Source organism: Zea mays, chromosome 3 (genome assembly GCF_902167145.1).
Source record: "Zea mays cultivar B73 chromosome 3, Zm-B73-REFERENCE-NAM-5.0, whole genome shotgun sequence".
Classification (NCBI taxonomy): Eukaryota; Viridiplantae; Streptophyta; class Magnoliopsida; order Poales; family Poaceae; genus Zea; species Zea mays.
In genome coordinates, this window is record NC_050098.1 from 229,844,702 (window position 1) to 229,915,191 (window position 70,490).

At 50.8% G+C, this 70,490-nt stretch overlaps 1 protein-coding gene and 1 long non-coding RNA gene across 2 annotated transcripts; one reads left to right on the forward strand and one right to left on the reverse strand.

Annotated features, from left to right (window-relative positions):
* Nucleotides 1-14,420: 14,420 nt before the first annotated feature.
* Nucleotides 14,421-16,555, reverse strand: LOC109945349 (uncharacterized). Its single transcript, XR_002268507.1, has 4 exons — nucleotides 16,436-16,555; nucleotides 15,495-16,305; nucleotides 14,909-15,400; nucleotides 14,421-14,832 (listed from the first exon to the last, which is right to left on the reverse strand). It is a non-coding gene; the product is annotated as an uncharacterized lncRNA (long non-coding RNA).
* Nucleotides 16,556-49,860: 33,305 nt separating this feature from the next.
* On the forward strand, nucleotides 49,861-51,170 carry LOC103651591 (DUF679 domain membrane protein 7). The gene has a single exon (XM_008677254.4). The coding sequence runs from the start codon at nucleotides 50,074-50,076 to the stop codon at nucleotides 50,830-50,832; it is 759 nt and encodes a 252-aa protein (XP_008675476.1). The 5' UTR covers nucleotides 49,861-50,073; the 3' UTR covers nucleotides 50,833-51,170.
* The last annotated feature ends 19,320 nt before the right edge of the window (nucleotides 51,171-70,490 follow it).

A 70,490-nucleotide genomic window follows, 5' to 3' on the forward strand; every position in this document is an offset into this window, starting at 1 on the left:
GGGCAGGCATGGGCGGGCCAGCCCCCGGCCGGAGAAATACGTCACCTGCCCCAGGGTCTCCAGCACCGCGTCGCCGATGTCGTCAGGGTCAGGCCACCACCTACATCCAGTGGGGTTGGTCAGAACCTGGCCACAGCAGCGATGCTCCTCCGCGCGATGCCGGAGCCATCCACCACTGAGGGTCGGCGAATCCAGGGAGAACTCAAAAATCTCCTGGAAGGCGCCACGGTCCGACGGGCCGAGAGCACTGCCTCCCGAAGGCAAGAATACCCCTCGGAACCTCATGCCGCGACCTCCCGATTCATGCGGGAAGCCTCGGTCTACACCGGGCGCACGCGCAACACCGCGCCTGCGGCCCCGGGCCACCTCGGCAACGAGCGCCATCACCGCGACCGTCGAGCCCACCTCGACGAGAGGGTGCGCCGAGGCTATCACCCTAGGCGTGGGGGACGCTACGACAGCGGGGAGGATCGGAGTCCCTCGCCCGAACCACCCGGTCCGCAGGCCTTCAGCCGGGCCATCCGGCGGGCACCGTTCCCGATCCATTTCCGACCCCCGACTACTATCACAAAGTACTCGGGGGAAACGAGGCCGGAATTGTGGCTCGCGGACTACCGCCTAGCCTGCCAACTGGGTGGAACAGACGACGACAACCTCATCATCCGCAACCTCCCCCTGTTCCTCTCCGACACCGCTCGCGCCTGGTTGGAGCACCTGCCTCCGGGGCAGATCTCCAACTGGGATGACCTGGTCCAAGCCTTCGCCGGAAATTTCCAGGGCACGTATGTGCGCCCTGGGAATTCCTGGGACCTCCGAAGCTGCCGACAGCAGCCGGGAGAGTCTCTTCGGGACTACATCCGGCGATTCTCGAAGCAGCGCACCGAGCTGCCCAACATCACCGACTCAGATGTCATCGGCGCGTTCCTTGCCGGCACCACCTGCCGCGACCTGGTGAGCAAGTTGGGTCGCAAGACCCCCACCAGGGCGAGCGAGCTGATGGACATCGCCACCAAGTTCGCCTCTGGCCAGGAGGCGGTCGAGGCTATCTTCCGAAAGGACAAGCAGCCCCAGGGCCGCCCGTCGGAAGATGCTCCCGAGGCGTCTACTCCGTGCGGCGCCAAGAAGAAAGGCAAGAAGAAGTCGCAAGCGAAACGCGACGCCGCCGACGCGAACCTTGTCGCAGCCGCCGAGTACAAGAACCCTCAGAAGCCCCCCGGAGGTGCCAACCTCTTTGACAAGATGCTCAAGGAGCCGTGCCCCTATCATCAGGGGCCCGTCAAGCACACCCTTGAGGAGTGCGTCATGCTTCGGCGCCACTTCCACAGGGCCGGGCCACCCGCGAAGGGTGGCAGGGCCCGCGACGACGACAAGAAGGAAGATCACCAAGCAGGAGAGTTCCCCGAGGTCCGCGACTCCTTCATGATCTACGGTGGGCACGCGGCAAATGCCTCGGCTCGGCATCGCAAGCAAGAGCGCCGGGAGGTCTGCTCGGTGAAGGTGGCGGCGCCAGCCTACCTAGACTGGTCCGACAAGCCCATCACCTTCGACCAAGCTGATCACCCCGACCACGTGCCGAGCCCGGGGAAATACCCGCTCGTCGTCGACCCTGTCATCGGTGACGTCAGGCTCACCAAGGTCCTTATGGACGGGGGCAGCAGCCTCAACATCATCTACGCCAAGACCCTCGGGCTCCTGCGCGTCGATCTGTCCTCCGTCCGAGCAGGCGCTGCACCCTTCCACGGGATCATTCCCGGGAAGCGCGTCCAGCCCCTCGGACGACTCGACCTCCCTGTCTGTTTCGGAACACCCTCCAACTTCCGAAGGGAGACTCTGACGTTCGAGGTGGTCGGGTTCCGAGGAACCTACCACGCGGTGCTGGGGAGGCCATGCTACGCGAAGTTCATGGCCGTCCCCAACTACACCTACCTGAAGCTCAAGATGCCGGGCCCCAACGGGGTCATCACCGTCGGCCCCACGTACAAACACGCGTTCGAATGCGACGTGGAGTACGCCGAGGCCCTCGCCGAGTCCGAGGCCCTCATCGCCAACCTGGAGAACCTCTCCAAAGAGATGCCAGACGTGAAGTGTCATGCCGGCAACTTCGAGCCAGCGGAGACGGTTAAGGCCGTCCCTCTCGACCCCAGTGGCGACGCCTCCAAGCAGATCCGGATCGGTTCCAGGCTCGAGCCCAAATAGGAAGCAGTGCTCGTCGACTTTCTCCGCGCGAACGCCGACGTCTTCGCGTGGAGTCCCTCGGATATGCCCGGCATACCGAGGGATGTCGCCGAGCACTCGCTGGATATTCGGGCCGGAGCCCGACCAGTCAAGCAGCCTCTGCGCCGATTCGACGAGGAGAAGCGCAGAGCGATAGGCGAGGAGATCCACAAGCTAATGGCAGCCGGGTTCATCAAGGAGGTATTCCATCCCAAATGGCTCGCCAACCCGGTGCTTGTGAGAAAGAAAGGGGGGGAAATGGCGGATGTGTGTAGACTACACTGGTCTCAACAAAGCATGTCCGAAGGTTCCCTACCCTCTGCCTCGCATCGATCAAATCGTGGATTCCACTGCTGGGTGCGAAACCCTGTCTTTCCTCGATGCCTACTCAGGGTATCATCAAATCAGGATGAAAGAGTCCGACCAGCTCGCGACTTCTTTCATCACGCCCTTCGGCATGTACTGCTATGTCACCATGCCGTTCGGTTTGAGGAATGCGGGTGCGACGTACCAGCGGTGCATGAACCATGTGTTCGGCGAACACATTGGTCGCACGGTCGAGGCCTACGTCGATGACATCGTAGTCAAGACAAGGAAAGCTTCCGACCTCCTCTCCGACCTTGAAGTGACATTCCGGTGTCTCAAGGCAAAAGGCGTCAAGCTCAATCCCGAGAAGTGTGTCTTCGGGGTGCCCCGAGGCATGCTCTTGGGGTTCATCGTCTCCGAGCGGGACATCGAAGCCAACCCGGAGAAGATCGCAGCCATCACCAGCATGGAGCCCATCAAGGACTTAAAAGGTGTACAGAGGGTCATGGGATGTCTCGTGACCCTGAGCCGTTTCATCTCACGCCTCGGCGAAAGGGGCCTGCCTCTGTACCGCCTCTTAAGGAAGGCCGAGTGCTTCACTTGGACCCCTGAGGCCGAGGAAGCTCTCGGGGACCTGAAGGCGCTCCTCACCAAGGCGCCTATCTTGGTGCCCCCAGCCGATGGAGAAGCCCTCTTGGTCTACGTCGTCGCGACCACTCAGGTGGTTAGCGCCGCGATTGTGGTCGAGAGGCAAGAAGAGGGGCATGCATTGCCCGTTCAGAGGCTGGTTTACTTCGTCAGCGAGGTACTGTCCGAAACCAAGATCCGCTACCCACAAGTTTAGAAGCTGCTGTATGCAGTGATCCTTACGAGGCGGAAGTTGCGACACTACTTCGAGTCTCACCCGGTAACTGTGGTGTCATCCTTCCCCCTGGGGGAGATCATCCAGTGCCGAGAGGCCTCAGGCAGGATTGCGAAGTGGGCGGTGGAAATCATGGGCGAGACCATCTCGTTCGCGCCTCGGAAGGCCATCAAGTCCCAGGTCTTGGCGGACTTCGTAGCCGAATGGGTCGACACCCAGCTACCGACGGCTCCGATCCAACCGGAGCTCTGGACCATGTTTTTCGACGGGTCGCTGATGAAGACGGGAGCCGGCGCGGGCCTACTCTTCGTCTCACCCCTCGAGAAACACCTACGCTATGTGCTACGCCTCCATTTCCCGGCGTCCAACAATGTGGCTGAGTACGAAGCTCTGATCAACGGATTGCGAATCGCCATCGAGCTAGGGGTCCGACGCCTCGACGCTCGCGGCGACTCGCGGCTCGTCATCGACCAAGTCATGAAGAACTCCCACTGCCGCGACTCGAAGATGGAGGCCTACTGCGATGAGGTTCGGCGCCTGGAAGACAAGTTCTACGGGCTCGAGCTTAACTACATCGCTCGGCGCTACAACGAGACTGCGGACGAGCTGGCAAAAATAGCCTCGGGGCGAACAACGGTTCCCCCGGACGTCTTCTCCCGGGATCTGCATCAGCCCTCCGTCAAGATCGACGACCCTCTCGAGCCCAAGGCGCCCTCGGTCCAGCCCGAGGTACCCTCGGCACGGCCCGAGGCACCCTCGGCACGGCCCGAGGCACCCTCGGCTCAACCCGAGGTACCCTCGGTCTCCGAGGGCGAGGCACTGCGCACCGAGGAGGAGCGAAGCGGGGCCACGCCTGAACGAAATTGGCAGACCCCGTACCTGCAATATCTCCGCCAAGGAGAGCTACCCCTCGACCGAGCCGAGGCTCGGCGGATAGCGCGACGCGCCAAGTCGTTCGTCTTGCTGGGCGATGAGAAGGAACTCTACCACCGCAGTCCCTCGGGCATCCTCCAGCGATGCATCTCCATCGCCGAAGGTCAGGAACTCCTGCAAGAGATACACTCGGGGGCTTGCGGCCATCACGCAGCGCCTCGAGCCCTCGTCGGGAATGCTTTCCGGCAAGGCTTCTACTGGCCTACGGCGGTGGCTGACGCCACTAGAATTGTCCGCACCTGCGAAGGGTGTCAATTATATGCGAAGCAGACCCACCTGCCCGCTCAGGCTCTGCAGACAATACCCATCACCTGGCCCTTCGCTGTGTGGGGTCTGGACCTTGTCGTCCCCTTGCAGAAGGCGCCCGGGGGCTACACGCACCTGCTGGTCGCCATCGACAAATTCTCCAAGTGGGTCGAGGTCCGACCTCTGAACAACACCAGGTCCGAGCAGGCGGTGACGTTCTTCACCAACATCATCCATCGCTTCGGGGTCCCGAACTCCATCATCACCGACAACGACACCCAGTTCACCGGCAGAAAATTCTTGGACTTCTGCGAGGATCACCACATCCGGGTGGACTGGGCCGCCGTAGCTCATCCCATGTCGAATGGGCAAGTAGAGCGTGCCAACGACATGATTCTACAAGGGCTCAAGCCTCGGATTTACAACGACCTCAACAAGTTCGGCAAGCGATGGATGAAGGAACTCCCCTCGGTGGTCTGGAGCCTGAGGACGACGCCAAGCCGAGCCACGGGTTTCACGCAGTTCTTCCTGGTCTACGGGGCCGAGGCCGTCTTGCCCACTGACCTGGAATACGGCTCCCCGAGAACGAGGGCCTACGACGATCAAAGCAACCAAGCTAGCCGAGAAGACTCGCTGGACCAGCTGGAAGAGGCTCGGGACAAGGCCTTACTACACTCGGCGCGGTATCAGTAGTCCCTGCGGCGCTACCACGCCCGAGGGGTCCGACCCCGAGACCTCCAGGTGGGCGACCTGGTGCTTCGGCTGTGGCAAGACGCCCGAGGGAGGCACAAGCTCACGCCCCCCTGGGAGGGGCCATTCGTCATCGCCAAAGTTCTGAAGCCCGGAACGTACAAGCTGGCCAACAGTCAAGGCGAGGTCTACGACAACGCTTGGAACATCCAACAACTACGTCACTTTTACCCTTAAGATGTTTTCAAGTCGTTCATATACCTCGCACCCACGCAAAGTTTAGTCATCAAGGAAGGGTCGGCCTCGCCTCGGCAAAGCCCGACCCTCCCTCGGGGGCTAAAAGGGGGGGAACCCCCTCTGCGTCGAAATTTTCCTCGAAAAAAGGCTCGGGTCTTGACGCTGGAAGGGGGCAGCAACACCCTCGGCATCGACGACACCTTCAGCAAGGCCCGACCTAGCCTCGGACGGCGACGCGGTCCGAGGATCTCCGCTCCGAAGGACGACGTCATCACCACGCCCGGGCAATCGCTGCCAAGGACTTCTCTAGGAATCCGGCCCGAGCAGGCGGCTCGGCCGGTCGCCCCTAGGGCCTCGGCCGACCATCTCCCGAGGGCGCCAGCCCGACCTGAGGCCTCGGCTGATCAACTCCGACGTCGGTCCCGCCAACTACTCGCCCCGTCGCATTAACTCCGCGGCTGGACAGGCGGCGCTTCTGGCAGGAGCAGCGGGCGACGCTTCGCCTTCGCCGCAATAACCGCGCCAAAAAAGGTACGCCACGACGTTCAATTTTGTATCATTTTCCTTTTTTCCTCTTTCTCTATCTCTTGCGACAGGGACCGGGAAAGGGGGATACCCCGAAAAGGATCCTTCCCCGTGAAGGAACCGGGCTCCGAGCCCCCCTACTGATCAGAGGTTCGAAGGCTGGCCCTTCGAGGGGTTCAACAGTCGCCTCAGATCGCGTGGGCCCTACACCCACTACTGGTCAGAGGTTCGAAGGCCGGCCCCCCGAAGGGCTCCACGGCCGCCTCAGGCTACTCGGGCTCCGCGCCCATTACTGATCAGGGGTTCGAAGGCTGGCCCCCGAAGGGTTCACAGTCGCCTCAGACGCCGAGCGAGGGATGACCAGGGGTACGTTCGATACATAACCAAGGCTCGGGCTGCGCTCCCGAGGTACCCTAGGACATTTCCGAGACCAGCAGGAGCGATCTTGCAACGGAATCCCATCGGAGGGAGGCATCGAGCCCTCGGACCCCGTCGCCAGGGGACCGGGTCCGACAGATCACCCGTAGGTACTTTTGGGCGTGCCTCTGGGCCCCTAGCCGACCCCTAACGAACGGGGCACGGACGTCCACTCGGATTACCCGCTTGCAGCTCACCGGAGACACCATGTTCGGCGCCCATCGAGGGTAACATGGCGCTCTCCCCCCTCCTCCTTGCGGAAAGGCGACGCAGGGGCGTATGTAAAAAAGCCGAGTCTGTCCCTGATCGCCCTCTTGCCCTGTGCAGAGGCTCGGGGGCTGCTCTCGCAAACCCGGCTCCGGCCAAACCGTTGACAGCGTCAACATACCAGCCCGAGAACTTGGGCCCCGACCGTACACCCGGGCTACGGCCAGCTCGCATGAGGGAACAACCAGACCAGCCGAAGCATTACGCAAGGCATTAAGACCTCGAAGGAGTGAAACCACTCCTCCGAGGCCTCGGGGGCTACACCCGGCGGGTGCGCTCGCGCGCACCCACCGGAACAAAATGCAACCGAGAAAGGCTGGTCCCCTTGCAAAAAAGTGAGACGAAAGCCTCCAAGCGAGTGCTAACACTCCCTTCGAGGCTCGGGGGCTACTGTCGGGGACCATAATTAGGGGTACCCTCAAGACTCCTAATTCTCAGCTGGTAACCCCCATCAGCATAAAGCTGCAAAGGCCTGATGGGTGCGATTAAGTCAGGGATCAGTCCATTCGAGCGACTCGATCACGCCTCGCCCGAGCCTAGCCTCGGACAAGGGCAGCCGACCCCGGAGAATTTCCGTCTCGCCCGAGGCCCCCCTCCAACGGCGGACACATCTTCGGCTCGCCTGAGGCCCTGCCTTTGCTAGGAAGCAACCCTGACTAAATCGCCGCACCGACCGACCAAATCGCAGGAGCATTTAACGCAAAGGTGGCCTGACACCTTTTTCCTGACACGCGCCCTCCGGCAGAGCCGAAGTGACCGCCGTCACTTCGCCGCTCCACTGACCGGTCTGACAGAAGGACAGCGCCGCCTGCGCCACTCCGACTGCAGCGCCACTTGACAGAGTGATGCTGACAGGAAGCCAGCCCCTGCCAAAGGCACCATAGGAAGCTCCGCCCGACCCAGGGCTCGGACTCGGGCTAAGACCCGGAAGACGGCGAACTCCGCTCCGCCCGACCCAGGGCTCGGACTCGGGCTAAGACCCGGAAGACGGCGAACTCCGCTCCGCCCGACCCAGGGCTCGGACTCGGGCTAAGACCCGGAAGACGGCGAACTCCGCTCCGCCCGACCCCAGGGCTCGGACTCGGGCTAAGACCCGGAAGACGGCGAACTCCGCTCCGCCCGACCCAGGGCTCGGACTCGGGCTAAGACCCGGAAGACGGCGAACTCCGCTCCGCCCGACCCAGGGCTCGGACTCGGGCTAAGACCCGGAAGACGACGAACTCCGCTTCGCCCGACCCCAGGGCTCAGACACCGCCCTGGCCTCTGCCGACAACCTCCGCCTCGCCCGACCCAGGGGCTCGGACTCGGCCTCGGCCATGGAAGACAGACTCGACGTCGGCTTCGGAGGAGCCTCCACGTCGCCCAACCTAGGGCACAGGCCAGCCACGTCAACAGGAAGCGCCATCATCACCCTACCCCGAGCCGACTCGGGCCGCAGAGAACAAGACCGGTGTCCCGTCTGGCTAGCTCCGCCAGATAGGCAATGATTGCGCCCCGCAAGCCTTGTGATGACGGCGGCTCTCAGCTCCCTTACGGAAGCAGGGGGACGTCAGCAAGGACTCGACCGCTCCGACGGCTGTCCCTCCGCCGGGCTCCATTGCTCCTCCGACAGCCACGACATCACACTAGCAGGGTGCCAAGATCTCTCCGGCTGCCACATTGGCATGTACTTAGGGCGCTAGCTCTCCCTCCGCTAGACACGTAGCACTCTGCTACATCCCCATTGTACACCTGGATCCTCTCCTTACGCCTATAAAAGGGAGGACCAGGGCCTTCTTAGAGAAGGTTGGCCGCGCGGGACGAGGACGGGACAGGCGCTCTCTTGGGGCCGCTCGCTTCCCTCACCCGCGTGGACGCTTGTAATCCCCTACTGCAAGCGCACCCGACCTGGGCGCGGGACGAACACGAAGGCCGCGGGATTCCCACCTCTCTCGTGCCGGTCTCCGGCCGCCTCGCTCCTTTCCCCCCTTCGCGCTCGCCCACGCGCTCGACCCATCTGGGCTGGGGCACGCGACACTCACTCGTCGGCCTGAGGGACCCCCCGGTCTCGAAACGCCGACAAATACAACATTGAACTGCTACTGAGCAGGGCATATCATGTCATAAATTATTGTAACTATCAGCTAGCAAGTAGTCATCGATTCTAAATTATAGATTATTTTTAACTTTTTTATAATAGTACAATTAGAAAATTCTAAATATATTTTATTACGAGACATATAATTGTCACTATAAATTAGAATTAAGATTCCTATACTGATAATCAGCTATAAATTAGAAATAAGATTCATACACGGGTAATCAGTGTTGAAATAACAGACCTAAAAATAGGTCGACCAGGTGAGAGCACCTAGAGGGAGGTAAATATGTGATCCTGTAAAATTCAACACTAATAGCCACAAAACTTTGTTATGTAAGTTAAAACGGCTAAGTAGCTTGAAACGAGTTCTTGTGACCACAGATAATCAAAGGTAAAGCACACAAGAGACACACGATTTTTATCCCGTGGTTCGGCCAAGTAATACTTGCCTACTTCCACGTTGTGGCGTCCCAATGGATGAGGGTTGCACTCAACCCCTTTCAAGTGATCCAATGATCAACTTGAATACCACAGTTTTTCCTTTCTTTGTCTTTCTCCCGTTTGCGAGGAATCTCCACAACTTTGAGCCTCTCGCCCTTACAATGACGATCACAAAAGAAGCACAGAAGTAAGAGAGGGGAGAGCAACGCACACAAGACTCAAATCACAGCACAATCACGCACACAAGTCATAACTTGAGCAAAAAACGCAACCCACAGGGTTCACAACTCAAATGGAGCTCAAGTCACTATCTCAAAGAATCAAATGCGCGAAGTTAGAGTCTAGAAGTCTTAGAATGTTTCTTGAATGCTTGTATTACTCCTCCATGCGTCTAGGGGTCCCTTTTATAGCCCTAAGGCAGCTAGGAGCCGTTGGAGGCTATCCTTGCCTTCTGTCAGGTGGCGCACCGGACGGTCCGGTGTGCCACCGGACAGTCACTGTAGACGGTCCGGTGCCGGTCTCCTTCATATTCTGGCGTAGACGATCGTTGCAGATTCGTGGTAGTTGGCGCACCGGACACTGTCCGGTGCCCCATGCCGACCGTTGGCGCGGACCACACGTTGCCCGCGGATTGCGTGGCCGACCGTTACGCTGGCGACCGTTGGCTCACCGGACAGTCCGGTGAATTATAGCTGTACACCGCCAAACTTTTCCCGAGAGCGGCCTGTTCACCGGAGTTCAGCCTGGCGCACCGGACACTGTCCGGTGCACCACCGGACAGTCCGGTGTGCCAGACCGAGCTGGACTTTGGCTGTATACAGCCAAGTCTTGCAATCCTTTCTTTTCCTATCTCTAGCACTTAGATAACTTCATTAGTATTCAAAAACAACTGTACTAAGTCTAGGAACATACCTTCTCTTTGATTTTCATTTCTCTCTTCATTTAGCACATAAGAACTCAATTAAATGTGTTGGGCACTTAATCACCAAAACATAATAGAAATTGTCTAAGGACACATTTCCCTTTCACCAGGTACCTAAGAAAAGATCGTTATTGATCACTCAACACTTATTTACTTTGTTGAATAGATGAGTGAAATGAGAATAAAAACGCTATATTATTTAAGAAAAAAAAATCTAGAAAAAGTCCATTTTAAACTAAGATTTTTTTCATTCCTATCGAAATAATAAACAATGCAAATTACATTGACATAGAAACGGGCAAGTGGGAGAAGATAAATTACCTAAGTAAACAAATTTTACTTTAAATTTCTAGCTTAAATTTTTTCTATAAAATAAAATTTGTCCCTGATTCACCAAACATATCCTTACTATCTAAAGGATTAGAATTCTAACTATGTGATTTGATATTTATTTATACTCGCTCCCTACCACTTTGGAGGGCTGCTAATATGTTCTACATACATCTTACTTTTAAGAAAACCTTGAGGTCTTCCCATCAAATATTTCTTTTTATGGGATTTGAGTGATAAGCGAGATACCAAGGCCTCCTTTGGAACGTGAGAATTTTTCTCATTTCCTGTGTTTTTTGTGTAGAAAAATAAACTGATTTCTATGAATTTTCTGTATGATTTCTTTGAAATTTCTGCTTTCCAAAGGGGGCCTTACATCAGAAGTGAAAATTGAGTTGTCCGAGCACTTTGTAGCTGCGTCAAGTAATCCTCGAATTATTTTTTACATATAGAGTTTGGCTTCTAACGCTGATTCCAACACGTGGCGACGATTTCGATCGGTGACGTGGGTGAGCCAACGGTCGGTAACGACCAGTTCAGCTCCAATGCCGGTCGGCCAATGGGTATGTTGGTTGGTCAGTCCGGTCTGTACGTACAACGTTAGAGCTGGACCGCCCGGTACAAAATGACTGCTACCGATCATTTTATTGGAGAACATTAGAGCTAGACCGTCCGATACCAAATGGCTGCTACCGATCGCTTTGTTGGAGAATCGGTCTTTACCAACCCTAATCGGTCAGTACCGACTCCAATCCATAGGTACTGACCTCAACTGATTTGTATTGATCGTCTCTAGCAACGTGTCATGTTGTGATTGGACCACATTGTTTCGAAGTCCGAAAACTCAAAGAAAAATCAAAAAAATCATGGATTCTGTTTGGGTTCATTCAAACCCCTCGCTCTCCAATTCGCTCTTACCATTTCCCATTTCACTCCTTTAACTCTCTTTCACTCCACCAAACCACTACTACCATGTACTTCTCGGGCTTCGACGTTGAGATGACCGAAGACAAGATATTCGATAGGTTTCATCAAACTATGATCAATGTGGCGATGAAGCTTGCCTCTGGGTCTTCAATGAGATGGAGTGAAGGACGTAGCAATGGAGCCCCACATCAACCAGGATCATAAAGTCACCCACAACCGGCTGATACAAGACTACTTCATCGACCCATGCGTCTATCCTTCGCTCTACTTTCGTTGAAGGTACCGCATGCGAAGGTATCTCTTTCTTGAAATCTTGGAGAGGTTGGATGACCATTCCTCCTATTTCACTTTTAGAACCATTACACTAAAATCACAACGATTCTTTCCCCACAAAAAATGCACCACTTTCCTCCACTTGCTTGCCTAGGGTAGCGTTGCTCACTCTATTGATGAGCATATCAAAATAGGAAAAATCATAGACTTAGATTTTTCCGAACATTTATATGGGGGTGTCATTTCATGTTTTGGCAAGAAGTATAGTCGTCATCCCACTTATAATGGTCTTAAGCGACTTTTAGCTAAAGAAGAGGAGATTTCATAATATGATAGGGAGTATATGTTGTGGAGGAACTATCTTGTTAGATGAAAATGTCAATTTAATAGGGTGACGACGACGATTTGTCGAGATCAGCGGGCCTCGATAGGTTTTGCCAAAGTCATTCTTTGAGTTTGTGCAGAGCCGGTTGTAACATTTTTAGATTTTAGGTGCCCCGAGAAAAAGCTGACACGGAAACTATCTCAAATAAAAACTATACATGGTTCGCATAAAAATAAGAACTATACATGGTTTGCATAAAAATAAGAATTATACATGGTTCGCATAATTACTAAATCACTAATGGAATTACAATTAGAGTGCGTCTCTTTATGTTTACCTTAGCCTTTTGAATCACTCGGTGTGTCGATGTAGGATAAAAGTCTGGAACAAAAATCTACACTTTAGAACCCTATATATAACATATCAATGATCAACCATTAGTCCATATGATTGAAAAATACAAACGTATTTAATACAAGGACTAATACGCCATGCACTAGGGCTAGAGGTATCTAACAAACAACGGGGAGGCCTGGGGGGTTGTTGCGTGAATCATCTGATTCGTGATGTCGTGATCACATGGTCCGTAAAGATTGAATAACTAAATTACGACTCAGTTTACATAATAGAGTGCGTCTCTTTATGGCCCTGAGTGTGTGGTGTTGAAGAGCCATCGTGTTTTTTTTTTTTGGGCTGGCCTCACTCCTGCTCTTGTGGCGTAAAACTGACAGAGGCTGAAGGTGGCACTACGTTGACCTCAGCTGCCGGCGCGCTGGGAGGACGGAGGAGCTGGCTGCCTTCTGCATGTCAAGGCGGACCCGGTGGTTGGCCCGTTCGTTCGCCTATCGCCTAACCGCTAGCGCCGGGCGTGTGCGTCCAGCCGTCCACCGTTGCAACAGCTGCCTATACATGCGGACTGCTGAGGGTGCGCTGGTCAGTCCGCGCATGCAGCCGTTATGTTTGTTTTGGTGGGTGGTTGTGGCTGGGCGGTGCTGCGCGGCGAGCCACGCGATTGAATCGAATCGGGAGCTCTTTGGATTGGAATCGCGGCGCGCTAGCTTCTGTGAACGTACTAGACCGGAGGAGATTACTGCTAGAATGCTCCCAATCCGAGCTTTTTGGGATTATGATCCTCCCGTCCGCTGGCTTCGCCCCGCTGGTACTCCGCAGCGCGTCGTCGCTCCTCTGGTCTTCTCGAGCTCGCCAACTCGCCGGTAAGGTGAGATTTTCCTTTGAGCGCCCGCTAACAGCGCACGCCCTCGGTAAAAGACGTCGATGCCCTCCCTATTCCTCAACTCACCGTCCCCTATTGTGACCTAACCCTAACTCTTAGAAGCTCCTCCTTCCAGCGCCGTCAAGCTCCTTCATCGGAGATCCTCCTTCCCTGCAATGTCGTCGAGGGGGAAGAAGAGGCTAGTGGTCGAGGTGGATCTCGATTTAGATCCTGCAGCTGAGGTCACCGCCGCCTTCGATCGACTCTGTGTTTCCGTAGTGAACAAGCCGCCACCAGCTGCCGCCGTTGGTAAGGATTCAGCCTCCTCCACCTTGGTCAACAGTGTAGCCTTTGGTAAGGATTCTTCCTCCTCCGCTCGATCTCCTCCGACGATGTCCACCGAACAGCCTCACTCATGGAGCACTCCGGCCGTCACCACTCCATTGTCAGCAGCATCAACTGTGCCGGTAACAAAAGCACTACTTCTTCAAGGACTGAATCGAGTATGGTGGCATGAACTGAATTTAGTACTGAAATGGTTGCTCTTTTTCTTTTGTTTTGCAGTATGCCAGGTACAAAGAGGTCTATAATGGCCTTAATGACGCCATTGAAGAGATGCAGAAAGTAGCGATGAATTTGAAGGCATTGTCTACTGAGTACATTGTTCCTGAGCCTTCTTCGGGTAAAGAGATCTTGGTGAACCAATTAATGTGGCGCTTTCATGAGCTTGCGCAGTCACTAGATGAAGCATTGTATCGATCTCTACTCGCTCAGGCCGGTCCTTCACCACCCTTGTCTGAGTATTTTGACAACGACAGATCAGATTATGAAGCCCACATGATGAGTGGTGGGGATTGGGCTCTGGAAGATGTTAATTTTGAAGAGATTCGGGATCGTATGAGGAACTAGAATTTGGGAGGCAGTGCTTAGCCCATCAACTGGTTGTAGTAATTTGTAATGTAGTATTTGTGATGTAATACATCTAGTAAGTCTTTTGTCGGCAACAAGAGACTACCATATTTGTTCGTTGTTCTGTCAAGTATGTGTCAGTTCGAGTATGTGTTTGTTCAAGTATGTGTATGTTCTAGTATTTGACAGATTAATGTGAGAACAATGTGTGTGTTCGAGCATTTGTCAGCACAATTTGTGAACTAAATGTCTGTTCGAGCAGTTGTCAGATTAAGCTATGTTTGCAGTCGTTGTTGCACTATCTGTCAGGCAATAGTATGTATCACTTGCCATTGCAGGTACTCAAACATATAAGTTCACATGTTCACACAGATTACACTATCTGTCAGGCAATAGTATGTATCTGTCAGGCAATAGTATGTATCAATTTAATAGTATGTATCTGTCCAAGACAGATTCAAACTGCAGCAGCAGTGAGGCTTTCTTCTTCGGTGTAATCTTGCGTACGACTCTTCTAATCTTTCTTGGAGGCGATGAAAGGCCAGCTTCTGCAGTTGGGGTGTTGACACCAGGAACAGCACTAGGAACAGCACCAGCAACAACACCAGGAACAACACTAGGAACAACCTCTGCAGTAGGGATGTTGACACCAGGACCAGCCATGTTTTCTTTGGGAAACCACTGTTTTGTGGTATTCATCCTTGGTTTTCATTTTCTGCATATAAACATAACAATCAGATGTATATTATTAACATGAAACCTATATTAATAATGATCTATTTGTGGCTTACCTCTTTTTAGTTCCATTAAGGGGGCATTTTGGGCTTGCTTTCCGATGACCTAGTTGACCACAATTTGGGCACTTTATCTTTCCTCTTAGTATCTTTCTCTCATTTTCATTTTCATTTCCAGATACTTTTTTCTTTCCTTTACCACCTTCAAGGCAACTTTTAATTCTATTCTTTCTCTGTCGACCAACAGATCGTTTCCCAAGTGGTGCCCCTACTTCGTCGGCTAGGTTGACTTTGGGCCAAAAGGACTTATCACCCAGGGACTCGATCATTCTACCATAAGCTTTTTTAAATTTGTCCACTGAAAAATAATCATCAACGAAATGCTCCATTCCTACATCTCGCAACTGTTGCGCTATTATAACCACAAGACCGTGCTGACAAGGTTTCCCAGTGTGCTGCCATTCCAGACATGAGCAATATCTCTGTTGGTGTTGTGGTCTTCCTTCGACCACTAGAAGTGCAAGTGTGGTGGTCAACAATGACTGAAACCTGCATAAAATAAATCATTTACACCGTTTTAGCATCACAACATGGTCCGAAGAAAGTTCAATGATCAAAAAAACAAGTACTAAAAAATACTCACAACTATAGTGGGGGAACCAGCAACTTCGGGTCTCGCATTAATTCTCCAAGGGCAATCACCACCTTTACAGTAACCACGATATCTGAATGGAGCGCTTGACTCAATTCCTAACTCAAACTCATTGTTAATCGCGTATTGCCTTATAGCCAGTCTAAATTCTTTCATATCCTTGTATAAACTACCAACCTTCATAATAGGGTTCGATCGGTTACAAACTAATATTCGCTCTCTAGGTATAGCATCCTTGCAGGGTAATGCACCTATTTCATCATCAGAATCATCATTTCTGTTGCGAACTGGACATGGTCTACAACTAAAAGCTTGTTGTCTCGCATTCGATTCCTGATTATCTTCATCCATTAAGCCCAACTTGTCATACATGACAGCCTCTGACACAACCTCTTGTGCTCCTTCTTCCTCCCATATTTCCTCAATTTCTATGGAGCCCCAATCAATTTGTAAACCCTAAACCGACATACTAGTCACTCACTGCAAACAAAATAAAATATACATAAACAAAATGGCATAACCTTACATCTACAAATGATGCATCCGGAGGTGGAAGAAGGGGCCTATGAGCAAGGGGGTCGCCTGGTATGTCAATCCCCAAGCCGGCGCACCTCCATTCCTCTGACTCACGATCCTCTCCGTCCATGGCGCAATCAACTACTACTGCAGGACTCAGTGAATGAAGGGAATGCAGGGGTACCAGGGCGCTACACGGTGGGGGGGATGCGCCTTCCTCCATGGCAGCAGGGAGTTGGAAGGACGTCCACGCTGACCGAACCTTCGTTCGTCCGTGGCGGCCGGACTGGGGAAAATGGGCAGCAGCACGAGTGAAAAAGGAGCAAGAGGAGGAAGGGAGGGAGGGGTAGATCAGTCACAGAATGACTTTTACCGAGGGCGTGCGCTGTTAGCGGGCGCTCAAAGGAAAATCTCACCTTACCGGCGAGTTGGCGAGCTCGAGAAGACCAGAGGAGCGACGACGCGCTGCGGAGTACCAGCCAGCGGACGGGAGGATCATAATCCCAAAAAGCTCTCCCAATCCCATCCTTTCCAGTTCCAGGGTAGGTGCGGTTGAGGGTTGAATGCGGCGGAGACAAGGGCCGCTTTTGTAGAAGGATCAGGTGCAGAGGCGGTGATCGGTCGCGGCGACGCGGCATTATTCGTTGTTGCGGACCGTCGCCGGCTGCGGCTGGTGTGGGTCGATTTCTGGAAGCAGTCCAACGACCTGCAAGACTGAAAGACTTGGTCGACGGTTTCCGGTGGCGACCTCCTAAGCTACCAGTAGTAGTTTCAGTTGCCTGTCTGCCCCTGACGTTCTCCGCTTCTTAATTATCTGAGGCGGTAGTGACAATGGAGTTGGACCTAATTAAACCATGCTTCGTGGCACCTGTGCTTGGATTCTTCTTCGGCTGTATTGTACGTGGGGGGGATGCCTGGATACTCGTACCAAATATTGGTGGCAAGCGAACGTAGGAAACGAGTCAACAAGGGAGTGAAAACTGCGGAGCACGAACTTCCAGCCGTGTCACCACCGCACGCGAGCCTGTTGCCGCCGCGACTACCAAGAAACCAACAACTCGTACTTCACAGCAAACTAGCAGCTACGTACAAGTGAGCTTACTTTACATCACGCACGTAAGACATCTGGCCAACAAACAAACTAGCATCTTGCAATTTTGCTTGCACTGAACAGTGATTGTAGTCAAAACCGCTAGAGGGGCATTTTGCTCAATTTTCACACCATGCATAAAATCATGACAGATTTACCAAACACCTACATTCTTTGGCCAGCAGATTATCTCCGAAGACAGATTCTCCCAACAGCTAGTTTATCAGAAAAGTTACTGTTGAGAAACAGCGTCCACGTCATTAATTCATGAGAAAAGCACAACAAGCATCCAACGACGGAGTTCATAAGGATGGGCACTCGATCTTTTTTCTAACCCGAAGGGATGCTACCCTGTAGAGACAACAGATTCATTTATCATTCTATTTTTAATATGTTAATCAGAACGCTCCCTCTGGGTTCGCCAAGAACGGAAGTACATCGTGGTCGTGTTCAAGGCGGCGCCACAGTGTGCCATTAGGCCTCCGCACAAGGCACAAGGCCGCCGCGCCTTGCCTCTCCGTGGGCCGCGCCAAACGATAGGAAGCTAGGGCCGGCTCCAGCTCGCTCCATGGACCTGCGCCACTGATCTCGCTCTGCGCCTTCATCTCGTGTCGCCAACAGGCTCATCCAATCGCCTGGGCCTTCTCCACCGAAAACGCTGAGCTGGGTCTTGGGCCTTCTCCATCGAGCAGGCCAGCAAGGCCTTGGTGACCATGCTGGGCCGCGCGCTGGCTGGGCCACGCGCCTGGTTTCTGGCTAGAGATGGCAATGGGGACCCGATCCCCGATTCCCCGCGGAGAATTCCTCTATTAGGGGACGGGGATGGGGAAATTTCTTCCCCCACGGGGATGTAAACGGGGAAAATTTCTCCCCCGACGGGTAAACGGGGACGGGGATGGGGAAGCATTCCCCATCCCCGTTCCCCGCGGGGACCCGTTAAACTTACATGTGACGATGTTTTCATATAATAGTTAATGATAAAAAATAAATAATTATCTTGCCAAGATATCACTAGTTGTACAAATACATTCATTTTAATGTACACATAATGATTTTTACATCTAACAATGTGTATAAGTGAAAATGTTTTACATTAATAACAAATAAAGTACGATCTAATTATAATTTAAGCGGGGACGGGGATCCCCGATGGGGATTTATCCCCGCGGGTAACGGGGATGGGGAAGAAATGTCCCCCGCAAGCGTTCGTGGGGATCCCCACGGGGAAGTTTTTTTGTCGTGGGGACGGGGATGGGGAGCCAAAACCCGACGGGGAATTCCCCGTTGCCATCCCTATTTCTGGCTAGGGGTCTTCCTCCCTTTTCCCCCATGCAAGTCTCAATCATACACAATCGTGATAGCAACGTTGTTTCGTCTGAAATGTTCTTATTGTTAAGTAACCCTAGTTAGGGTTATGTGGGCAAATACCGTTTTGTCTCTTAGGGGTCTCACATCTCTATATAAGAAACCTATACACCACCTCATAATACAGAAAAGAGAAAGAGGCCAAAGACCCAACCCTACATCGTGTCTCGTGTGTTTTCACTGTCGTGCTTCTGGGAAGGGATACGGGTCTTCCACGACTTCTCGCGCCTAATCTGCTGACGGGAGGGAAGGGTGCGGATCTGGTGATCCGTGGTAACGTAGTTCTCAACACGTTATCAGCATGCTCTACCTCGACGTTGCTGCGGGATCAGATCTGCATCAACTCTTCGTCAAGCTGGCAGGTCTCTTGGCCTAGCCAAACTGTCCTACGCGACAGGCTTCGATTCTCCCTCTACGCAAACAAGTGGTATGTTTACTGATTGAGTTGTGCACGAGCTGCAATTCATGCGCGACGAACTGCCATCACTGTAGTGGTGCTCCGCCCGCGTCGGAAATCGCACTGCGCGCCAGCAGCCGCGCGCTCGATTGTGCCGGAGCCGCATCGGGACCACGCCCGAACCAGAGCCGCTCGCGCCGGTAGCCGCGCCAGGGCCATGCCGTGCGGCGTGCCGGCAGTCGCGCCCGTTGCCCGCCGAACTGAGACCACCGGTGGCGCTGTTAGTGGGCTTAGCGCCGTGGCCCAGGAAATGCTTTCCCCAGTCAAAGCGGCAACAATAAAATGGATCTTTCATTCCACGGTCATCGCATGGAAAGCGGATCCGCCTGCTTGCCGCCCTGGTAGTTTGTGCATGCCGTGCTAGTGGGTGAAAAAAAATGGGCATGCATGCATGCGGCACTCATGATGACGGAGTCAAAAAAAATTGTAAACGAGAGAAATAAAGGGAAAGTACAAAATATTGCGTGCACAAGTACTACCTGAAAGTCGCCTAGAGGGGGGGGGGGGTGAATAGGGCGAAACTGAAATTTACAAATATAAACACAACTACAAGCCGGGTTAGCGTTAGTAATAAAGAAACGAGTCCGCGAGAGAGGGCGCAAAACAAATCCCAAGCGAATAAGCAAGTGAGACACGAAGATTTGTTTTACCGAGGTTCGGTTCTTGCAAACCTACTCCCCGTTGAGGAGGCCACAAAGGCCGGGTCTCTTTCAACCCTTCCCTCTCTCAAACGATCCACGGATCGAGTGAGCTTTCTCTTCTCAATCACTTGGAACACAAAGTTCCCACAAGGACCACCACAAGTTTGGTGTCTCTTGCCTCAATTACAAGTGAGTTTGATTGCAAAGAAAGGATCAAGAAAGAAGAAAGCAATCCAAGCGCAAGAGCTCGAAAGAACACAAGCAAATCACTCTCTCTAGTCACTATGGCGTTGTGTGGAATTTGGAGAGGATTTGATCTCTTTGGTGTGTCTAGAATTGAATGCTAGAGCTCTTGTAGTAGTTGGGAAGTGGAAAACTTGGATGCAATGAATGGTGGGGTGGTTGGGGTATTTATAGCCCCAACCACCAACTTGACCGTTGGTGGAGGCTGTCTGCTCGATGGCGCACCGGACAGTCCGGTGCCCCCTGCCACGTCATCACTGCCGTTGGATTCTGACCGTTTGAGCTTCTGACTTGTGGGCCCGCCTGGGTGTCCGGTGCACACCGGACAGCTACTGTTCCTTGTCCGGTGTGCCGGAATGGGCGCGCCTGCCTTCTGCGCGCGCAGAGCGCGCATTAAATGCGCTGCAGGTAGCCGTTGGCGCCGAGTAGCCGTTGCTCCGGAGTTGCACCGGACAGTCCGGTGCACACCGGACAGTCCGGTGAGTTATAGCGGACTAGCCGTTGGAGTTTCCCGAAGCTGGCGAGTTCCTGAGGCTGACCTCCCTTGGCGCACCGGACACTGTCCGGTGTACACCGGACAGTCCGGTGAATTATAGCGGAGTCGCCTCTGGAAATTCCCGAAGGTGGCGAGTTGGAGCTGGAGTCCTCTGGTGCACCGGACACTGTCCGGTGTACACCGGACAGTCCGGTGCTCTCAGACCAGAGGGCCTTCGGTTCCCACTAAGCTCCTTTGTTGAATCCAAAACTTGGTCTTTTTATTGGCTGAGTGTGAACCTTTTACACCTGTGTAATCTATAAACTTGGGCAAACTTAGTTACTCCAATTGTTTATGTTGGGCAATTCAACCACCAAAATTAATTAGGGACTAGGTGTAAGCCTAATTCCCTTTCAATCTCCCCCTTTTTGGTGATTGATGCCAACACAAACCAAAGCAAATATAGAAGTGCATAATTGAACTAGTTTGCATAATGTAAGTGTAAAGGTTGCTTGGAATTGAGCCAATATAAATACTTACAAGATGTGCATGGATTGTTTCTTTCTTATATAACATTTTGGACCATGTTTGCACCACATGTTTTGTTTTTGCAAACTCTTTTGTAAAATCCTTTTCAAGGTTCTTTTGCAACTAGTCAAAGGTGAATAAATAAGATTTTGCAAAGCATTTTCAAGATTTGAAATTTTCTCCCCTTGTTTCAAATGCTTCTCCTTTGACTAAACAAAACTCCCCCTAAAAGAGATACACCTCTTAGTGCTCAAGAGGGTTTTGATGTATCATTTTGAAATACTACTTTCTCCCCTTTTGAACAAAAAAAGATACCAATTGAAAATATTCAACACTCAAGTTTTTTGAAATTGGTGGTGGTGGTGCGGTCCTTTTGCTTTGGGCTCATTCTCCCCCTTTTTGGCATGAATCGCCAAAAACGGAATCATTAGAGCCCTCTAAGTGCTATCTTCCCCTTTGGTCATAAATAAATGAGTTAAGATTATACCAAAGACGAAGTCCGGACCTTTTGCTTTTGGGCTCTTACTCTTTCCCAAAGACGAAGTCCTTTTCTTTGGTGCTCATTTCTCCCCAAAGATTAGAGAGTTGCTTGGAGTGATGGCGAAGTATGAGTTACGGAGTGGAAGCCTTTGTCTTCGCCGAAGACTCCAATTCCCTTTCAATATACCTATGACTTGGTTTTGAAATAGACTTGAAGACACATTAGTCATAGCATATAAAAGAGATATGATCAAAGGTATATAAATGAGCTATGTGTGCAATCTAGCAAAAGAAATTGCGTGAATCAAGAATATTGAGCTCATGCCTAAGTTTGTTAAAAGATTGTTCATCAAGAGGCTTGGTAAAGATATCGGCTAATTGATCTTTAGTATTAATGTAAGAAATCTCGATATCTCCCTTTTGTTGGTGATCTCTAAGAAAGTGATACCGAATGGCTATGTGCTTAGTGCGGCTGTGCTCGACGGGATTGTCGGCCATTTTGATTGCACTCTCATTATCACATAGCAAAGGGACTTTGGTTAATTTGTAACCGTAGTCCCGCAGGGTTTGCCTCATCCAAAGCAATTGCGCGCAACAATGGCCTGCGACAATGTACTCGGCTTCGGCGGTGGAAAGAGCGACCGAATTTTGCTTCTTTGAAGCCCAAGACACCAAGGATCTTCCCAAGAACTGGCAAGTCCCCGATGTGCTCTTCCTATTGATTTTACACCCCGCCCAATCGGCATCTGAATAACCAATCAAATCAAATGTGGATCCCCTAGGATACCAAAGCCCAAACTTAGGAGTATAAGCCAAATATCTCAAGATTCGTTTTACGGCCGTAAGGTGAGCTTCCTTAGGGTCGGCTTGGAATCTTGCACACATGCATACGGAAAGCATAATATCCGGTCGAGATGCACATAAATAGAGTAAAGAACCTATCATCGACCGGTATACCTTTTGATCCATGGACTTACCTCCCGTGTCGAGGTCGAGATGCCCATTGGTTCCCATGGGTGTCTTGATGGGCTTGGCATCCTTCATTCCAAACTTGCTTAGAATATCTTGAGTGTATTTTGTTTGGCTAATGAAGGTGCCCTCTTGGAGTTGCTTGACTTGGAATCCTAGAAAATACTTCAACTCCCCCATCATAGACATCTCGAATTTCTGTGTCATGATCCTACTAAACTCTTCACATGTAGACTCGTTAGTAGACCCAAATATAATATCATCAACATAAATTTGGCATACAAACAAATCATTCTCAAGTGTTTTAGTAAAGAGTGTAGGATCGGCCTTTCCGACTTTGAAGCCATTTGCAATAAGAAAATCTCTAAGGCATTCATACCATGCTCTTGGGGCTTGCTTGAGCCCATAAAGCGCCTTAGAGAGCTTATAGACATGGTTAGGATACTCACTGTCTTCAAAGCCGGGAGGTTGCTCAACATAGACCTCTTCCTTGATTGGTCCGTTGAGGAAGGCACTTTTCACGTCCATTTGATAAAGCTTAAAGCCATGGTAAGTAGCATAGGCCAATAAAATGCGAATTGACTCAAGCCTAGCTACGGGTGCATAGGTTTCACCAAAATCCAAACCTTCGACTTGGGAGTATCCTTTGGCCACAAGTCGAGCTTTGTTCCTTGTCACCACACCATGCTCGTCTTGCTTGTTGCAGAAGACCCATTTGGTTCCTACAACATTTTGGTTAGGACGTGGAACTAAATGCCATACCTCATTTCTCGTGAAGTTGTTGAGCTCCTCTTGCATTGCCACCACCCAATCCGAATCTTGGAGTGCTTCCTCTACCCTGTGTGGCTCAATAGAGGAAACAAACGAGTAATGTTCACAAAAATGTGCAACACGAGATCGAGTGGTTACCCCCTTATGAATGTCGCCGAGGATGGTGTCGACGGGGTGATCTCGTTGGATTGCTTGATGGACTCTTGGGTGTGGCGGCCTTTGTTCTTCATCCTCCTTGTCTTGATCATTTGCATCTCCCCCTTGATCTATGCCGTCATCTTGAGGTGGCTCATTTGATTGATCTTTTTCTTCATCAACTTGAGCTTCATCCTCATTTTGAGTTGGTGGAGATGCTTGCGTGGAGGAGGATGGTTGATCTTGTGCATTTGGAGGCTCTTCGGATTCCTTAGGACGCACATCCCCAACGGACATGTTCCTTAGCGCGATGCATGGAGCCTCTTCATCACCTATCTCATCAAGATCAACATGCTCTACTTGAGAGCCGTTAGTTTCATCAAACACAACGTCACATGAGACTTCAACTAGTCCAGTGGACTTGTTAAAGACCCTATATGCCCTTGTGTTTGAGTCATAACCAAGTAAAAAGCCTTCTACAGTCTTAGGAGCAAATTTAGATTTTCTACCTCTTTTAACAAGAATAAAGCATTTGCTACCAAAGACTCTAAAATATGAAATATTGGGCTTTTTACCGGTTAGGAGTTCGTATGATGTCTTCTTGAGGATTCGGTGTAGATACAACCGGTTGATGGCGTAGCAGGCAGTGTTGACCGCCTCGGCCCAAAACCGATCCGAAGTCTTGTATTCATCAAGCATGGTCCTTGCCATGTCCAATAGAGTTCTATTCTTCCTCTCCACTACACCATTTTGTTGTGGCGTGTAGGGAGAAGAGAACTCATGCTTGATGCCCTCCTCCTCAAGGAAGCTTTCGATTTGAGAGTTCTTGAACTCCGTTCCGTTGTCGCTTCTTATTTTCTTGATCCTTAAGCCGAACTCATTTTGAGACCGTCTTAAGAATCCCTTTAAGGTCTCTTGGGTTTGAGATTTTTCCTGTAAAAAGAATACCCAAGTGAAGCGAGAATAATCATCCACAATAACTAGACAGTACTTACTCCCGCCGATGCTTATGTAAGCTATCGGGCCGAATAGATCCATGTGTAGGAGCTCCAGTGGCCTGTCGGTCGTCATTATGTTCTTATGCGGATGATGAGTGCCAACTTGCTTCCCTGCTTGGCATGCACTACAAATCCTGTCTTTCTCAAAATGAACATTTGTTAATCCTAAAATGTGTTCTCCCTTTAGAAGCTTGTGAAGATTCTTCACCCCAACATGGGCTAGTCGGCGGTGCCAGAGCCAACCCATGTTAGTCTTAGCAATTAAGCAAGTGTCGAGTTCAGCTCTATCAAAATCTACCAAGTATAGCTGACCCTCTAACACTCCCTTAAATGCTATTGAATCATCACTTCTTCTAAAGACAGTGACACCAATATCAGTAAAAAGACAGTTGTAGCCCATTTGACATAATTGAGATACAGAAAGCAAGTTGTAATCTAAAGAATCTACAAGAAAAACATTGGAAATGGAATGGTCAGGTGATATAGCAATTTTACCCAATCCTTTGACCAAACCTTGATTTCCATCCCCGAATGTGATCGCTCTTTGGGGATCTTGGTTTTTCTCATATGAGGAGAACATCCTTTTCTCCCCTGTCATGTGGTTTGTGCACCCGCTGTCGAGTATCCAACTTGAGCCCCCGGATGCATAAACCTACAAAACAAGTTTAGTTCTTGACTTTAGGTACCCAAATGGTTTTGGGTCCTTTGGCATTAGACACAAGAACTTTGGGTACCCAAACACAAGTCTTTGACCCCTTGTGCTTGCCCCCAACATATTTGGCAACTACTTTGCCGGATTTGTTAGTCAAAACATAAGATGCATCAAAAGTTTTAAATGAAAGACTATGTTCATTTGATGCAGTAGGAGTTTTCTTAGGCAACTTAGCACGGGTTGGTTGCCTAGAACTAGATGTCTCACCCTTATACATAAAAGCATGATTTGGGCCAGAGTGAGACTTCCTAGAATGAATTCTCCTAATTTTGCTCTCAGGATAACCGACAGGGTACAAAATGTAACCCTCGTTATCCTGAGGCATGGGAGCTTTGCCCTTTACAAAGTTGGACAATCTCTTAGGAGGGGCACTAATTTTGACATTGTCTCCCCTTTGGAAGCCAATGCCATCCTTAATGCCCGGGCGTCTCCCATTATAAAGCATGCTACGAGCAAATTTAAATTTCTCATTTTCTAAGTTGTGCTCGGCAATTTTAGCATCTAATTTTGCTATATGATCATTTTGTTGTTTAATTAAAGCCATATGATCATGAATAGCATTAACATCAACATCTCTACATCTAGTACAAATAGATACATGCTCAACAATAGATGTAGAGGGTTTGCAAGAATTAAGTTCAACAATCTTAGCATGAAGAATATCATTTTTATCTCTAAGATTGGAAATGGTAGCATTGCAAACATCTAGTTCTTTAGCCTTAGCAATTAAATTTTCATTTTCTACTCTAAGGCTAGCAAGAGAAATGTTTAATTCTTCAATCCTAGCAAGCAAATCGTTATTATCTCTAGGATTGGGAATTGAAACATTACAAACATGTGAATCAACCTTAGCATTTAAACTAGCATTTTCATGTCTAAGGTTGTCAATCATCTCACGGCAAGTGCTTAGCTCACTAGATAATTTTTCACATTTCTCAATTTCTAAAGCATAAGCCTTTTTAACCTTAACATGTTTCTTGTTTTCTTTAATTAGACAATCCTCTTGGGAATCCAAAAGGTCATCCTTTTCATGAATAGCACTGACTAATTCATTTAATTTTTCCTTTTGAGCTATGTTAAGGTTGGCAAAGAGGGAACACAAACTATCCTCCTCATCACTAGCATTATCATCACTAGAAGATTCATATTTAGTGGAGGAGTTAGATTTAACCTTTTTCCTTTTGCCGTCCTTTGCCATGAGGCACTTGTGGCCGACGTTGGGGAAGAGAAGCCCTTTGGTGACGGCGATGTTGGCGGCGTCCTCGTCGTCGGAGGAGTCGCTTGAGCTTTCATCGGAATCCCATTCCCGACAAACATGGGCATCGCCGCCCTTCTTCTTGTAGTACCTCTTCATCTCCTTTCTTCTCCCCTTCTTGTCGTCGCCTCGGTCACTGTCACTAGATATAGGACATTTAGCAATAAAATGACCGGGCTTACCACATTTGTAGCAAACCTTCTTGGAGCGGGACTTGTAGTCTTTCCCCCTCCTTTGCTTGAGGATTTGGCGGAAGCTTTTGATGACGAGCGCCATTTCCTCATTGTCGAGCTTGGAGGCGTCTATTGGTTGTCGACTTGGTGTAGCCTCCTCCTTCTTTTCCTCCGTCGCCTTGAATGCGACGGGTTGAGCTTCGGATGTGGTGGGTTCGTCAAGCTCGTTGATCTTTCTCGAGCCTTCGATCATGCACTCAAAACTTACAAAATGCCCGATAACTTCCTCGGGGGTCATTTTAGTGTATCTAGGATTACCACGAATTAATTGAACTTGAGTAGGGTTAAGGAAAATAAGAGATCTTAGAATAACCTTAACCACCTCGTGGTCGTCCCATTTTATGCTCCCGAGGTTGCGCACTTGGTTCACCAAGGTCTTGAGCCGGTTGTACATGTGTTGTGGCTCCTCCCCTTTGCGAAGCCGGAACCGACCGAGCTCCCCCTCGATCGTTTCCCGCTTGGTGATCTTGGTAAGCTCATCTCCCTCGTGCGCGGTTTTGAGCACATCCCAAACCTCCTTGGCGCTTTTCAACCCTTGCACTTTGTTATACTCCTCTCTACTTAAAGAGGCGAGGAGTATCGTTGTCGCTTGAGAGTTGAAGTGCTCGATTTGGGCCACCTCATCCTCATCATAGTCCTTATCCCCTACCGATGGTACCTGTGCACCAAACTCAACAACATCCCATATACTTTTGTGGAGTGAGGTTAGATGAAATCACATTAAATCACTCCACCTAGCATAATCTTCACCATCAAAAGTTGGTGGTTTGCCTAATGGGACGGAAAGTAAAGGTGCATGTTTAGAAATGCGAGGATAGTGTAGGGGGATCTTACTAAACTTCTTACGCTCTTGGCGTTTAGAAGTTACGGAGGGCGCGTCGGAGCCGGAGGTCGATGTTGATGAAGTGTCGGTCTCGTAGTAGACCACTTTCCTCATCCTCTTTTGCTTGTCCCCACTCCGATGCAGCTTGTGGGAAGAAGATTTTTCCTTCTTCTCTTTGTGGTGAGAAGAAGATTTCTTCTCCTTCCCTTTGTTGGAGGAGATCTTCTTCTTCTCCCTCCTCTTGGTGCGGGACTCTTCCGATGAAGTGCTCCCGTTGCTTGTAGTGGGCTTTTCGCCGGTCTCCATCTCCTTCTTGGCGTGATCTCCCGACATCACTTCGAGCGGTTAGGCTCTAATGAAGCACCGGGCTCTGATACCAATTGAAAGTCGCCTAGAGGGGGGGTGAATAGGGCGAAACTGAAATTTACAAATATAAACACAACTACAAGCCGGGTTAGCGTTAGTAATAAAGAAACGAGTCCACGAGAGAGGGCGCAAAACAAATCCCAAGCGAATAAGCAAGTGAGACACGGAGATTTGTTTTAACGAGGTTCGGTTCTTGCAAACCTACTCCCCGTTGAGGAGGCCACAAAGGCCGGGTCTCTTTCAACCCTTCCCTCTCTCAAACGATCCACGGATCGAGTGAGCTTTCTCTTCTCAATCACTTGGAACACAAAGTTCCCACAAGGACCACCACAAGTTTGGTGTCTCTTGCCTCAATTACAAGTGAGTTTGATTGCAAAGAAAGGATCAAGAAAGAAGAAAGCAATCCAAGCGCAAGAGCTCGAAAGAACACAAGCAAATCACTCTCTCTAGTCACTATGGCGTTGTGTGGAATTTGGAGAGGATTTGATCTCTTTGGTGTGTCTAGAATTGAATGCTAGAGCTCTTGTAGTAGTTGGGAAGTGGAAAACTTGGATGCAATGAATGGTGGGATGGTTGGGGTATTTATAGCCCCAACCACCAACTTGACCGTTGGTGGAGGCTGTCTGCTCGATGGCGCACCGGACAGTCCGGTGCACACCGGACAGTCCGGTGCACACCGGACAGTCCGGTGCCCCCTGCCACGTCATCACTGCCGTTGGATTCTGACCGTTTGAGCTTCTGACTTGTGGGCCCGCCTGGGTGTCCGGTGCACACCGGACAGCTACTGTTCCTTGTCCGGTGTGCCGGAATGGGCGCGCCTGCCTTCTGCGCGCGCAGAGCGCGCATTAAATGCGCTGCAGGTAGCCGTTGGCGCCGAGTAGCTGTTGCTCCGGAGTTGCACCGGACAGTCCGGTGCACACCGGACAGTCCGGTGAGTTATAGCGGACTAGCCGTTGGAGTTTCTCGAAGCTGGCGAGTTCCTGAGGCTGACCTCCCTTGGCGCACCGGACACTGTCCGGTGTACACCGGACAGTCCGGTGAATTATAGCGGAGTCGCCTCTGGAAATTCCCGAAGGTGGCGAGTTGGAGCTGGAGTCCTCTGGTGCACCGGACACTGTCCGGTGTACACCGGACAGTCCGGTGCTCTCAGACCAGAGGGCCTTCGGTTCCCACTAAGCTCCTTTGTTGAATCCAAAACTTGGTCTTTTTATTGGCTGAGTGTGAACCTTTTACACCTGTGTAATCTATAAACTTGGGCAAACTTAGTTAGTCCAATTGTTTATGTTGGGCAATTCAACCACCAAAATTAATTAGGGACTAGGTGTAAGCCTAATTCCCTTTCACTACCCCATATCTCCAATACATATTTATCTCTATCGGTAAATAATGATGCTCCACACTATTCGTTTATATATGTTTATATATAATATATACAGTTTTCTGTTGAATTTTTTTATCATGATACAATTTTAATGCACGCTCCATATTATTTATTCTATTTATTTCATTGAAAATAACAAATAGAATAAGACATATTTTCTATCTTAATTAATTATTTTCTGTCGTAAATAATTAGTAGAAAATGCATGGAAATTGCCTTTTACATATGATGTGTTATGTTTATGTATTAATTATTGTGTTTGTTTTGTGCTTTTATTTCCTGTAGTAGATACTTAGCAGAAAATGAAAATATATATGAAGGCTGTATTGTGCATACTTAAATCGCTCTAAATATTTATATTACGTTGAGCCTTTGGATTCATCTTGAGCGATTAAATGATATAGTGGGTACTCAGACGTGCCGATGAGGCTACATTATTCATTGGTTGTGTTATGACATTGGCTGAGCATTGGCTGCGCCCTAGCAACACGACACAGTATTTGTGTCGTACGAACTTGGCTGCATCGTGTGATCGCTATGTCGCAGTCTCGTTTAATCGGACCGTTATCGCTGAGTCGCGTATTTTTTGTATGCTCTGTAGGCATTGTTCGTCTGTCGTAATCATCGAGCCACAATTGCACCTATTGCGCATGTTGCGTGAACTTGTCTAGTACCCCGACTATCGAGTCACAACTGCGCCTGTTGCGTTTGTTACGAAGGCTTGTTGTGTTGTCGTAGCCCTGATGGCTGCACACGCATTGACGCCGGATACGCTTGAGCTTGTATTCACGTGGATTGTGGTGGGTTGTTCAAGCCCCTGAAGTCACATTACGCTCAACCTTCGTAAACAGTCTTGTTTGGCTCTATATTTTATTTGATTGTGTTGTGTGGCATCATATATTTATATATATCGCTAAGTGGCCATAACAACTATATCAAGCTCTATATTGCTTGGAAATCTGGGTAATTAAACTAAAATACAATGAAACACAGATAAGTTAATTCTCTACTCTCACCTTATGCATAAAGTTTTACCTGAAGTAACCTAAAGATATATAATGCATGAAAGCCTTTTTGACATATAAGACATCACAAATTTGGATTCTATTAGTAAGCAAAAAGTCCTTACCAAATGATTTAAGACCGGAAATCTCAGTCATACATTGCTCAACCAGATGTTAGCACATTTCTCTCTTTGTCACTGAATGACATGAAGCGAACTTTGAAATTAATGACTAGTACCCTAGCAACACGAAGTTGCAAGTACATCTAAAGGTTACTCTGAGAAAATTTTCACTATGTTGGTGTGAAAAACCATTGTGTGTTCCTGTCGAACCACTTTACTCGTCCTGTCTAAGACCTCTATGCTTGTTTTGCATACATGTCGGGGACCATAATTAGGGGTACCCCCAAGACTCTTAATCTCAGCTGGTAACCCCATCAGCACAAAGCTGCAAAGGCCTGATGGGCGCAATTCAGGTCAAGGCTCCGTCCACTCAAGGGACACGATCTCGCCTCGCCCAAGCCCAGCCTCGGGCAAAGACAGCCGACCCAGGAGGATTCACGTCTCGCCCGAGGGTCCCCTCAAGCGACGGGCACACCTTCGACTCGCCCGAGGCCCAGCTCAGGCAGGCTTCGCGGAGAAGCAACCTTGGCCAGATCGCCTCGCCAGCCGACCGGATCGCAGGAGCATTCAATGCAAGGATCGCCTGACACCTTATCCTGACGCGCGCTCCTCAGTCGACAAGGCTGAAGTGACCGCAGTCACTTCGCCCCTCCACTGACTGACCTGACAGGAAAACAGCGCCGCCTGTCCTGCTCCGACTGTTGTGCCATCCGCCAGGGTGAGACTGACAACAGCCAAGTCCAGCCTCGGGCGCCATAGGAAGCTCCGCCACGCCCGACCCCAGGCTCGGACTCAACCTCGACACCGGAAGACGGTCTCCACCTCGCCCGACCCCAGGGCTCGGACTCCACCTTGACCTCGGAAGACGGTCTCCGCCTCGCCCGACCCCAGGGCTCGGACTCCACCTTGACCTCGGAAGACGGTCTCCGCCTCGCCCGACCCTAGGGCTCGGACTCAACCTCGACCTCGGACGACGGACTCCGCCTCGCCCGACCCCAGGGCTCGGACTCAGCCTCGACCTCGGACGTCGGTCTCCGCCTCGCCCGACCCCAGGGCTCGGACCGACCACGCTACAGAGGGGCCATCATTACCCTACCCCTAGCTAGCTCAGGCTACGGGGAACAAGACCGGCGTCCCATCTGGCTCGCCCCGGTAAACAAGTAATGATGGCACCCCGTGTGCTCCATGACGACGACAGTTCTCAGACCCTTACGGAAGCAAGGAGACGTCAGCAAGGATCCAACAGCACCCGACAGCTGTGCTTCCATAGGGCTCAAGCGCTCCTCGGACGGCCACGACATCACATAAACAGGGCAGCAACACCTCTCCGACAACCACGTCGGCATGTACATAGGACTCTGGCTCCTCCCTACTAGACACGTTAGCACATTGCTACACTCCCTGTAGTACACTTGGACCCTCTCCTTACATCTATAAAAGGAAGGTCCAGGGCCCTCATACGAGAAGGTGGCCGCGCGGGAGGACGGGCTGACGCACAGGCTCTCTCTCTCTCCCTCGCGAACGCTTGTAACCCCCTACTGCAAGCGCATCCGCCCTGGGCGAAGGACAACACGAGGCCGCAATTCCCCTTATTGTTTCCCCCTTGTGTTCTGTCTCGCGCCGACCCATCTGGGCTGGGACACGCAGTGACAATTTACTCGTCGGTCCAGAGACCCCCCGAGGTCGAAACACCGACAGTTGGTGCGCCAGGTAGGGGTCTGCTGCGTGTTGACGAATAGCTTCCCATCAAGCTCCAGATGAGTAGTCTCCAGCAACCTCTCCAGCCCGGGACGCTGCTCTGTTTCGGGAGTCTTGAGTTCATGTCCCTCGACGACAGCTACGACATGATACTCCTTCCTCCGCCGCGCGACAATGACAATGGCGGCCGTCAGCCCGCCCGCCGGCGGCAGAATCGACGACGTCTTCCCCACGTGGCGGAAGAGCAACATCCGGGTCTGTCCTGTCACCTTCCCCGCCAATGGAGGAGGAGGCGGGGCAGCCATGGCCAAGCAGGAGGCGGCACCTCGTCGGCTGTCGAGCGAGTCGACGGCGCCCCAGCGGGGGACACGTCGGGTGTTGACCTCGCGTATGAGATGAAGACAAGTGTCGTTTCCCCGCAACACGCCAACCCCAAGCAGACGGACGACGCCAGCACGCTCGCGAAGGGCTTGCTGGGCGTTAGCCTCGTACCTGAGATAACGGTGCAGTCTGTCCCTGATGCGACTTCGTCACCATCCGTCGATCAAGAGGTACCGTCCGTTTCCCATCCTGTGCCTTTTAGATTCAGCTTCGACCCACCGAGCGAACCCGCTTCGGTGGACGCTTTCATAAAGGCATATCCGAACCTTCCGGGGTATCATATGTGGTCAACCTAGGACCGACTGACGGCCGTCTCGACCTACGGGCCCCCGGGTTCTGAGGAAGATGACGAGCCCGACTCTGATTGGGATTTCACCGGGCTCGGTGACCCTAGTGCCATGCGGGACTTCATGACCGCATGTGACTACTGCCTCTCCGATTGCTCCGATGATGGCCACAGCCTTGACGACGAGGACTGTGGCCCAAGTCACGAATGTTTCCACGTCGATCTAGGGGGTCTCGACGAAGGCAACCACCTTGGTATGCCGGAGGACGGCGATCCCCCTATAGGCCTGCGCCTCGCGATGACATCCTTCAGGAGCTAGCTGTGGTCCTAGTCCTTGCGGGGGGTCAGGACGCACAGCTCGAGCAAATCCGCGAGATGCAGGCCAGGCTCGAGGAGGAAGCAGAACAACTTGTGCAACTCCGGCAAAATATCGGGCAAGAGTGGGCAGGCCGAGCACCCGCCTGAGAGGCGCGTCATCTGGCCTAGGACGTCCAGCACTGTATCGCCGACGATGCCAGGGCAAGGCTGCCCCCGGCTTCCAGTGGGGTCGGCCAGAACCTGGCTGCAGCAGCAATACTACTCCGAGCGATGCCGGAACCATCCACCGGCGAGGGGCGGCGTATCCAGGGAGAGCTCAAGAATCTCATGGAAGATGCCGCGGTCCGACGGGCCGAAAGCTCTGCCTCCCGAAGGCAGGGATACCCCCCGGAGCATCGCGCTGCGACTTCCCGATTCATGCGGGAAGCCTCGGTCCACACCGGGCGCACACGGAACACAGCTCTTGCGGCCCCGGGTCGCCTCGACAACGAGCACCACCACCGCGACCGTCGAGCCCACCTCGACGAGAAGGTGCGCCGAGGCTACCACCCCAGGCGTGGGGGACGCTACGACAGCGGGGAGGATCGGAGCCCCTCGCTCGAACCACCCGGTCTGCAAGCTTTCAGCCGGGGCATACGACGAGCGCCGTTCCCGACCCGGTTCCGAACCCTGACTACCATCACCAAGTACTCAGGGGAGACAAGGCCGGAACTGTGGCTCGCGGACTACCGGCTGGCCTGCCAGCTGGGTGGAACGAACGATGACAACCTCATCATCCGCAACCTTCCCCTGTTCCTCTCCAACGCCGCCCGAGCCTGGCTGGAGCATCAGCCTCCTGCGCAGATCTCCAACTGGGACGACCTGGTCAAAGTCTTCGCCGGCAACTTCCAGGGCACATACGTGTGCCCTGGGAACTCTTCGGATCTCCGAAGCTGTCGCCAGCAGCCGGGAGAATCCCTGCGGGACTACATCCGACGATTTTCGAAGCAGCGCACCGAGCCGCCCAACATCACCGACTCGGATGTCATCGGCGCGTTCCTCGCCGGCACCACTTGCCGCGACCTGGTGAGCAAGCTGGGTCGCAAGACTCCCACCAGGGCGAGCGAGCTGATGGACATCGCCACCAAGTTCGCCTCTGGTCAGGAGGCGGTCGAGGCCATCTTCCGAAAGGACAATCAGCCTCAGGGGCGCCAGCCGGAAGACGTCCCCGAGGCGTCCGCTCAGCGCGGCACGAGGAAGAAGGGCAAGAAGAAGTCGCAAGCAAAACGCGACGCCGCCGGCGCAGACCTTGTCGCCGTCGCCAAGCACAGGAACCCTCGGAAGCCTCCCAGAGGCGCCAACCTATTCGACAAGATGCTCAAGGAGTCGTGCCCCTATCATCAGGGTCCTGTCAAGCACACCCTTGAGTAGTGTGTCATGCTTCGGCGCTACTTCCACAAGGCCGGGCCCCCGGCGGAAGGTGGCAGAGTCCACAACAACGACAAGAAGGAGGATCACAAGGCAGAGGAGTTCCTCGAGGTCCACAACTGCTTCATGATCTACGGTGGGCAAGTGGCGAACGCCTCGGCTCGGCACCGCAAGCAAGAGCGCCGGGAGGTCTGCTCGGTGAAGGTGGCGGCGCCAGTCTACCTAGACTGGTCCGACAAGCCCATCACCTTCGACCAAGGCGACCATCCCGACCATGTGCCGAGCTCGGGAAAGTACCCGCTCGTTGTCGATCCCGTCATCGACAACGTCAGGCTTACCAAGGTCCTCATGGACGGAGGCAGCGGCCTCAACATCATCTACACCGAGACCCTCGGGCTCCTGCAGATCGATCTGTCCTCGATCCGGGCCGGCGCGACGCCCTTTCACGGGATCATCCCCGGGAAACGCGTCCAACCCCTTAGGCAACTCGATCTGCCCGTCTGCTTCGGGACTCCCTACAACTTCCGAAAGGAAACCCTCACGTTCGAGGTGGTCGGGTTCCGAGGAACCTACCACGCAGTGCTGGGGAGACCATGCTATGCCAAGTTCTTGGCCGTCCCCAACTACATCTACCTCAAGCTCAAGATGCCGGGCCCCAACGGGGTCATCACCGTCGGCTCCACCTCCACGTACCGACACGCGTACGAATGCGACGTGGAGTACGCCAAGGCCCTCGCCGAATCCGAGGCCCCCATCGCCGACCTAGAAAGCCTCTCCAAGGAGGCGCCAGATGCAAAGCGCCACGCCGGCAACTTCGAGCCAGCTGAGGCGGTTAAATCCGTCCCTCTCGACCTCAGCAACGACGCCTCCAAGCAAGTCCGGATCGGCTCCGAGCTCGACCCCAAATAGGAAGCAGTGCTCGTCGACTTTCTCCACGCAAACGCCGAGGTTTTTGTGTGGAGTCCCTCGGACATGCCTGGCATACCGAGGGATGTCGCCGAGCACTCGCTGGATATCCGAGCTGGAGCCCGACCCGTGAAGCAGCCTCTGCGCCGATTCGACGAAGAAAAGCGCAGAGCCATAGGCGAGGAGATCCACAAGCTGATGGTTGCAGGGTTCATCAAAGAGGTATTCCATCCCGAATGGCTAGCCAACCCTGTGCTTGTGAAAAAGAAAGGTGGGAAATGGCGGATGTGTGTAGACTACACTGGTCTAAACAAAGCATGTCCGAAGGTTCCCTACCCTCTGCCTCGCATCGATCAAATCGTGGATTCCACTGCTAGATGCGAAACCCTATCGTTCCTTGATGCCTACTCAGGATATCACCAAATCAGGATGAAAGAGTCCGACCAGCTCACGACTTCTTTCATCACACCTTTTGGCATGTACTGCTACATTACTATGCCATTCGGTTTGAGGAATGCGGGTGCGACATACCAAAGGTGCATGAACCACGTGTTCGGAGAGCACATTGGTCGAACGGTCGAGGCTTACGTCGATGACATCGTAGTCAAGACGAGGAAAGCCTCCGACCTCCTCTCCGACCTTGAAACGACATTCAAGTGTCTCAAGGCAAAAGGCGTAAAACTCAATCCCGAGAAGTGTGTCTTCGGAGTCCCCCGAGGCATGCTCCTGGGGTTCATCGTCTCCGAGCGGGGCATCGAGGCCAACCCGGAGAAAATCGTGGCCATCACCAACATGGGGCCCATCAAGGACTTGAAAGGAGTACAGAGGGTCATGGGATGCCTTGCGGCTCTGAGCCGTTTCATCTCGCGCCTCGGCGAAAGAGGCCTACCTCTGTACCGCCTCTTAAGGAAGACCGAGCGCTTCACTTGGACCCCCGAGGCCGAGGAAGCCCTCGGGAACCTAAAGGCGCTCCTTACAACCGCACCCATCTTGGTGCCCCCCCGCTGCCGGAGAAGGCCTCTTGATCTACGTCGCCGCTACCACTCAGGTGGTCAGCGCCGCGATCGTGGTCGAGAGACGAGAAGAGGGGCACGCATTGCCCGTCCAGAGGCCGGTCTACTTCATCAGTGAGGTACTGTCCGAGACCAAAATCCGCTACCCACAAATTCAGAAGCTACTGTACGCGGTAATTCTGATGCGGCGAAAGTTGCGACACTACTTCGAGTCTCATCCGGTGACTGTGGTGTCATCCTTCCCCCTAGGAGAGATCATCCAGTGCCGAGAGGCCTCGGGTAGGATTGCAAAGTGGGCAGTGGAGATCATGGGCGAGACAATCTCGTTCGCTCCTCGGAAGGCCATCAAGTCCCAAGTCTTGGCGGACTTTATGGCTGAATGGGTCGACACCCAGATTCCAGCAGCTCCGATCCAACCGGAACTCTGGACCATGTTTTTTGACGGGTCGCTGATGAAGACAGGAGCGGGCGCGGGCCTGCTCTTCATCTCGCCCCTCGGGAAGCACCTCCGCTACGTGCTGCACCTCCATTTCTCGGCGTCCAACAACGTGGCCAAGTACGAGGCTCTGGTTAACGAGTTGCGCATCGCCATTGAGTTAGGGGTCCGGCGCCTCGACGCTCGTGGCGACTCACAACTTGTCATCGACCAAGTCATGAAGAACTCCCATTGCCGCGACCCGAAGATGGAAGCCTACTGCGATGAGGTTCGGCGCCTAGAGGACAAGTTCTACGGGCTCGAGCTCAACCACATCGCTTGACGATACAACGAGACCGCGGACGAGCTGGCTAAGATAGCCTCGGGGCGGACAACGGTTCCTCCGGACGTCTTCTCCCAAGACCTACATCAACCCTCAGTCAAGACCGACGACACGCCCGAGCCCGAGAAGGTCTCGGCCCTGCCCGAGGCGCCCTCGGCTCAGCCCGAGGCACCCTCAGCCCCCAAGGGTGAGGCACTGCGCGTCGAGGAAGAGCGGAATGGGGTCCCGCCTAATCGAAACCGGCAGACCCCGTACCTGCAATATCTCCACCGAGGAGAGCTACCCCTCGACAGAACCGAAGCTCGGCGATTGGCGCGGCGCGCCAAGTCATTCGTCTTGCTGGGTGACGGAAAGGAGCTCTACCACCGCAGCCCCTCAGGCATCCTCCAACGATGCATATCCATCGCCGAAGGTCAGGAGCTATTGCAAGAAATACACTCGGGGGCTTGCGGCCACCACGCAGCACCCCGGGCCCTCGTTGGAAACGCCTTCCGACAGGGTTTCTACTGGCCAACCGTGGTGGTCGACGCCACTAGGATTGTACGCACCTGCCAAGGGTGTCAATTCTACGCAAGGCAGACGCACCTACCCGCTCAGGCCTTGCAAACAATACCCATCACCTGGTCGTTTGCTGTGTGGGGTCTGGACCTCGTCGGTCCTTTGCAGAAGGCACCCGGGGGCTACATGCACCTGCTGGTCGCTATCGACAAATTCTCCAAGTGGATTGAGGTCCGACCCCTAAACAGCATCAGGTCTGAACAGGCGGTGGCGTTCTTCACCAACATCATCCATCGCTTCGGGGTCCCGAACTCCATCATCACTGACAACGGCACCCAGTTCACTAGCAGAAAGTTCCTGGACTTCTGCGAGGACCACCACACCCGGGTGGACTGGGCCGCCGTAGCCCACCCCATGACGAATGGGCAGGTAGAACGTGCCAACGACATGATTCTGCAGGGACTCAAGCCAAGGATCTACAACGACCTCAACAAGTTCGGCAGGCGATGGATGAAGGAACTCCCCTCGGTGGTCTGGAGTCTAAGGACGACGCCAAGACGAGCCACGGGCTTCACGCCGTTCTTTCTAGTCTATGGGGCCGAGGCTATCTTGCCCACAGACTTAGAATACGGTTCCCCGAGGACGAGGGCGTACGACGACCGAAGCAGCCAGTCCAGCCGAGAAGACTCACTGGACCATCTGGAAGAGGCTCGGGACGTAGCCTTACTACACTCGGCGCGGTATCAACAGTCCCTGCGACGCTACCACGCCCGAGGGGTTCGGTCCCGAGACCTCCAGGTAGGCGACTTGGTGCTTTAGCTACGACAAGACGCCCGAGTGCGCCACAAGCTCACACCTCCCTGGGAAGGGTCGTTCATCATCGCCAAGATTTTGAAGCCCGGAACATACAAGCTGGCCAACAGTCAAGGCGAGGTCTACAACAACGCTTGGAACATCCGACAGCTACGTCGCTTCTACCCTTAAGATGTTTTCAAGTCGTTCATATAACTCGTTTACATACACAAATAAAGTCTAACCATCAAGGAAGGGTCAGCCTTGCCTTGGCAAAGCCCGACCCTCCCTCGGGGGCTAGAAGGGGGGTACCTCTCTGCGTCAAAATTCTCCTCGAAAAAAGTCTTCCACCAAAACGACTTTCGTGTTTCCCGGCTATATCAGTAACAGAACCCCGAGAAACGAATAAGAGTGCATGTAAGTGGCAAGGCCGACCAAGCCGAGGGATTCCTATGCCTCCGGGATACGGATACCTCACTCGTTACCTACCGCAAAAAATAACTCTTACTTGGGTAAGCAATCCTGCTACTGACGAACGAGTCCAGATACGCGAAACAGGAGGAAAAGAGACACAACTTTATATCCCGACGACAAAGTGTTTAGGCCTCGGCGGCCATGAAAGACACATACATATTCAAAATAAACTGCTCCGGCAGAATCAGGCATCGCCCGGGGGAGGAGCTGCGCCCTCGGCAAGATCCGCCCCGGCCTCGGACGGCGGCGCAGGCGGAAGGATTTCCACCTCGAAGGTGGTCGCCAGCACCGCGCTTGGGCCCACGGCGGCCGCGTCAAGCCTCTGAACTTCGGCCAGGGCAGCTTCAACTTCGTCGGGAAGGCAGTACCCCTCGCTGACCCGCTCCAGATCCACATCGTAGTGGGAAGCGAGCACGGCGAAGGCCCGCCTAACGCCTTGATGCAGCGCCTCGCGGAGTCTGCCGCGCGGGTGGTCACCCAAGGCCTGCAGGCGACTCTGAGGGGAGCTTCCCGAGGGGACATCGTCATGACCAAAGACCTGGCAGAAGGCCGAGATAGCCTCGGACGTGGCCACGTGGTCGGCCTCCCTCTGCTCAGCCGCCTGGGCAAGTGCCTTGGCGGACTCGTTGAGGGCAGACTCGAACTCTGCAAACAGCCAAAGCGGAAGTCTTCAAACACGAGTTGAAGAGTGAAGCTGAATCAAAATCACAAAACAACCAAGACATACCTTCAGCCCAGGCACGCTGCTCCGAGGCTGCGGCTTGGGCGGACTGAGCAGACCCGACGGCCACGACCAGGTCCGCCGCAAGGGCTCCGGCCCGAGTAGACGCCTCAGCTAGCTCGCCTCCAAGGGCCTCAGCCCTGCCTTCAGCCTCGGCGGCCTGGCCCCGAGATTGGTCCCACTCACCGATGACCCGGTCAAGCTCCAACTGCCGCCGCTGCGCTTCTGCGCGTGCCGCCGCTGCCTCTGCCCCTAGCTCGTCACAGAGCAACCGAAGGTCCGCCGCCTCGGCGCTCCGTTGGGAGAGGCGCTCTGTAGCCTCGGCAAGCGCGGTCCTCAGGAACCGCATCGAACCCCAGACGTCGACCTCGCGGTGGATGAACGACGACTTGGTGGTGCTCAGTTCCGTCAGATCCTGAGGAAGGGAAGCGAGGCGTCACAAAGAATGCCTTGATCACATCAAAGGTATGCCTGAAATCCTTACCTGGAGGATCCTGGGAACGTCCCTGGAAAGGACCTCCAGGGTCGACCGAAGCGACCCCATCGTTGCCTCGGCACACTCACGAAGCTCGTCCCAAGACTGCTCCTCCCGCTCATCGTCAAGAACGAAGAGGGGTTTCGAAGCGCCGCGGGTCCAGAACCGGAGCGCCTGCCCACGCCGCTCATTGGGATCACGCCGTGCGAGGACAAGGTCGCCGCTCCCTAGGACGGGCCGTGGTTCTGTGTCCCCCTCCTCCAAGGCATCGGCACCCCCTGCAGTCGGCGCATCGGGTACCTCCTCGGCTAAGGGGGCAGGCTTCTGATCGCCGGCCTCGAGTAGCGGCACCTCGACCATCTCAGAATCGGTGGCGATGGGTGGCTCCACAGCCAGAACGACAACGACCTCGGCAGAAGCCGGTGCCGGCGTCGGCAACACGTCGGGTGGGCTCAAAGCCGCGGCCACGTCAGCAGTCTCCCTCGGTACGGCGGCCGCCTCGACGGAGGGGTCAGCCTCGGGAGCTCGTCCCACGACAACTTGTGCCGCCTGAGCCCCCTGCTTCGGGGCATCTTGTGTAGAGGCCAGCCGGCCGGCGAGGCCCGGTGAGGCACCGACTGCAGAATCCGGCGCCGTCTTAAGGACCTTCCGGGGAGCCAGACCGGTCGAACCGTGCCTCCGTTTGCTGGGAAGAAAGGTAAGAGCAGGATCAAGACACACGAAGAAGGGGCCGGGATAGAGGTATCCTCAGATACTTACCCACTCTGGGCCACGATCAATCGTGCCTGTGGGGAGGCCCCTCGAGCCTCGGTCCCCACGGGCACCACCAAGGTTTGCCCCGCTGCCGGCTTCGACACCATCCCTGCCTCGGGCGCCCGGGGCGCCGAAGGGACGGTCCGCCCAGGCGCAGACACGGCGACCTGAGGATCAGCCTCCTGTGCTGCCGGCACGGGCAACGGCTCTTCAGGGACAGGCGGGTCGGCCTGACTCCCCGGGGTCACCTCAACCACCTCGGCCAAGGGGTCAAGTACCCCATCGGCCTGCCCCTGTTCTTCGGACCGGGACCCTGATACCCTGGCCCTAGATACTGACGGTGCGAGCCCACTCGGGGGCTGGCTCGACGACCCCTGGCCCACCCGCAGATCTGGGCTGAGGCCGAGGTGGGCCGCCATGTCGTCGTCTTCGTCGTCATCGTCGTCGTCGTCGTCGTCAGGCGTCTCCGGCGACGGCTCCCTCGGGAGCCCGTCCCTCTCCTGCTGCCGGCGACGCCTCTCAAAGGTGTCCCGAGCCCACATCTGCTTGTGGGCCCGAGCCTTTTCCGCGTCCTTCTTCTCCTTCTTCTTCTCCGCAGCGACCCTCCGCGCGGCTAGGTCCACCGCGTCCTCCGGGACCGGTGGCAGAGAAGGTTTGTGAAACCCCAACTCCTGGAGACGGACGGAAATCTTGGCTGTGAGAACCAAGGGCAATCTGATACAAGAAGGAAGAAGGAGCGGACACTCACCAGGGACATACACCCGCGCTCGAGACGCATCAGGAGCTGGGTAAGGGCGCCGACGTCTAGCCTCCCTACCGTGCCAGCTACCCACCTGTGGAGGTCATCGGCGGGGAGGGGGACCGAGCACATCTGCGAACCCTCCAAGTCGACCCCCGGCGTCATCTCCGAAAGCAGCAGCCGCCGCTCCGTCAAAGGGAGCACCCTCCGGCGGTGGATGGCGGCGACCACCCCCGCGGCGGTAAGCCCTCCGTCTCGCATCACCTGCAAGGCCTCAAGAAGGGGCTGGAGATTCTTCTGTCTATCGCGCGGGGCCCCATAGTGCCAGTTGCTGCAGGCGGCGGTCACCACTCGTTGAGAAAACGACGTGAGCCTCCCATCGTCGTTCCAAAGGTAAAACCACCGAAGCTGCCACCCCTTGTTCGAAGACACAAGGATGGCAGGGATGTACTGCTGCGCACACGCCTGCCTCAACTGGAGGATGCAGCCACCGGCCCGCACCGCCATGCAGACTCTCTTCTCCCCCGTCGTCAAGGCAAAAGGCTCTGCGGAGAAGAGATGGGTCCACAGATCCTAGTGGGGGTCAATCTCCAAAAATCCTTCGCAAACCGCCACGAAGATGGCTGCTTGCGCGATAGAGTTGGGGTTGAGATTGTGCAACTCCACCCCGTAGAAATGCAGAATCGCCCGCATGAAACGACTTGCTGGCACTCCGAACCCCCGCTCATGGAAAGAAACGAAACTCAGCACATACCCCGACGGCGGGGACGGGGCGGCTCCGCTCGAAGGAGCCATCCACTCCGGCTGCGGGTCACCGGAGAGGGGACGAAGCAAGCCATCGGCAACAAGGGCCTCCAGATCGTCCACCGTGACGGTGGAGAAAGGCCACGGGTTGCGCGGCGGAACGACGGTTACCCGGTCGGCCATCACCAAGCGAAGAAGGTGGCGGCGGAGCGGACAAGGTGCGCGGTTTTCTTTCTCTGGCTATTCCCTCAGGTTGCGGAAACCTAAGCGGGAGGCGAGCAGCAGAGTAAAGAACCACCACTAGTCCCTCTTCCGAATATATAAAGGCCCGAGCGAGACCCGTTCAACACTTCGCCCGAACCCGCCGCGAAATTCAAAACTCGAAGGCGAAACGCCCGTTCCTCGAACGGCTCGCGCAACGGCTGCCCCGTGAACCACTCGTCCCGTCGCATTAACTCTGTGGCAGGGCAGGCGACACCTTTGGCAAGCGAAGCGAGCGACGCTTCACCTCCGCCATGATGACCGCGTCAAAAAAGGTGCGCCACGTCGTTCAATTTCGTATCCTTTTCCTCTTCCCCTTTCTCTCTCTTGCAACAGGGACCGGGAAAGGGGATACTTCGAAAGGGATCCTTCTCCACGAAGGAAGCGGGCCCCAAGCCCTCCTACTGATCAGAGGTTCGAAGGCTAGCCCCTCGGAAGGGTTCGACAGCCGCCTCAGAGCACTCGGGCTCCGCGCCCACTACTGGTCAGAGGCTCGAAGGCTGGCCCCTCGAAAGGGTTTGACAGCCGCCTCAGGCCACTCGGGCTCCGCGCCTACTACTGATCAGGGGTTCGAAGGCTGGCCCCCCGAACGGTTCGACAGCCGCCTTAGAGCACGCAGAGCGAGGGATGACTCTGGGTACGTCCGATACATGGCCGAGGCTCGGGCTACGCTCCCGAGGTACCCTAGGACATTTCCGAGACCAGCAGGAGCGATTCTGTAACGGAATCCCATCAGAGGGAGGCATCGAGCCCTCGAACCCAATCAAACGTGACCGGGTCCGGCAAATCACCTGCAGGTACTTTTGGAGCGCGCCTCTGGGCCACTAGCCGACCCTTATCGAACGGGGCACAGGCGTCCACTCGGATCCCCCGTTAGCAACTCACTGGAGACACCATGTTCGGTGCCCTCCGAGGGCAACATGGCGCTTTCCCCCCTCCTCCTTGCGAAAAGGCGACGAAGGGGCGTATGATAAAGGCCGAGTCAGTCCTTGACCGTCCTCTCGCTTTGTGCGGAGGCTCGGGGGCTGCTCTCACAAACCCGGCTCCGGCCAAACCGTTGGCAGCGTCAACATACCAGCCCGAGAACTCGGAACCTGACTATGCACCCGGGCAACGACCAGTTCGCATGAGGGAACAACCAGACCGGCCGAGGCATCACGAAAAGCGCTAAGACCTCGGAGGAGTCAAACCACTCCTCCGAGGCCTTGGGGGCTACACCCGGCGGGTGCGCTCGCGCGCACCCACCGGAACGAAATACAACCGAGAGAGGTCGGTCCCCTTGTAAAAAAGTGCGACAAAAGCCTCCAAGCGAGTACCAACACTCCCTTCGAGGCTCGAGGGCTACTGTCGGGGACCATAATTAGGGGTACCCCCAAGACTCCTAATCTCAGCTAGTAACCCCCATCAGCACAAAGCTGCAAAGGCCTGATGGGCGCAATTCAGGTCAAGGCTCCGTCCACTCAAGGGACACGATCTCACCTCGCCCGAGCCCAGCCTCGGGCAAAGACAGCCGACCCAGGAGGATTCACGTCTCGCCCGAGGGTCCCCTCAAGCGACGGGCACACCTTCGACTCGCCCGAGGCCCAGCTCGGGCAGGCTTCGCGAAGAAGCAACCTTGGCCAGATCACCTCGCCAGCCGACCAGATCACAGGAGCATTCAATGCAAGGATCGCCTGACACCTTATCCTGACGCGCGCTCCTCAGTCGACAAGGTCGAAGTGACCGCAGTCACTTCGCCCCTCCACTGACTGACCTGACAGGAAAACAGCGCTGCCTGCCCTGCTCTGACTGCTGTGCCACCCGCCAGGGTGAGACTGACTGCAGCCAAGTCCAGCCTTGGGCGCCATAGGAAGCTCCGCCACGCCCGACCCCAGGGCTCAGACTCAACCTCGACACCGGAAGACGGTCTCTGCCTCGCCCGACCCCAGGGCTCGGACTCCACCTCGACCTCGGAAGACGGTCTCCGCCTCGCCCGACCCCAGGGCTCGGACTCCACCTCGACCTCGGAAGACGGTCTCCGCCTCACCCGACCCCAGGGCTCAGACTCCATCTTGACCTCGGAAGACGGTCTCTGCCTCGCCCGACCCTAGGGCTCGGACTCAACCTCGACCTCGGACGACGGACTCCGCCTTGCCCGACCCCAGGGCTCGGACTCAGCCTCGACCTCGGACGACGGTCTCTGCCTCGCCCGACCCTAGGGCTCGGACTCAGCCTCGACCTCGGAGGAATCACCGCCTCGCCCGACCTTGGGCTCGGACCGACCACGCTACAGGGGGGCCCATCATTACCCTACCCCTAGCTAGCTCAGGCTACGGGGAACAAGACCGGCGTCCCATCTGGCTCGCCCCGGTAAACAAGTAATGATGGCACCCCGCGTGCTCCATGATGACGGCAGTTCTTAGCCCCTTACAGAAGCAAGGAGGCGTCAGCAAGGATCCGACAGCACCCGACAGCTGTGCTTCCACAGGGCTCAAGCGCTCCTCCTACGACCACGACATCACATGAACAGGGCAGCAACACCTCTCCAACAGCCACGTCGGCATGTACATAGGACTCTGGCTCCTCCCTGCTAGACACGTTAGCACATTGCTACGCTCCCTGTTGTACACCTGGACCCTCTCCTTACATCTATAAAAGGAAGGTCCAGGGCCCTCATACGAGAAGGTGGCCGCGCGGGAGGACGAGCTGACGCACAGGCTCTCTCTCTCTCCCTCACGAACGCTTGTAACCCCCTAGTGCAAGCGCATCCGCCCTGGGCGCAGGACAACACGAGGCCGCGATTCCCCTTATTGTTTCCCCCTTGTGTTCCGTCTCGCGCCGACCCATCTGGGCTGGGACACGCAGCGACAATTTACTCGTCGGTCCAGGGACCCCCCGGGGTCAAAACGCCGACAATACATCTCTCAGAATTGTAAATACTTATAGTCACTAAATTGACTCGGGATAGTCCTTTGACAAGTTTGGTATACACTGTAAGCTAAATGGTAAAGGTCGGTTCTAAATGGACACATACCTGGGGTTTATGTAGCCGAACTACACTGAATTCCACCCTTTGGCATGCTTACCATTATCTACCTCCGATCTACAAGAAGTGAGAAGAGTAGACAAATAACTATGAAATCCCACATCACTAGAGAGCTTGAAGCTAAATTAGACATTAACATGTCCTTGGTCCTCGGAGTCAGAAGAGTCATATGTCTTGACCACTAGACTACTAGTGATGATAATTTGTGATAGAAATATGAAGATCTTGTAGAGACCTGTTGTATCCTCTCTACTCCAGACGATTTCTTCATATGAGAGCAGTACTATCTGTTGTTGAAGACGGATCCTAGGCGGATATCAGTCTTGTTTTGTTCTTGCCAAGCAGTTATCATCATTTGTTTCATGAAAAGCTAGTTATATGGTGATTTTCCCAGATAAAATGAATTCTTGGCCTTATCTGCTCTATTCCAAAGCTTCTCTTTTTGCTGAACAATGAAGAGATCGAAATAATGCTATATAGAACAATTTGGTATATAATATAAGAAGTAATGTTTGCCCTGCTGGCAACACCACAAATTAATAACTAATGTTAGAAATTCTCTCTCAAAATTATAATACCTAAAAATGTTGCATAAATCGATACCCAATTTCAGAATGGTATGAGTAACTGGGTAAACCATGGGCAATAATAAAACGAGCTGGACTATACATCTCTGCATATAAAAGTCTCTGCTTGACAGCATTGGCATGATGTCGTGCACTTTACTACCAATATAAACACACATTTTTCCTATGTGCCTCAAAGCACAATGCAATCAGTGAATGTCCTTGTGAGCACTAGACCCTGATGGTCATTTTACTTGTTGATCTGAAGTCAACTAATAACTCCAAATGATGAATGGTATGCATGAGCCCCTAAAGGACCCTTATGGATAAAATATTGTTGCGCATATCAGTCTAAATCTTAATGATTGACTATGCATTTGGTAGTAATAACAATAATTTTGCAGAATTGTAACCATGAAGCAACTTGTTGTTGCGTGTCTCGCTGGATGTTGAGACTAACCCTTCATGTTGAAGGACAACTATGTAGTATTCATGCCACTACATTAATCTAAGTCCAAAGCTCACTGCATAAAACCCCTATCTGTAATGTGCGTAAGATTTCCCAAATAAATCACCACAATAGCATACATTGCCCACAACTGGATGATTGTGGTTGGGGATTTTATTTGTATGCTTTTAGAACATCTCGGCATTAGGGGGAGGAATGCCCATATAGTGTAATGCCTCAATATTCTATTAAACGCACAAAAGCCAAACTGAACATGTCGTTCAGTATGTACTCCTGTGTATATGGAGTTTGTCAGAAATCGTTGAGGAGTAACCATATTGGTCTGAATGCTTCTACCTGATGTAGATGTGGATATACCCGGGATTAATATCATATCCACAATTGACTTATTGGTATTTGATCTATTCTCGGGGACGCCTGCGAATATGATCCATCAGCCTTAGTCAAAGCATATGTTCTGATTGCAGATTCACGTGGTCTGTGATAACTCTCCTCCGATTAATTCACCCTGATGGTGATTTGCCTCATGAAGAGGTTCATCTTGATGATGAAATTCCTAGCAATGCGCGCAATATCATTGTGCTAGGAATACAGAACAATGAATCTTTCGTTTTGGGAAATAACAGAGATCATTATAAATATGCAACATATAAATATCGTACCGAATAATACATTCCTGACGAATGAACACTCTCCTATGTAGAGAGAATATCTCTTAGATGAGATTATAGTTCCTTGATGGAACTTTTCCAGAAGAAATAAAGTCAGTGTTAAACACCAAAGTTTGATAATCCCTATAAAGGGATAAAGACCCATATAAACCCGAAAAGGAATAAGATGAGGTACCAAAGGACTTGAAGTTCACCGAATAAGCACATGTGCATTCCATGAGTTTTACTCATGGTAATTTCCACTAGATGTGGAATTACGGTGTCCTCTAATGCCACGATGGCAGAAACCTATAAGGTTTAGGTGTTACTGGCAAAATATCCCCATTGTGCCAGAATGACAGACTAGAACGATATATCTGATCAATGAAAAATCCCTGATGGATTACGATCTTTGATGGACTTTTGTTACACCATCATAGATGTTGCAAATGATCATATTTAGAATATGTACTATTGCAACTATATTATCCCCTAAGTCCTATTGAAGGACATGTTATTTGCTTTGCACAACTATGTATAAAATTGTGGTGTAAGATAGAAAATGATAGCACCCCAACCTCATCCATCCTCGTTATTTCTGATGAACAATGAGACATATATCTTGAAGAATATGCTTGAGTTATGAGGGATAACGACTTTGACAGATGTCATCGTCAGGGGGAGCGAATGCTTATATTGATCACAATCGTGAGACAATAAATGTCATATTCTATGCCCTAAAGGCGTGAGCTTGATGATCAATATGTGAACCTTTATGAAACTTTCTATCAAATATATAGATCTAGTCGATCGAACACCATCAGTCAAAGTGGTTTATTTATATTGATACGTGCACTTACCTCGTATATCCTAGAAGTGAGTAGAGGTAAAGTTCCTGAAATAGTCCTTGCAAGGATTTGCAATCCGTTTGCTAAATCTTTATGTGCATATACTTCTAGAAGAAGATGTTTTGCCTTATTGATATGGTTTTGCAAGGATTAGGGGGAGCACATTTCTAAAGTTAGCCCTTGTAGAAGATTCGATAGAATCTAGATCCCAAAGGATCGAAATCTGTCCCGATGATAGTCGTTGTACTCTTTTTCCCTTGGTGAGTTTTCTTGAAGTTTCTCACATGAGGTTTTTAACGAGGCAACAAAGTGCAAATGAATTTTATATCACCATGCACTCTTTCTCCACATTTTCCCACTGGGTTTTTAGGAGTTTTAACGAGGCATGTGTTGATCGCGGTATTCGCCCAAGGGGAGTGTTAAGTAACCCTAGTTAGGGTTATGTGGGCAAATACCTGCTTTGCCCCTGAGGGGTCTCACATCTCTATATAAGGAACCTGTACACCACCTCATAATACAGAGAAGAGAAAGAGGCCAAAGGCCCAACCCTACATCGTGTCTCGTGTGTTTCCTCTGTCGTGCTTCTGGGAAGGGATACGGGTCTTCCACGACTTCTCGCGCCTAATCTGCTGACGGGAGGGAATGGTGCGGATCTGGTGATCCGTGGTAACGTAGTTCTCAACACTTATCAGCATCTTCACTCAAATACAGCCTGTTTGATTTTCGGCTAACTGTGCTATACTTTGTCTAAAGCTAGTCATCCGAATTAAAGAAAAAAGTTAACTAAAGTATAATAAGTTAGACAACGAACCAAACAAGCCTTTAGTCTCAAAACTTAGTTTCTGTACCTTATTTTCTCTCTAAATTTTGTTTAAAACTAGTTCCCATCATCAACGCCCACCACATTTCGATTCAACCAACACCTACACATCCATAATCTATATAGTCGAGTAGTGGCACAAGTCCACGACTTTAACTCACAAACAATCTTTGTAACACCACTTAGATTATCTCCAGCAGTTTATCCATCCTCATACCCATATTCAAACTCCACTCTGTGAACAATTCACACTTAATTTTTTGTAGGGATTTATTGTAATATTTAGATTGGGCGCCAGGACTCATAAATCATAAGCCGATTTGTCTCCAACTGTTATGTAAAAAGGTTCCTAAATCTTAGTCTAAGGAGTTATTAAAAAAACACGTCTCCAATATTACCATAAACGATGTTGCTAAATTTAAGAAATTGCTATTTTATCCTTTCTTGCTCCCCATATTTAGTAACCAAAGAGGGACTCCTCAAAGCACTTTTTCATGCGAAATTAGTGTTCTTTGCTTTATGATTTTATTCTCTTTTATTTTTATTAATAAACTACGAGCTACTATGTGGAAAAGAATTTTACTACATGATAGACTTTTTATTTCTGCAGAATCAATTAATCATAGAGATTTGTGTCTGTTTTATACACAGATTTTTCTGTATGCAGATTTTAGAACCATTGCAAGAACAATAATATCATGTTTCATGGGAAGAGCATAAAACTTTATAGAACATGAGAGGGACAGGAGTTTCTAGATGATATAATTTAAAATATTTGGTATCTAAAAATATAGAACTACCGGAGAATACATAGTTTTTTTACTCCCTACTATAATTTAGTAACTCTTAGCATCTAATTTTAGGGAGTTTTTTTTTTACAAAACTACAGATGCTGACTACTCGTTTGCTTAAGGGGTCACGCATGCCGCATTTATATTTTCTGGTACACATTAAAATACCATTGATTAACAATGTATATAGGTACGGTGCAGTGATATTGGAATTTCTTGTATATAACAGCAACTTTATTTTTGAAGTGTTGAGTGTTGACTCAACAATGATTTTTCAATTGTTATGTTCCGCAGAATATGCTTCATATACCGAGAACGCGTCGTTGTCTTTCAAAAAAAAAAAACAATGTTGAATCAAATGAAGATATAATGGAAGAAATGTATTGTACCCATTCAACTTCTTCGAAGCTTGGTCGTTTAAGCAAGCTACAGCTTGATGGACAAAGTCAGCACTTCCCTAATTTTATTTATCATGAACCTTGACTCTTTGAGTATGAGTGGTGCTAACTTATCACACAGCCTCATCAAGAACTGATCGTGACGTGACAAAAATCTATCAATCGACACCCCTCCTCGCTCGCCAGTTAGCTACCGGTTTCTCTCTCGCGCGAGGATGGCCGTCGCGGAGACGTCGAGCGGCGGCGGCGGCGAAGTCCACATATCGATCCCGCCCATGGCGGCCACCACCACCCCAGACGGGATACGCGAGAGCTCGGCAGCACCGAGCCCCTTACGTAGCCGCGGTAGCACCCCGCCGCGGCAGCTCAAGGCGGCCCCAGCGCCTGCGGTAGCTGACACGCCGGCGACGGCCATAGACAAGACGCTGGCGAGCGTCGCCAATCTCGCGAAGCTACTGCCGACTGGCACCGCGCTGGCGTTCCAGTCGCTGTCCCCTTCTTTCACCAACCGGGGCGCGTGTCTCCCCTCCAACCGGTACCTCACGGCCGCACTGCTCTACCTCTGCCTCGTCTCGTGCGTCTTCTTCTCCTTCACCGACAGCTTCGTCGGCACCGACGGCAAGCTCTACTACGGCCTTGCCACGGTCAAGGGCTTCCTCGTGTTCAACTACACCGGCGACGAAGACGACGAGGGCGATGCCGAGCGAAGGAGGCAGGTCTTCAAGGACCTCCGCAGGCTGAGGATACGGTGGGTGGACTACGTGCACGCGGGATTCTCTGCCGTGGTGTTCCTGACGGTGGCGTTCGGCACCGCCGCCGTGCAGAGCTGCTTCTTCCCCAACGCCGGGGAGAACGTGAACCAAATGCTCATCAATCTGCCTCTCGGCGCCGGGTTCTTCTCCACCATGGTGTTCCTTGTTTTCCCGACGACACGGAAGGGAATCGATTACACCGGGCATTTCACCAATGTTTAGCCTCGCAGTCGCAGGAAGCGTCGTTGACGCGTTGTGTGTGGTCGTCGCTGAACCTTAGCTTTCTTTCTCCCCGTTTGACATCGACTCCGTTGTGTCAAGTTTAGAGAGTTTGTATTAGAAATATGCCATTCAGTTTTGGCCCTTTGTCTGGGCTCCAGCTTCCATTGCAATGGCGTTAAGTTTTGTACTTTTAAATTGCAATGGCGTTAAGTTTTGGCCCTTTGTCTGCTCCAGCTTCCTTCGCTGAACCTTAGCTTTCTTGCTGGGCCTTCGGCTTTTCCCTTGTAAACAGCATCCTTCAATCTCATTTGAATATATTCTAAAAGTGGCGGCTGGTATTTGTAAGTTTATAGATAAATCCATAAACATATGGATACCCAAGTAGCTTTGGCTCCAAAGTATTATCAGGCCTGTCTAGAAGAGCTTTATTTTAAGAATTTTAAGACTATCTTAATTTCTTTCCAAACAGGTCCAGCTCCACGAGCTCTAGCTTAAAAAAACTAAAACTAGAGACCAGTTTTTTTGAATTTTTCGAAGCTCCTCAAAGAGTGTTTCAGAATAACTTCTCATAAAGTTGCACAAAAATTACCCACCATGTAATTGGTTACATGACCTACCGATTCATGTCTCGTTCTCCACCCACTAATCATCAGAGGTAATTAATAAGGAAACTCACATAAATTAATTGTATTACAAAAGCTGGAGTCTATGTGCAAACCAAACACTCTTGAAACCGCCTTACCAATCTATTGAAGTTGTTTCATGGTGAAGCTAAAAAAGCAATGCTATAATTTTTGAAGTGAAGTCCTCCCAAATAGAGCCTTAGATTATCAAATTCACAAGACAAGTGAGTATTTTATCAAAGGCACATATCCATCAAAGGACAAAAATATAGAAAATGGGCAAAGATAGAGAAGACAACTAAGAGTTATGCACTAATTTTTCATAAAAGCAACCACATATGTGTGATTGTATTTTTAACATACACAGATAAATCCACAAGTATACACATACCACAAGGACAGAGAGGATAAGTAAGAGTTACAACTCATGCTGTTTTGTTTATACATCATGCTCTCTGCTCGATAGGGGTAGCTCGAATAACTAGGACAATATATGTGTCATTTGGCAAGTTTCCCAGACATGTGAGCCAATGCTATGAAGATATGTCAACGTGCGGATCTTTTAGTACGACTAATTTGACCCATCGAAGAATGGTGGTTTGCTAACACCATGTTCCATATCACCTTCTCGGATCAAGAACCGGCTAAAATGGATAGATCTTTAGCTTACACTTATGACAAATGAAGATCAAATCAGGTGACCAAAGGGGGGCAATGGGAGTAATTTTTTTTGCTTACACAATCTCGATTTGCTTCTCAACCTCCAAAAGTTCAACAGACACAAAAGAGGTATTTAAGCGCCAACTGGTGGCTGGATATTATTGGTGATGACCGAAGAACACAACAGAGCTCTCAAAATGGCAATCAATGAGTTTGTGGAAAAAATGCTCCAAAATAAGAAAATTGAACTCTTAACTTCAATGGAGATGAAGAGAATGCTCAAACAAAAAATATCTCAACTGACTAGTGATTGTATGTTTTGGAAAAGTTTCTGGATCATACACGAGTCCATCAAAATAAACCAATCACAAAACGGACACCAAAAGTCAAAATTTCATAAAATAGTGCTACTCAACGTGTCTTCAGCGAATCGAATCAAAGTTCTAAAATGCAAAATTGACCCAAACGGACTTCGATTGAGCTAACATTTTGCACACACTTTCACAATTAAGTTTCAAAGTGTCCACATAATTTGAGCTAAAAATATTTAAACTACAAAGTCAAATCTAAAAATTAAAATTTGAATCAGGGTTTTTTCAAAAATAGCTCAAGAGAAAGGAAATTAACGTTCAAAGTGAATCAACCCTCACCACTTGGTGGCAATGATCCTAGGTGGTCCTAGCACATTTCTATCCAGTCAAAATAACCATAAGATATCAAATTCATAAAATCTCTCAAAAGATTATAATGAACATCTCGTGAAGTGAATTCAAATAATGAACTTCAAGCAAACAATTTTACATAAGATTTCACCTCAAAGGAACCACCATGGTTAGGGTCATGCTTCCTGAATTCAATCGATGTCACAATAAAAGGAGCATATACTTATGTCATAGCACATGAAAACTAGAGAGAAAAAACCAAAATGATAGGCTGGAGAGATGGTTGATTGGTGCATCACTTAGGTCTGCACGGAAAACTCGTGGCTCGATAACTCGCTCGACTCGTCTCATTAGTGGCTCGACTCTACCCGACTCGTTTGAAATAAGTTACGAGATGAGCCAACATTTTAGCTTCGTTCTTAACGAGTCAAACTCGAGCTGGCTCGCGAGTAACTCGTGAGCCTAACGAGCTGTATAGCTGTGATATCCTGGCCCTAGTGGATGGTGAAATCTTGGCCTAAGACTTAATAGAGTACTCATACCAACAAGGTGAATCTATTTTCGGAAGCCTATCTCGAAAGAACCTCCAAGTTAAGCGTGCTTGGCTTGCAGCAATTTGGGATGGGTGATCGACTGGGAAGTTTTTTCGGATGCGCATGAGTGAGGACAAAGTGCACACAAAAGACTCGTGTTGGACTGTGTTGTTGGTCTATAATCCTAGAGGGCTGCCAGAAGTAAGTACTGCTGGTCCGGGAGTGGACGGGGTGTTACAAATGGTATCAGAGCTGACCCTCACGGTTTCATGGGTGTGTGTTGGCTAGGGGTTCGGGTATATGGCGCATGGCGCTTGTGGTCCCTGAGTGATCACATGGCATGGCATATGACAATACTAGACATACAGATGTGGCCAAGAAGGGAGGTTCCTTTCTTAGGGTTGACCGATACGGACTTCGATCTTCTAAGGGTGGTGGATTGTGATATCCTGGCCCTAGTGGATGGTGATATCCTGGTCTAATGCTCAATAGAATTAATAGAGTACTCGTACCAACAACGTGCATCTTTTTTTTGGAAGCCTATCTTGAAAGAACCTACATGTTAAGCGTGCTTGGCTTGGAGCAATTTGGGATGAGTGACCGACCGGAAAGTTTTATAGGGTTTGCATGAGTAAGAACAAAGTGTGCCCAAAAGACTCGTGTTGGACTGTGGGGATGGTATATGATCCTAGATGGCTGACAGGTGTAAGTACTGCTGGTCCGGGAGTGGATGGGGTGTTACAAGTGGTATTAGAGTGACCCTCGTGGTTTCACGGGCGTGTGTGGGTTAGGGGTTCGGGTATATGGCGCATGGCGCATGTGGGCCCGAAGTGGTCACATGGTATGGCATATAATGACACTAGACATACAGACGTGGCCAAGTGGGGAGGTTCCTGGCTTGGGGTTGACTGACGAGGACGTCGGTCTTCTAAGGGGGGTGGATTGTGATATCCTGATCCCAGTGGATGGTGATATCCTGGCCTAAGGCTTAATAGAATTAATAGAGTACTCATACCAATAAGGTGCATCTTTTTTTCGAAATCCTATCTCGAAAGAACCTATAGGTTAAGCGTGTTTGTCTTGGAGCAATTTGGGATGGGTGACTGACCGATAAGTTTTCTCGGGTGCGCATGAGTGAGGACAAAGTGCACACAAAAGACTTGTGTTGGACTGTGGGGATGATCTATGATCCTAGAGGGCTGTCATGAGTAAGTTCTGCCAATCCGGGAGTGGACGGGGTATTACAAACACTAGGTTACGCGTGCTTGCCTTGGAGTAATTTGGGATGGATGACCGTCCGGGAAGTTTTCTCGGGTGCGCATGAGTGAGGACAAAGTGCGCACAAAAGACTCGTGTTGGACTGTGGGAATGGTCTATGATCCTAGAGGGCTGCCAGGAGCAAGTACCGCTAGTCTAAGAGTGGACGAGGTGTTACAATAGCTGGCCTATGGCCCAGCGTCCAGCGATGCCCAATTACACAACAACACACACATGCTCTAATGGCTGTGACCCAAGCCACATGTCTAGGCGGTAGGCGCCCAGGCCACAAGCCCAGCCCAACTCCCGCATAGATGGAGTCTCCACCAGGGCACCAGATGACCAGTCACCGGATGCTGGCCAAGCCGCCAAGGGACAACTCGGGTTCGGCAACTCCCAAGCCCAAATCGAAACCCTAGACCGTCGACGTCGACGCGCGCCACCACCGGTCACGCCGAAGTCGCCACTCCATCGTCCACCACCACCTCCAGCTCGCCACAACACCATCTGTCCCGTCCATGCGTCCACGGTCCACAACTCCACCGGCTTGCCGAACAAGCTCATCAGCCCACACTCCACTGCATGTCGATGCCACAGCAGGCATCCCCTCCTACTCCAGTCCGGTGGCTTCAATCTCTTGTCGTAGGCCACCCACCCATCGTCGGCTTGTCACCATGGAGGTCCAAGATCCGGAGCCACATGCGCACGAAGGGGAAGGACGTCCGCCAGGATTGCCACCTTGAAGATGTTCTTGCTCCGTATTAATGAGCAAGCGCACAAAGACCTCGACGTCCAAGAAGAAGTCGGCGACAGCAAGTACTACACGTGCATGTCATGGTACAACAAGTACTCACACCCGGATTTAAGGGCAAACCCGGGTGCGTCTCAAATGTGTGCTAGGATCAAGTCTCACACATATGATGACTCATGGTACAGAAATCAATGTCACATATTTATTATATAATAGAACTTTTGTACAAAATAGCTAAATAAATACATCATATAATGACAACGATCCTCCACAACCATAGTTGACTGGGAGACGATGGCCTAGACCTCTCCGAACTACCGTAGCATCCTTCATGGTCCTCATCTTGCAGTACCTGTTCTTTGGCCTGGTGTGATTATAGTAGGGGTGAGCTCACATACGTTCATCGCTCAACAAGTATGGGGAATAATGTGCATGACCTCACTTACGATGGTGGCTCATGTGTGTGTAAGGCTTACCAAAGAAAAACTGGTTAAGGCTGAGCATTGCTTTTAGTGTTGGTAAAATTTTTATTAGCAATTACTAGGTGTAAGTAAATAACATCCTGATTAAGTAATTGAACATAATGAATAATTAATACCACAATGCATTGCAATGATATATTAAAATTAATTATATGAATTAATCATGCGAGAGTCCTGAGTCGCTCTACCATGAGTACGATCAATATACCAGTTTTACACTCTGCAGAGGTTGTACCCATTACCTATAAGTCATGTATCCCATCTAGCCAGGGTTTGCAGGGCCCTTAGACACCCCTGAAGTGAGAAGGGGGCGATATAGGAATCCCTCGTCCGAAAAGCCATCACAACATGATTGACCCGAGAACCTCCTTATACCGGCAGGTCCTCACACCATGGTTGCCCCTTTCGGGTAAGGTAGTTCTCAACTAGCTTTCCTAATTAGTCAGCCAAGGACGTCCCATTCCACCCTTCTAGTAGTACTGTTTTCTTAGGTTATGCTCGATGTTCTAATTAACATAATGATCTTATCATGAACAATAAATAATCCAACAATAATGATAAAGCATGACCATAATTCAGATATGATATCAATCCCAAAACTAGGTGAGCATAGCAAGACTACCCAATAATTCATTTATTTGCAAGGTGTAGGGTAAACAAAACTAGATAACCTATTAGGTCCCATCAGCTTAACCTAACAGTGCCATGGTGATTAACATAACATTATTAGATTAAAGAAAGTGATCAAGAACACAATTTGCCTTTTTTGTGCAACTCCAGGTACTTCTCCAATTGGAGCATTGGGTTCTTCGTAACCTCGCTTCTATTCGCAGCAATACATACAGTTAGATAAGGAATACATGAAAATAACATTACACCAAACATAAGAACAAACTATGTAATAATATTTTACTAGTTGCTACGAGATCGTAGGTTCAAGAATCACTAAAATTGGAGTTAAAACATAGAAGATATGAATTTTCTAATGCTTATGAATTATTTTTTGGCTAAATATTATTTTCAGATTCAATTTTATTAATAAAACAATAATATAATCTATAGACTGCAGTTACGAATCTATGGAAATCCAAGGACCAAACTGCAAGATAAAGGACCTATGCGTATGGATCTTTCTATACCAGGGGACGACGTGTTGTTTTTGATATAGTCAGGGGTCTCTTATGCAAATATGACACGACAAAGGGGTATGGTGCGCTCTTCACCGTCTGATTGTGATTCAAAGGCCAAAAATAGAATCTCATTCATTTGAATGCAACTGAGATCGTAGAATCTAAGATCGACGATTTAGATTTAATGAGCTAAGGGATACACGAGGTTCTAATCGGGACCGTCCATCCCAAGACTTTCGGTCCGGATTCAAAAGGTCGAAGAAATATTGTATGATCTAATCTCATCTGTTCGACGGAGATCAGGCGGTCAAGGAACTGTCTCCCTCCCCTGGCATCAGGCAATGACGACATTGCCCTAACCGTGGCGGAAGCTCACCGACGACGAGCATTCCCGCCCTATGGTGCGAAATCCGTGAATCGGCTAGGTGATACACATACATGGGGATGTGAATAGAAGGATCAATGGCATCTCACAGTGGATCGTACATTCACTAGCTTCGGCCACAGTGCGACACGAATCCATTGCAATTGGCGAGCCACTAGAGGATCATCTTGCTAGGAACAACTTCCGTCACGCGCGAGCATCCTTGGTGGTCCTCCTTGGCCGCCCGCAGAGGACCCTACTCTACCGTGCACTTGGTTCCTTCGCGGCGCATCCGATTCTCTCCTATGTGTAACACCCTGAATTTGGGGGTAGAATTTTTTCTTCTTTTCCCTCACCAAATTCGGGCGTTACCCTTTCCTTTTCCATTTTATCCTCGCTAAACCTTGATCTTTTCCAAAGTTATAGCGGGATTCGGCCTGAGATCCCATGTAAAGCAAAACCCTGAAATACTTTATTTTGTGTGATGCACCATGCCGAACCATGCATACTTTTTGATTGTTTAAAATGTAAATGCATTCATCTAGAGAAATTAGATTTTTTAGAAAAAGGAAAACCTTTTTCTTCTCCCTTCCCCCTCCTTCCCCATTTTTGGCCTAGCCACCCCCTCCCCCGCGCGCCCAGCCCAGCCGGTCGGCCCAGTCGCGCCCCCCTCCCCCGCCGTGGGCCGCCCCGGCCGGCCCAGCCGCTCCCCCTCCCCCTTTAGGCCCAAGCGGCCCAGCCGCCCCTCCCCCCCAAATCCTCTCTCTCCCCTCCCCTGCGAGCCCCGCCCGTCATCCCCTCCCCTGCCCTAACCGCGCCCCCTCCCCTAGCGCCGCCGCCGCCGCCTCCCTCCCCCAGCGCCGCCGCCGCGCCGCCCTCCCCTGCCGCGGTGAGGCCCCCCTCCCCTCTCCTCCCCCTTCTCCCTCCCCCTTCCCCGCGCCCATGCCGCCCGGCCCCGCCCCCGCCTCGGCGACCCGCCCGCCCGGCTCCCCGGTGAGCCGCCCCGTCCGCGCCGCCCCCCGACGTCCCGCGCCCGGCCTCGCCCGGCCCCGCTCGGCCGCCCCGCCCCTTCCCCCGCCCTCTCCTCGGCCCCGCCTGACGAGCCGCCCTGTCCCTCCCTGCGCCCGGCCGCCCCCGGCGAGCCGCGCTCGGCCCCGCCCCCGGTGAGCCACCTCGGCCCCGCCCAGCGAGCCGCCCCCGCCCCTCCCCGCGCCCGGCCGCGCCCGACGAGCCGCCTTGGCCCCACTCCGGCGAGCCGCCCCTGCCCCGCTCCGGTGAGCCGCCCCCACCCCCGACCTCGCGCCGCCCCGGCGAGCCCGCTCCCGCCCCGCGCCCGGCCGCCCTGGCGAGCCCGCCTCACCCTCGCGCCGCCCCCCGGCGAGCCACCCCCGCCTCGCCCCGGCTCGGCCGCCCCCGCCGCGCCCACGTCCGGCTCGGCCGCGCCGCCCTGCGCCGCCTCGGCCCCGTGCCGTCCCGGCCCCGGCCGTGCCCCCGCCCCGCCCGTGCTTCGCCCCGCCCGTGCGCCGTGCTCGCCCGCCCGCCCCGGCGCGGCCTCGAGCTCGGCCCAACGTGCCTATGGCGCGCGGCCCCGACGTGCGTACGGCTAGTTCGCGGCGCGTGCGTGCGGCCTTGCGCGCGTGCTCGCGTAGTGCGCAGTGCCTTGGCACGGCCCATCGCACCTTCGTCTACCCCCAGACGTCCCCGTCTACCCCCCCTTTTTATAGTTTATGCGCGCTAATCGCATTGTTCATGTTAATAAAATAGGAGACTCAATTTAGAAATTGGTTACGTTAGTTAATTTGTATAGCTAATCGTCTATCTCATTTAATGTTAATCTACAAAAAGGGGTCACGTTTCCATTAGTGCATGTAGCTAATCCTTATTATTGAAGCTAAGTAGAACTAGAGTACATAACGTTTAGTTATTCGTTTACCCGTAGTGCGCCTCGAGCATAAACTTTAACCCCTGCAAGACCTTTCCCCGTTTCTTTCTAACCATGGTAAATGCATTATCGTATGTCATATTCTATGCATGTTTAATCTACTTGTTCTCTTGTATGGTGTACTGTTGGTTTACTAATTTCAATGGATGGATGTATGTATGTTTGCACCCGCATAGAGAACGATCTGGTTGAAGAGCCCGAGGAACTAGCAGGAGAAGCCCCTGAGCAGCAGTCGGTTGGTGGAGGCAAGTGTCCCTTGACCTATCTATATCCTATTCATTCTTTAATTCACCTCCCGCATTTCACATTTATGCCTAAGGATGTACTAGCTTTGTTATCCATAGGCCCTGTTTGGCACAGCTTATTTTCAGCTTCTTCACAAATTTAAGCAGAAGTTCTGCCAAACAGCTAGCTTCTGCAGCAGCTTATCAGTTCAGCTGCTTCTCAGAATACACTAAAAGCAGCCAACAAGCAGAAGCTGCTTTTCACCAGCTTATCAGATAAGCTGCTTTTTCAACAAGCAGCAGTTGTGCCAAACAGGGCCATATCCTTGTTTACCTATTTGGGTCGGATTATTATTGTTTAGCTTTATGCTATTGCTCAACTATAATCAATGAACATGATGAGATTATCTATGATACACTGTTTTCCCCTCTCTTATTATGATGTTATACTTGTGGTCTTCAAGGGGGCTCGAGCGGTTTCTCGAGTGCCTCTCCATAAGGACCTGTTCTTTGGATGACCGTCCGGAAAAACTGTGCAACCATGAGGGTGGAATGGGGTGCCCTTAGTTGAATAATTAGAGGACTCGAGGTGTAGTTCGCTTAGCCGTTGTGCCGTCAATGGGGCTCGGTGTATGCGGCTCGCTCTGCCAAGCTTGGGTTCGCCCCCTTGGAGAGGAGTGCGGTGCACTTAGGAAACCTAACGGGCGGCTACAGCCCCGAGAAATCTTTGTAAAGGCTACGTAGTGATGCCCTACTGGGTCACCTTGGTAGTGATCAATGGAGAGTCATGATCTCCGGGCAGAAAGGAAATCACGGCTTGTGGGTAAAGTGCACAACCTCTGCAGAGTATTTGAAAACTGATATATCAGCCGTGCTCGCGGTTATGAGCGGCCAAGGGAGCTCCAGTGATTAGTGGTACTTGATCAGAGACACTTTGGTTTACAGGTGGCAATGAGATTGATGGTTCTGGTTATGACTATGGTGCTGGTAAGTGGTATTCTTTCCGTTTGGAAAGGGTACATCGGGCTAATAACTTGGGTTAATGCTAAAACATGGCTTTCTATTAGTAAATAATAATCTGACCAACTAAAAGCAACTGCTTGACTTACCCCCACATAAAGCTAGTCCACTACAGCCAAACAGGATACTTGCTGAGTATGTTGATGTGTACTCACCCTTGCTCTACACACCAAACCCCCCCATCCCCAGGTTGTCAGCATTGCAACCACTGCTTAGGCGAAGATGAAGCTGTGGAAGGAGACTTCCAGGAGTTCCAAGACTACGACGAGTTCTAGGCGTGGGTTAGCGGCAACCCCAGTCGGCTGTCTGTGAAGGCCGCGTTTATCTACGTTTCTTTTCCGCACTTTGATTTATTGTAAGGACTATGTGGATGTCTCAGACATCATGATGTAATCGACTATTATTTCCCTTTTTAATACTATTTGAGCACTGTGTGATGATGTCCATGTTATGTAACTGCTGTGTACGTGAATTGCTGATCCTGGCACGTACATGGTTCGCATTCGGTTTGCCTTCTAAAACCGGGTGTGACACTATGTGACTTCTCTCACTATCTCTGTCTCGGCTACGACGTCTTCCCGATGGTGCTCATTGGATGTGATAGTCACGAGAGGGGGTGGCTTGGTTTTATAGTCAGAGGACCGGAGTCCAAATCTGGCGAGGGGACACTTCACTAAGATCATCGACGATTAGAGATGGCAATGGGTACCCAAAACCCGAATACCCAATGGGTTTTACCCGATATGAAAACAGATATGGGATGATTTCTCTACCCGCAGGTATGTTAATGGGTAAAAACCTCTACCCGTTGGGTAGACGGGTACGGGTTGGAACTACCCATACCATACCCGTCTATCCATGGGTAAAATATACCCGCATCAATACCAGTATAACCATCTAATAGAGCTCATCTTAGTTAAAATAAAACCCTTCTCCAGCTATCATTTGTCTAGATACCAAGTTATGTAACCATATGATTTGTTATATGTGAAGTTGAAGTTATTTTTGTATGTTTATTTAATATTTTGAGTGATTCGTATATTGGAATTTAAGACTTTCCTAACGGGTACAGGTTACCCGACAGGTAAAAATACCCGCATGGGTACGGGTATGGGTAAGATTTTATACCCGCGAGTATATATGGGTAACCCGACGGATAGAATTTTTTTGATAGGTACGGGTATGGAATGGTACTACTCGATGGATATGTACCCGTTGCCATCTCTATCGACGATGGATTTACAACGGAAATTCGTTGTTTGGTGCGCAGTGGTGAAGGAGGGTCCGAGATACAGGGATGGCCCTACCAGTCGGCGTCCCAGGAAGACCAAGGGTCTGTTTGGTTGGGCTGTGTCTGTGAAAAAAGCTGCTGTGGGCTGTGAGCTGTGAGAAAAGCTGCTGTGGGCTGTGAGCTGTTAAAAAGCTAAAAAGTGTTTGGTGGAAACCACTAAAAGTCGCTAAAAGTTTTTCCATATATATTTTCACAGTTCCATCCAAAAGCCGCTAAAAGCAGGTCTAGAGGTGCTTTCAGTTTTGCACTGCAAGAAAGTCAGCTTTTAGAAAAAGCTGCTTCCTAGATCCAGTCCTTTGGTTTGGCTTTTGGCTTTTAGGGGGTAAAAGCCAAAGCCAAAAGCCAAACCAAACACACCCCAAGGCGCGTGGGGGAGCTTGGGCTGCGTGGTACTGTGCCGATTCTAAGGGGAAGTGGGCCGAGAGAGAAAAGAGCCCGAGACAGGTTTGGTCTTTTTTCTGGTTTCATTTTATTTCTATTTCTTGCTTTCTTTTCTGTTTTCCATTTTAATTTGTGAATTTAAAATTCAAATCTAAATTCAAATATGCACATAAAAAATCCAACATGAATGCATAAATTTATTTTATTTATTTATTCATTATATGATTTAATCAAATGCTTCCAAATATGAAATTAACATACACTCATATAATTATGTTAAGGGAATATCATTTTTAATTTAAAAGTTAATTAAAAATGAGTATTCATATGTTTTTAGAGAAATTAAATGTGTAATAACCCATCAAGAGAGACTCTACTTTGAATATTCTTGAAGAGTATTTCTAAGTATATAATTCATGAGAGACATACTCCACCCGCACATGAATAGAAAGGCTTTCTCTTATTTTTAAGTGAAATTCTAGTTTTCAAGATTTAACTCTAAGTTTTGAGCTTCCAAAATTTGAATCATACAATTTATCTACTTTAGGAAATTATACTTTATAAAGAAATGAATCTATTAAAAGACATTTAACTAAAATCTTTTTTCGAAACTTTTGATAATCCCAAAATAGAATTTTGGGTGTTATAGTGCATCGTCGGCATCACAAGTATAGGTGTGCTCTCGTGCTATGTAGGGCTGGGCATTCGGTCTATTAGGGTAATTTGGTTCGGTCTATTCGGGTTTGTAAAATTTCGGGTTCTAAAAAATGAGAACCGAAATTTTTAAAATAATTTTAGGAATCAAACCCGAATAGATTCACAATTTCAGTTCGGTCTATTCGGTCCACCGAATAGACCCGAATAGTAGATATACTAGTATCTTTTGTTAAAATATATACAATGAATAATTAATTGGAAGTAATATTATTACAACAAGTGACTATAAAAATAACATACAGAGATATCACTACCGGAATCGACGGCTTTACCGAGTGCCTGAAGCACTCGGCAAAGCCTTTAAAACACTCGGCAAAGTCTTTGCTGAGTGTCGCACTCAACAAAGAGGGCTCGACACACAGTGCATCGGCAAAGTCTTCTTTGCCGAGTACTTTTTCTCGGGCACTCGGCAAAGAAAAGCAGCCGTTACGACGCCGGGTGACGGAGACGGCGTCTTTGCCGAGTGTCCCAGGTGACACTCGACAAAGGAGTTATTTTTGCCGAGTGTCTGCAGGACAGCACTCGACAAAGAATCCGCCAGCGGGGTCCCCGTGTCAGGTACTTTGCCAAGTGCTTGTTATGGCACTCGGCAAAGCGTGCCTCTTTGCCGAGTGCCAGAGCCATCACACTCGGCAAAGAACTTATACCGGTGCCTAGGTCTTGGTTCTTTGCCGAGTGCTATGGTTCTGACACTCGGCAAAGTAACCCTTTGCCGAGTGTCACACTCGGCAAAGTGACCAGTACACACCTTTTTTATTTGTTTTTCCAAACAAACAAAAGATATTTCACAAATATCACATATATACATCACAGATCATCACAGACATATATAGCCAACACAAATAGTATTAACACAAATTATAACATAAGTATTCAACATAAGTTCAGAGGTTCTCAACGCAAACAGTATTAACATAAGTTTAGAAGTATCAACACAAGTTCACAAGATCTGACATAAGTTTTGTAGTTGAAACACTAAAAACATAACTCTCATGGAGGTGGGCGGTTGGACTGGTGCTGCGTTGGGCTGTACCCTTCATGAGGGTTGTTGGATGCCGCCCCAGATTGGCCCTGCACAGAGAAGAGATTGCATGTGTTATACCAGATGTATTACCAACATCTAACTACAATTTTGATACTCATAGGAGTATGGAACAGAGCGGGGTCAACTGCAAGGAACAATGGAGGTGGTGAAGCGAGACCCTGTGCGGCGCCAAGGCTCTGCATGTACTGGAACATCTCCGTCATCTTCTGATGATCTGCCTCGCGAGCCACCCGCTCCGCCTCCCGCTCCGCCATCATCCTCGCCTCCATCTGTTCTAGTTGGGTTTGTAATATTACAAGCCAACGTTATAGTAACTCAAAGAGAAGGTATATAACTCAAGTAAAGACGAGTTACAGAAGCACTGACCTCGAGTTGCTGTATGCGATGCTGTGAGCTGTCGTGCCGAGGTCGTACGGCTGGACTCAAGCCCGTGCTCCTTGCTCGCACATGAGACAGAGTGGGAGTGGAGGACAAGTCGATTGCCCCATCGGCAATCCAGTACTGCCCATGTCTCTTGCCTCCTCCGACCCTCATGAGCACATCGGGGTCGATCTGCTCGATGCTCGGAGCATATTCTGGGCCATGAACCTCCTGCGCCATGGTGGTGTAGTCATGAAGGCGGTTGTAGACGACAGGGTTGGTGTAGGCCTCGGGCCCGTCATCCGGGTTGTAGGTGACGTCGAACGTCGCCTTGCCCTTATGGACCATAGCATAGGTCGAGAAGATGGAGCAAGGCCGGCCACCATGTAACACCGACTGCAAGAAAACCAACGAGATAGTTAGAAATAATATCTAATCCAGTGCTATATACCTAAATAAAAAAGAGGGCTTACCCATGCTTCTGCATATTGGCCCAGGCTCCGGCCGCCTTGGTGGTGGGAGGGACCTTGCATCATCATACGCCGTTCCCGGCTAGCGTTGTGCGCTTCATCCCACTCAGGCGAGCACCACCTATCCACCATCTTCTCCCAGCACAGAGGATGTGCAGCGCATTAATGTGGAATCATCTATAAAGTAAACACGTAAAGTGCATATGAGAAGATAAAATAAAATTCATGCATGGAGTAATGGTACCAAACATGCATGACTTTACCTGCAGGTACTGGTCCCTGGTCAACGACATGGTTCGGGCTTGCTGCTTGGTCACCTTCTCCCCAAGGATGGAGCCGTGGTAGCTGACGATGGCCTGGATTCGGGCCTCATAGTGCATGTCTACGACGAGCTTCTTATAGCTCGTGGTGGCCACCACATCCACCCTAGCCTCGTATCCAGCCTCGCATCTAAAGAAATCCTGCATACAAAAACGATGTATCCATATATTATTTCAAAAATTTGCAACGAATGCGACATATTTTACATTATACTAAGACTTACCCACAACTCTTGCTTCACCCGCTCCGCCTTGTTATTGAATTCCCGGCCGTCCCGGTCTACTGCATCGGGGGCGACAGCGTAGTGGTCGAAGGTGTAGGCTGGGCCCGTCACTCTGGCATACTCAATCAGTCCAGGGAAGTGTTCCCTGCATAGCAGGCCGAGGATGCCATTGGGGAGGCGACGATGACCCCCAGCATAATCCACAACCGTCCATGACCTGTCCAAGTGATAAATAAAAAGTATTAGTTTATATTATGATTTTGAACACATAATATGAACAAGAATGAAGAACATAAAGTTACATGCCTCTCCCCTTCCGGCCGAATCAGTGGCCGCCTGTCCCGAAGTATGGGACGCTGAGGGAGACTTGCGGGACCTCGCAGGTAGATGCTCCTCGAACCTGAGGCGCCAGAAACTGAGGCGGTCTGCTAAGCTTCGTCGTCGTCCTGCTGCTGGTCGTCGTCGTCCTACTGCGTCGCCTGCTGCTGGACAAGGTCGTCCTACTGCGGCGCCTGCTGTGCCTCGTCCTGCTCTACCTCATCCGCCGTCCTGCTCCTCCTCCTCCTCCTCCTCAGCCAACCGCCCACCATATTTATCCAAAAACCTACAATTAAGAGTAAACAAATAAGCACATATAAAAAGATATATTTAAAAACAGGTGCGAAATAAAAAGTCATATAGCATTACGTTAAAAATAATCTTCATAAGTGTCGGGGTTAGCCGGATCATAACTCTCATCATCACTATCAACCATTTCAATCTCAACACCATCGGAAGACGCAAGTTCGTCATTAATGTCATTGCCTTCAAGGATTACTAAGTCATTATCATTTTGCACCTCATCATCCTCCTCATCAACAACCATTCAAAATCTACGTCCATTCTGATAGCTTCAGTTAAGTCTATCTCAAATCGCCCTTCTAGCCCATCTTCTTGGAAGAACTCTCCATCATATGTGTCCGGGTCTAAGTTATAATCTTCATCGTTGGGAACAGGTAACCTCTCGTGCGGTGATACCTTATACACAACATCCCAACCCTTAAGATGTTCTTTCGTTTGGCACACATATAGGAGATAATACACTTGTGTGGCCTGTTGGGCCACGATATAGACATCGTCTCCTGGTAAGGTGGAATCTTGTCGAATTTCGACTATCCCAAGATTAGAATGTGTCCGTATCGTCACTTGAGGGTCAAACCAATGACATTTGAATATCACTGGAGTAAGAGGTTTGGAACCATAAAAATTGAGCTCATATATTTCTTCGATTCGTCCAAAATAATCGATATCGTCAAGGCCGGGCGTGAAGACTCCAGAACACGTTGTTTTCCGATTGGGCTGACTTTTGTCTTAGTTTGTTGTGCGAAAATGGTATCCATTGACGTCATACCCAGAATATTTCTTGACCCTATAAGCAAAGTCGTTGGCTACTTGTCTCAACTTGGCACTCATAGACGGATCTCTTTGGCCCTGCAAGTATTCGCAAGTTAAAAGACGCTAAATTGAGTTCATAGACGGATCTCTTTGACAAACTAAGCACGTACCTTACGTTTGAACCAAGAAATGAAATCGGGCAACCCATTTCTCGCACCCTTTCTAAGAAGAGTGTCATATTCCTGTGGAGTGGGGTCCCTTGATCGACGCTAGAATTCATGAAGACATTGTTCCATGTATGGTGTCACCTCTTCAAGGTTGGTCAATACATATAGCATGATATGCCGCCACTCTTCATGTGTCAGGGTCTTGGTGGTCGAGCCACTTGCGCTTTCGAGTTGGCCTCAAAATATGCTAATGTTCGATTCATTGTCACCATCATTATAACGAGGGGGTGGATTATGCACGCTCGACAGTTTGTCACCATAATAAGTTGTTGTGAAGTTTGACACCTCCTCTAGAATGTATGTTTCTGCAATGGAAGCCTCGATTTTGCATTTATTTCTACATTTCTTTCGAATAGTCTTTAGACATCTCTCGATTGGATAGCACCAACGTCCCTGCACGGGCCCCCCATTCGTGCCTCATAGGGGAGATGAAGAATCAAATGCTGCATTGGATTGAAGAAGCCGGGTGGAAATATCTTCTCAAGCTTACACAGTAACACGGGTGCCAATCTTTCCAAGTCTGCAACCACGGTCCGAGATAACTCTTTTGCACAAAGCTGACGGAAGAAATAGCTCAACTCTGAAAGCGCTAGCCAGACATGCTCAGGGACATAGCCTCGAACCATCACAGGAAGAATCCGTTCAATCCATATGTGGAAGTCAAGACTCTTCATCCCTAAGACTCGCATAGTAGATAAGTTCACCCCCTACTTAGGTTAGCTGCATACCTATCAGGGAACATCAACATCTTGATCCACTGAAGTACTTCCTTCCTCTGGGCCCTACTTAGGACGAAATCGGCCTTAGGCCTTCTCCATGTCTTTCCACCACTTGGCGGCTTCATCTCTTAGTTTGGTCTATCACATAACGAAGCCAGATCCACTCTTGCCTTTACGTTATCCTTTGACTTATCAGGAATGTCCATAATTGTTGCCCATAGTGCCTCGGCAACATTCTTTTCAGTGTGCATCATGTCAATGTTGTGTGGAAGGAGCAGGTCGTCATAATAGGGGAGCCGAGTCAAGCCAGACTTATGTGTCCACATATGCTGCTCACAATATCCCACAAAACCACCTTCTGTATTGGCCACGAGCCCATCTATCTATTGACGAATTTCGGCACCAGTCATCGTTGCAGGTGGGCGGTCTGTCACTACGACACCTTTCATGAAGTTCTTGATGTCTAGGCGGAATGGATGGTTAGGAGGGAGAAATTGTCGATGTTTATCGAAGGACGAATATTTGCCACCCTTTTTCAACCAAATGAACATGAGAGCTTCCTTGCAAACTGGGCATGTGAACTTACCGTGAACACACCAGGCGCAGAATAGCCCATACGCCGATAAGTCATGCATGGAGTACCGGTACCAAACATGCATTCTAAAGTTTGTCTTCGTAGCTCGGTCATACGTCCATACCCCTTCCTCCTAGGCACGTACCAATTGATCAAAGGCTCCATGTACACGCCCATTTTATTCCCCAGGTGTCCGAGAATTATCAACGACACGAATATATTCTGCCTTTGAAAGCACACACCAGGGGGGAGATTGATTGGGATAACAAACACGGGCCAACATGTGTATGGGACAGCGCTCATTCCATAGGGATTGAACCCATCTATGGCCAACACAACACGTACATTACGAGCCTCTTTGGCTTTCTCACGGTGAATGTCATCAAAGTGTTTCCATGCTTCACCATCGGATGCGTGCACCATCTTGTTAGGATTGTATCGTTTTCCATTTTTGTGCCATGTCATCTGTTTCGCGAATTCCTCTGTCATGTACAAACGCTGGATCCTCAGTATGAACGGAAGGTGTCATAGGATTGTCAAGGGGATGTCGAGCTGCCTCTTCTGTCCATCACCAGAGCCTACCTCCATGAACTTAGACGATTTACACTTGGGACAATAATTTGCCTCCGCGTATTCTTTCCTAAATAGCACACAACCCTTCGGACAAGCATGAATCTGCTCATACGTCATCTTGAGTGCACGAAGGAGTTTCTGTGCCTCGTACATGCTCTTTGGCAGAACGTGATCATCTGGAAGCAGGCTCCCAATAACCATCAACAAGCCATCGAATGTGTCTCTACTCATGCTGTACTGCGACTTGAACGCCATTACACGCCCAATGACATCCAGTTGAGAAACCTTTGTCTAGCCGTGAAGGGGCTTCTGTGCCGCGTCAAACATGTCGTAGAATGCCTTTGCAGTCGGCTCTAGCTCGTCATCCATACATCCTCCCGTGTATTATGCCTCCTGATAGTCGTTCAACATATCCGCTACCCCCGCATCGGCATCATAATCCTCGACGCGTTGTCTCAGCACCTCCTCTCTCGTACGATGCGCTTCACCATGAAAGATCCACCGAGTATAGCCCGGCGTAAATCCATTCTTCCAAATATGTTCTACCATGGCCTTCTTTGGTTTTCTTTTTCGGTTTGCACATTTGGTGAACGAGCATGGGACTAGACTTGCTCCTTTAGGAGCTTCGCCATATGCCCGTTCCACGAAATCATCGGTCTTTCTAATCCTCTAACATGTGTACATCCACTCACGGTCCTCCATCCTCTAACAGAAGCCTAGCAACAGAAAATTTCGGCAGCACCTCCCCTGCACGGGGAGGTTTCGAAATCCTGCAAATAAAACTATCAGCACGATGGCTGACATCCACACATAATTCAACGACACGATGGCCGGCAATCAACAAGACTACATATTAACCTAATCATACACGTACATAAATTTAACACAACAAGACTACATATTAACCTAATCATACACGTATATAATTAACTCAATATTAAACCTAATCATTTCATATAAATCATACACGTAGAACATAAAGCTTTTTAATTACAATATCACAAAACGAAAGCAAACAATCACCTTGGAGGTTTGGTCGCGGGCGAGACGACGGGGCACGGGGGTTTGAGGTCGGCCGTGTGCACTTTCCCGGCGTGTACTTTGGCAGCGGGCGGGCGAGTGCGCGGCGGCGCGGCAGGCGGACGAGGGCAGGGAGGGCACGACGGCGATCGAGGTCGCGGGCAGGGAGGGCGCGGTGGTGGGCCGGCGAGGGCGCATGCGCGGCGCCCGGGCTAGCGCGAGGGCGCGGCGGCGGCACGGTAAGAAGATAGAGTGAGAGTAAGAGAGAAAGGAGTTACTCAGGCGCTATGTACGCGCTCTTTGCCGAGTGTCCGCGATCTGGCACTCGACAAAGATTTTTTTTTTAATTTTAAAATACTCTTTGCCGAGTGCCCCCGATCCGGCACTCGGCACAGTTCTCTTTGCCGAGTGTCCCCCGGGCAACACTCGACAAAGATTATTTCATTGTACTTTGCCGAGTGCCACCCATTTGGCACTCGACAAAGGCTTTTGTGTCGAGTGTCATCTTTGGACACTCGGCAAAGTACATTTTTATTTTTTTAATTTTGACAACCAAACTTTTTATGGTATGTTCCTACACTATGTAGACCTACATGTACCATTTTGGGACAATTAGAGAAGTGTTTTCTATAGCTAGTAGATTTAGTTCGTTTATTTGAATTTCTTTGGAAAATTCACATTTGAACTGCAAGTCACTCGAAACTTGGAAAACTGT

Bases quoted from the DNA above. Each gene is read 5' to 3' on its own strand.
- LOC103651591 (XM_008677254.4), top strand. From the start codon at position 50,074: ATGGCCGTCGCGGAGACGTCGAGCGGCGGCGGCGGCGAAGTCCACATA.